The sequence below is a fragment of the Apium graveolens genome, chromosome 6, assembly GCF_009905375.1.
Source record: "Apium graveolens cultivar Ventura chromosome 6, ASM990537v1, whole genome shotgun sequence".
NCBI lineage: Eukaryota > Viridiplantae > Streptophyta > Magnoliopsida > Apiales > Apiaceae > Apium > Apium graveolens.
The window spans coordinates 153,602,457-153,674,545 of record NC_133652.1 but is presented as its reverse complement, the minus strand read 5'-3'; the positions used below and the strand labels follow the sequence as shown (position 1 = coordinate 153,674,545).

At 35.1% G+C, this 72,089-nt stretch overlaps 4 protein-coding genes and 1 non-coding gene across 5 annotated transcripts; 3 read left to right on the top strand and 2 right to left on the bottom strand.

Annotated features, from left to right (window-relative positions):
• Positions 1-34,561: 34,561 nt before the first annotated feature.
• LOC141666829 (solute carrier family 40 member 3, chloroplastic) lies at positions 34,562-42,688 on the top strand. The gene is made up of 14 exons (XM_074473041.1): positions 34,562-34,907; positions 35,160-35,364; positions 35,467-35,530; positions 36,619-36,743; positions 36,852-36,941; positions 37,021-37,197; positions 37,296-37,370; positions 37,574-37,675; positions 37,760-37,877; positions 37,976-38,122; positions 39,983-40,089; positions 40,170-40,283; positions 40,501-40,821; positions 42,193-42,688. Exons 1-13 carry the CDS (start codon positions 34,741-34,743, stop codon positions 40,819-40,821), a joined length of 1,812 nt encoding a protein of 603 aa, XP_074329142.1. The 5' UTR covers positions 34,562-34,740; the 3' UTR covers positions 42,193-42,688.
• An 821-nt stretch (positions 42,689-43,509) lies between these two features.
• TRNAN-GUU (transfer RNA asparagine (anticodon GUU)) lies at positions 43,510-43,583 on the top strand. Its single transcript has one exon. It is a non-coding gene; the product is annotated as a tRNA-Asn (tRNA).
• Positions 43,584-43,634: 51 nt separating this feature from the next.
• On the top strand, positions 43,635-45,149 carry LOC141663603 (F-box/kelch-repeat protein At3g23880-like). Its single transcript, XM_074469392.1, has one exon. It carries the CDS (start codon positions 43,807-43,809, stop codon positions 44,998-45,000), a length of 1,194 nt encoding a protein of 397 aa, XP_074325493.1. The 5' UTR covers positions 43,635-43,806; the 3' UTR covers positions 45,001-45,149.
• A 563-nt stretch (positions 45,150-45,712) lies between these two features.
• LOC141667814 (nicotianamine synthase-like) lies at positions 45,713-47,828 on the bottom strand. Its single transcript, XM_074474438.1, has one exon. It carries the CDS (start codon positions 46,976-46,978, stop codon positions 45,866-45,868), a length of 1,113 nt encoding a protein of 370 aa, XP_074330539.1. The 5' UTR covers positions 46,979-47,828; the 3' UTR covers positions 45,713-45,865.
• Positions 47,829-48,751: 923 nt separating this feature from the next.
• Positions 48,752-53,446, bottom strand: LOC141667382 (uncharacterized). The gene is made up of 2 exons (XM_074473844.1): positions 53,205-53,446; positions 48,752-49,810 (listed from the first exon to the last, which is right to left on the bottom strand). The coding sequence occupies exons 1-2, from the start codon at positions 53,272-53,274 to the stop codon at positions 48,945-48,947; spliced, it is 936 nt and encodes a 311-aa protein (XP_074329945.1). The 5' UTR covers positions 53,275-53,446; the 3' UTR covers positions 48,752-48,944.
• Positions 53,447-72,089: the final 18,643 nt, after the last annotated feature.

Below are 72,089 nucleotides of genomic sequence, written 5' to 3'. Positions count from 1 at the left end.
ATAGGAAACTGCGGAACATTTCCTATCCGCTCGCGAATCTGGGTAGTGTTGCGGAAATATCCAATTGGATGATGAACTCATTACGGGAGTTTGCCGCGCCAGGAAGACCACTCACGATGATCAGTCGCAGTAGTGCAACCCCACCATTTTCTACATGTAGAGGAGAACAGTCGGATTTACTTGTCAACCGAAGCCTGGACTCCTAAGGAATGGACCGTCTTAGCGGAACTTCTGGGCCATTTGGGCCAATATAATAAGGTCGGGCCGGCGCCACTCGACCACTTACGCCACTCCTAGTTCAGATAAAATACATGACTCTGAAACGTAAAGCTCGTCCCCACTTTCCCCAAGTAGAAACTTGTTGATATGGCTCCACCAAGAAGTCGTATCTAGTTGGAAACGAAAACTCACCAATATTTCCCAGGCGATGCCTGTTAATGGATTAACTTGTTCCAAGAATTTTACTTCCCGAGTGTCGGGTAAGTAATCAAAAACTCTTTTATCAAAACATGTTAGATATATTTGATAATGTCATGGCTAATATGTTTTATGTTTAGATTTCAGATCTTATTTGAACAGAACAAATCAGTACTTAACTGATCAGTACTTATACTGGACGACAGAACTTAAGGGATATCAGTACTTATGTTATCAGGAGATAAGCATCAGGAGATAGATATCGGAACTTAAGTGCTGAAGGACGATCAGATAAGGACAGTAGCTGATTAAAGTTAAGAAGATCAAGATAAACATAAGAAGAGATATGCATGAAGAAGGAATTCCGTGAAGAATGGAATACTTGGAATAGAAGATATCTGATTGATATATTTTAGGAAGCAGAATTATATTCCATATCAATTAGCGATTATCTTGTAACTGTGTAGTATATAAACACAGACATACGGTTTACACTATAAGTGTTATCATTATCGAGAATATTATTTATTATAACCCTAGCAGCTCTCGTGATATTTTGTTCATCACTGAGAGATAACAGTTCCAGATTGTAATAGAGTTTATTGTTTCAATAAAGTTTGTTTTCTGTTACATAAGTTCTTGAAGTTTGATTTGATTGTAATAAACACTGTATTCACCCCCTCTACAGTGAAAGTGTGACCTAACAAGTGGTATCAGAGCCTTCTGTAAACACACATACAGTTAAAGATCCAAACACAATCATGTCTGACACAGAAACTCCAACTAAGCCTACCAAAACTGAGGAATCATCAAAGACATCAACTCAGAGTCGATATGAGACTATCAGAGTTCCCATATTGAGACCATCTGAATATCCCATATGGAAGGTAAGGATGACCATGTTTCTGGAAGCAACAGATCCAGAATACCTTGATAGAATCAAGGAAGGGCCTCACAAACCTACCAAGCTCGCTGTTGTAGTTGCAGGTGAAGCAGCAAAGACCGTACCAAAGGAAAAGAGTGATTACACTGCTGAAGATATAGCATCTATTGCTAAGGATGCCAAGGTACGACACTTATTGCATAGTGCCATTGATAATGTAATGTCAAACAGGGTAATCAACTGCAAGACTGCTAAGGAGATATGGGATGCACTGGAGACAAGGTGTCAAGGAACTGAAACAGTTAAGAAGAACAGGAAGACAATACTCACTCAAGAGTATGAACACTTTGACTCTAGGACTAATGAGTCATTGACTGATGTATATGATAGATTTGTCAAACTCTTGAATGACTTGTCATTGGTTAATAAGGAGTATGATCTTGAAGATACAAACCTTAAATTCCTGTTAGCTCTTCCTGAATGTTGGGATTTGAAGGCAACAACAATAAGAGACAACTACAATCTTGATGAGACAACTCTTGATGAAATCTATGGAATGCTCAAGACTCATGAACTTGAGATGGAACAAAGAAGCAAGAGGAAAGGAGGAAAGTCAAGGACAGTTGCTCTCAAGGCTGAAGAGGAATCTCCCAAATCACCTTCCTCAAAGAAAGACAAGGGTAAAGCTCTTATCTTAAAGTCTGATACTGAGTCATCAAGTTCTGAGAGTGATGATGACTCAGATTCTGAAAGCTTGCCTGAAACTGATGCTGATGAGGAGATGATGAAGCTGTGTGCTCTTATGGTGAAAGGAATCACAAAGATTGCATACAGGAAGTTCAGGAAGGGAAAGAAGTTTTCCAGAAAAGGCATAAGTTCTGATAAGAAGAATTCCAGAAGATCTGAAGGAAGAGGAGGAAAGTCTGACAGAGGAGATTACGCTAATGTTAAATGTTATAATTGTGGTGAGAAAGGCCACATATCTCCTGATTGCAAGAAGACCAAGAGTGACAAAGGCAAAGCTCTTGTCACAAAGCAGAAAAGCTGGACAGACACCTCAGACTCTGAAAGTGAGGAGAACTATGCATTGATGGCAAATGCTGATAAATCAAGTTCTGAGAGCAGTTCTGAAGCTACTGAAACAAAGGTACCTCAGACTACTTATGCTTTTCATACTGATGATATTAATGAGTTGAGAAGATATCTTAAAACCATGTTTGTTAGTTATAGAGATCAAACTTTAACATGTGAAAGATTAACTTCTGAAAATCTTGCTTTTAGGAAAAGAAATGATTTCTTAGAAAAAGAGTTAGTCATGTTCCATCAAACTCAGCAGGATAGAGATGATGCTTTTTATGTTAGGGATGAAGTGCTAAAAATGAATGAATCTCTAAAAACTGAGTTAGAAAAGGAGAGAGAGATTATCAGAACTTGGACTAACTCTGGCAAAACAACTCAAAATTTGCTAAGCAGTGGAAACTGGAAAGAGGGCTTAGGTTATGGAGAAAATAAAAATGAAAAAGGAACTGTAGAAATTAAGCCTGTTGATAAGCAAAAGCCGAAGTTAAAACCTGTTAAGTTTGTAACTGAAAAATCTGAAAATGAGAAATTAGAAGTTAAAAAGGAATTAGCTTCTGACAAACTAAAACAGGAAAAGACAGCTGAAGTTAACATAGGCTTAATGACGAAGAAGCAGCTTAAGCATAAGCTGAAAGATGTTAAGAATGCAAACAAGGTAAAATCACCTAGGAAAAACAGGAATGGAAAGGAAGGTGTGAATAAAAGCAATAACTATAAATCTGTTCCTGATGCTCCTAGGAAAGCATGTCATAACTGTGGAAGTTCTAACCATCTGGCTTCTTTTTGCAGGAAGAATAAGAATATTAACTCCTTATCTACAAAATCAGGAGTTAAGAGTCAGTCTGTTAGATACAAACCACAAGATCCTTGTTTTCATTGTGGTAGTTTATGGCATTCCATTTATACTTGTAAGGAATATCATAGTTTGTACTATGATTATTATCAAATAAAACCTTCTTTAAAGAAAGTTTCTGTTGTTCCTTCTAGTGTAAGTTCTGATTCAAAGTCTGGTAGTATAAGTTCTGATAAGAAAACTGTTAACATAAAATCTGATGCTAAATCCGCTGCAAATGTTAACAAACCTAAAAAGGCCAAAGGATCCAAGCAAGTCTGGGTCCTTAAAACTAATAATTAGTGGTCTTTTTGATTGCAGGGCAACAGGAAAAATATTTTAGTTCTGGACAGTGGATGTTCAGGACATATGACTGGAAATAAGGCCCTGCTATCAGACTTTGTGGAGAAAGCTGGCCCAAGTGTTTCTTATGGAGATGGCAACATTGGAAAAACTTTGGGATATGGCAATATCAATCTTGGGAATGTCATCATTAAAAATGTAGCTCTGGTCTCAGGACTTAAACACAACTTACTGAGTATAAGTCAAATCTGTGACAGAGGTTATCATGTTGATTTCTTTGCAGAACATTGTGAAATAGTTAGTAAATCTAAAGAAAAAATTGTTCTGAAGGGATTCAGGCGTGGTAACATTTATGAAGCTAAGCTTTCAACAAGTTCTGATGGTTCTGCAATCTGTTTAGTGAGTAGAGCCTCAACTGAAGAAAGCTGGAATTGGCACAAGAAACTCTCTCATTTAAACTTCAACAAGATAAATGAACTGATCAAGAAAGATCTTGTGAGAGGACTGCCAAAATCAGTGTTTGTTCCTGATGGTCTTTGTGACTCATGTCAGAATGCTAAACAAAGAAAATCTTCGTTCAAGAGCACGACTGAATCATCAATTCTTGAGCCTTATTATCTACTTCATGTTGATCTATTTGGTCCAGTGAATGTCATGTCTATTGCAAAGAAGAAATATGCGTTGGTCATAGTAGATGAGTTCACCAGATACACATGGGTGTATTTCTTGCACACAAAAAGTGAAACTGCATCTATCCTGATTGATCATGTCAAACATCTGGATAAATTGATCAAAGATTCTGTGAAAATTTTGAGGAGTGATAATGGCACTGAATTCAAGAATCTGATAATGGAAGAGTTCTGCAAAAATCATGGAATAAAGCAGGAATTTTCTGCTCCTGGAACTCCACAGCAAAATGGAGTTGTTGAAAGGAAGAATAGAACTCTCATTGAAGCTGCACGAACAATGCTTGAAGAAGCAAAGCTTCCAACCTATTTCTGGGCTGAAGCTGTGCAGACTGCTTGTTTTACTCAAAATGCAACACTCATTAACAAGCATGGAAAAACACCATATGAGATGGTGAAGAACAAGAAGCCAAATCTCAAATACTTTCATGTATTTGGATGTAAGTGTTTTGTTCTCAAGACTCATCCTGAACAGCTATCCAAGTTTGATCTAAAAGCTGATGAGGGAATCTTTGTTGGATATCCACTTTCTACAAAAGCCTTCAGAGTCTATAATTTGAGAACAAAAGTGGTCATGGAATCTATCAATGTCTCTTTTGATGACAAGAAGATCACTGGACTTGAAGATTGCATTGATCATGATCAGCTGAGATTTGAAAATGAAGATTCATATTCTGATACCTCAAGTCCTGACAGTCTAAGTCCTGATACTGTAAATTCTGATGGATTAAACTCTGATGTTATTGAAACTGTGGTGACTACGTCAAAGGAAGATGCACCAATGCAGGGGGAGCATACTCAAGATATTATCACATCTCAAGAAGCATCAGAACATACATCTGGCTCTTCAAATTCTGATTCGTCAAGTTCTGATAAGCCAAGTACTGACAGTACTGAAAATCTAAATACTGAAGGATCCAACTCAGAGAGCATAGTTTCAGGGGGAGCATCAGAAAATGAAACCGAAGACAGCATGAATCATGGGGGAGCATCCAGTTCTAGAGAAAATCTTCCATCTGCAAGGAAGTGGACAAAATCACATACACCTGACTTGATAATTGGAAATCCTGAGGCAGGTGTCAGAACTAGAACAGGTACTTCGAATGAATGTCTTTACAATTCTTTTCTCTCTCAGTCTGAACCAAAGAAAGTGGAAGAATCTCTTCAAGATGCTGATTGGGTGCAAGCAATGCAGGAAGAGTTGAATGAATTTGAAAGAAACAAAGTCTGGACCTTAGTGCCAAGACCTAAGAATAGATCGGTTGTTGGTACAAAGTGGGTATTCAGAAACAAAACTGACAGTGATGGCATAATTGTAAGGAACAAGGCAAGGCTGGTTGCAAAAGGATATTCTCAACAGGAGGGAATTGACTATGATGAAACATTTGCGCCAGTTGCTAGGTTAGAAGCCATAAGGATATTCATGGCTTATGCTGCTCACAAAAAGTTTACTGTCTTTCAAATGGATGTGAAAAGTGCTTTTCTCAATGGAGAATTGGAAGAGGAAGTATATGTTGAACAACCTCCAGGCTTTGTAGATTCCAAACATCCAGATTATGTCTACAGGCTTGATAAAGCACTTTATGGACTTAAGCAAGCTCCTAGAGCATGGTATGAGACTTTAGCTCAGTTTCTTCTGGAAAGTGGATTCAACAGAGGAACTATTGACAAAACACTGTTCTATCTCAACCATGGCAAGGACCTACTTTTGATCCAGATTTATGTTGATGATATTATTTTTGGGTCTCCAAATGACAAACTTTGCAAAAAGTTTGCCAACCTAATGCAGTCAAGATATCAGATGAGTATGATGGGAGAACTTAGTTATTTTCTGGGCCTTCAAGTCAAGCAGAGTGAAGAAGGAACTTTTATTTGTCAATCTAAGTACACCAGAAACTTGCTGAAGAAATTTGGAATGCAAGACTGTTCAAGTGCATCCACTCCCATGGCCACTGCAACAAAACTGGATAAGGATACTGGTAATTCAGTAGATATTACTGATTACAGAGGTATGATTGGCTCACTTCTCTATCTAACTGCTAGTAGACCAGATATCATGTTTGCTACCTGTCTTTGTGCAAGATTTCAAGCAGATCCAAGAGAACCTCACTTAACAGCTGTAAAAAGAATCTTTAAGTATCTTAAAAGAACAGCTGATCTAGGATTATGGTATCCTAGAGAATCAGATTTTAAATTAATAGGTTACTCAGATGCAGATTTTGCAGGTTGCAAAATTGACAGGAAAAGCACAAGTGGTAGCTGCCAATTTCTTGGAGGCAGGTTGGTTTCTTGGTATAGCAAGAAACAAAAGTCAATTTCCACATCAACTGCAGAAGCAGAGTATATTGCTGCAGGAAGCTGCTGTGCACAGATTCTCTGGATGAAGAATCAGTTACTGGATTATGGATTAACATATTTCAAAATCCCTATTTACTGTGATAATCAAAGTGCTATTGCTATGACAGGTAATCCAGTTCAACACTCTATGACAAAGCACATCAGCATCAGGTACCATTTCATCAGGGAACATGTGGATGAAGGTACAGTGGAATTGCATTTTGTTCCCACAGATCAACAAGTAGCAGATATCTTCACAAAACCACTGTGTGAAGCTACCTTTTCAAAATTGGTAAATGAACTTGGAATGATTTCAGGTTCTTTCTCTAAATCTGCTTAAACTTGTTCTATGTTATCAGACTTTATGATCAGTATTTACAGAATTAATCTCTTTGTATATTTTGTGCATTAATTGATAAATGTCTTTAAGTACTGACTGTTGTCTGATATATGTTTCTAAACTCTGATAAGTGATATGTCTGTTTCAGTAACTATTCAATCCTATGAGGATAATTGTGCTAGATACTGACCTACTAGTCTTCAATAAACAAATGATCCCATAAAAGAAGTAATTATTTCTGTGGAAATCTTATGACACAAGCAAATTCTGATACTTGAGCTTAGTTTAGTTTACTTTATTCATCTTATTACTAAGTCCCAAATTAGAATAATGCTACTCATCTGTTTAAGTTCTGATTCTAGTAAAACTGCTGAATGTACTAAGTGCTGATAAACCTCACTTATCAAAAGAAGAAGAACAAGAATCAAAGAATAATATCAGGTACTCCTTTGAGATCTAGAGTAAAAATGTGAAAGGGACGACCCAAGTGCATTGCTAGTATTAAGTAAATATGCATTAGAAAAGCAAAATATTTTCTTGGTGACTTTTCACACTCTATGATTACTGGAGAAATACTCTGATAATAGCATAAATTCTGATAAACAGTCGTGACTCACTTACACTGAGAAGCCACTGTAAAATAGAATTTCAAAAGATGCATAAAATTAGCACAAAAACAGTTGAGGTGGACTCATGCATGAACTCATTTATCAGTAGGTTTCAGGATAATGACAGCTCTTTAACAAAATTTTAATTATGACTTATTTCTAAGATGTACTGAAGTAGATCAGACTTTACTCTTTGTCTGTTATTTAGCTTAATGCACACACTAATCACTCCATCTGAATGATGAAAATTTCTGTGGTGGTCTATGTTATTTTAGATAAACAGTCATTGTGTCATTTTTGCACAAATTCTGAGGACAAATTCTAGTTACACGTTCTGATGATTAAGTTCTGACATTCATAACTAAGAACTTGTATGAGTATTTACTAAGATGAGCATTCCTTTTTCGAGTTAAGAAATTATGTTCTGATGACTGTTAAGTTCTGGTATAGGTCTAAGTTCTGATTTCTCAGTCTAATCCTTTACTTGGCTTATCTTTGAATAAAATTTGATAACAGTCTCAGTTTGTACTCAAATATGTTGAAGTGGAAGATTAATAGTCACTATGATTAGGATTAATGGTTTTGTACTTGAACAGTCCACTATTTCTTGTGTCTTGTGCGGTCTAGACCATGATTCCTCTTTCCAATGACTGTTACTTTGAGAGATGAATCAGATTCTGAGGAGCAGATTCCCTCTTCAGAACCTGTGGTAAAATGAAGATGAGAAGGCAACTTCTCAGAAGGATTCTGCAATTGGGGGTTCTAGGCTTCTCAAGAGGCTTAGACGTATGACGGTTCCTGAAATTCCCAAGGAATCCAAATCAACAAGGAAGTACAAGAAACAGAGGGCACAAAGGCCAGTTTCAGATGATGAGGAGGAAGCAGCTAAGGAAGGGGATCAGGAATCTCTGATCTCACAAGACAAGGAATTTGCTCCAGTCACTTCTTCTCCATCAACTCCATCTCAGGAACCTGTATCTGACAAGGCTAATTCACCTTCTATGTCTCTTGTTGATCCAGGCACAAGTGCTGAAATTGATATTCAGAACCTGGTTGTGCCTGAAATACTTTTCTTAGAAGCTCCAACAACAAATAATCCTTCCACAACACCTGTTACTGATGCTGTTCAAACTCCTGAGTTATCACTAACACCTTCTCTGCATCAAGATGCTGATGATCAGATTTTAGGTGAGCATCAGGATATGGCTGTTGATCAGAACTTAGTATCAGATCAGCAATTAGAGGATGTTGAAGCCTCCATTGCTACTCACACAGTTGTCTTATCAGAAGATACTGATTCTCTAAGTTCTGATGCTGCAAATGTTGGAGATACTGGTGAGGCTGCTATAACTGTAGATGCTGATGAAGCAGGTCCTTCAGGACATACTCCTCCACTGACTCTTCCTAAGTCTGAACTGGTAAAGGAGTTTGTTATCAGGGATGCACCAGTACCTTGGAGTGAAACTCCTGCAGGTCAGGAGTGGACTAAGGAATGGAACTCAGTTTTATGTGTTCCAAATGCTTTACATCTTGCTGCGCACTTGACTAAAGCTGATGAAATGTTACATTCTGATGATTTTAAAACCCAGCTTAGAGTCACTGCATTGAGTACTAAACATCTAGAAGGTCTTCATTCCAACACTCATGCAGAGCTACACAAGATTCAGGAGAACTTTATCAAACAGGAACAAGTTTGGAAAATTGATAAGAAAAAGTTCTTCCAACCTACCATTGACAGGGTTGCTTATATTGAGAAAACTCAAGAGAAGCAACAAGCTCAGATTGATCAAATTCTGACAAATCAAGCTTCTCAGCAATCGCAACTTACTGAAATCCAGACCTCAGTGGAACTACTTATCTCTCTTTTATTACCTGCTGATGCCAAAAAGGGGGAGAAGGTAATTAAGTCCAAATGCAAAACCAACAAGTCACTGCAAGGAAAGGATGATGGAAAAGATGACCAAGGAAACTCTGGAATGGGTAGTGGTCATAGTCAAGGTAGAAGGTTTACATCAAGACAAGCTAGTCACAGAACAAGTTCTGATACTGGGAAAAGAATAAGTTCTGCTGCTGGTAAAAGGATAAGTTCTGATGAACTTCTAGATCTTGATGAGGAAATGTCAAGACAGTTATTTCTTCAAGAAAATCCAGGGATGGACTTGGAAAGTTTAAAGGAAGAAGAAGCCAGACTTAAATCAGAGAAAGTCACATCTAAATCTGAAGCTTCTGGTAAAAAGTTACTTCCAAAACCTAAAGGCATTGTGATCAAAGAAAGGATACATACTGAAGAAACTTTGGCTAGATCACAACCACAGATAGATCCAAGATCCAAGGGTAAAGAAAAGGTTGGTGAACCTATCAAGCCTTATGTACCTCCTGATGAAGAAGAAATTACTGATGGAAAAGATGATCTTGCTCTGACTTCAAGAAAAGTTCTTAAAACAACCTCTGACATGGCTCAAGTTGTTCAGAGTCAAGAAATTGTAAGTTCTGATATTCAGAAGAAGCAAGTAACCTCTGACAGTGCTCAAGTTAACTTGATATCAGAAAATAAATCTAAAACACTCCTACCAGGATTCACTAAAGCAAAACAGACTCAATCTTTGAAGACTACTCCAAGTGGTCTTGAAGCAAGAGTAGTTACTGGAAAGGAAGCTAGAGATAAAACTGGATTGGGAAGTGCTGATGAAAGAAGAGTACACAACACTACCGATGATCCAACTTCCTTGAGTGAACCAGGTATTGGAGCAACTCCTGAGAGATTGAATCAACTAGAATCTGTACAGATGGTTTACCATACCTACTTGAAAGAATACATCATGTTGTATTTGATGACAGATGGTAGGGTTTATCATATAAGACAAAATGCCATTCCTTTGAAGTATTTTGAAGAATTGGAGCATGTACTTTTCTTACTTCAAGTGGATAACAGAATAACAGAGACTGCTGCAAACTACTTAAAAGAACAGATTCAGAGACAGAAAAGGCTTTATTCTGTTAAGTCTGACAGCAGATATGTTCCAAAGTACAGAAATCACAATGGTGATATTGTTGATATGAAGCCTAATACTGCACAGATCAGAACATATCTTGGTATTAAGGGGCTTGAATTCAATCTAGAGTCTAACAAAGCTTATGTCATAAGACTAGATCAGGAGTTGAGAAAAGCAAAGATTAATGATCTCAGAGCTGCAATATTTCAAACTGGTGAAGATACTGCAGAGCTTAAAGATGTCAAACGGAGAATGATTGATGAACTCAGATATGCTGAGAAATGTTTGTTGAAGAATTATCTCAGAACAACTCCTGACATCAGAGAGATCAGAAAATGATGAAGCCAAGTCAAAGATCTACAACTACTTAAATTCTGATGTGTATACAGACCAAAGTTGTTATCAGAAGTTGAATTGGTAAAAGCTTTAAGGACTGTAAGTTGTAGTTATCTTGTCTATTTCTCATGCATTTGTACTTAATGTTTTTGACATCATCAAATATCTGTTAAACTTGTATATTTTGCTAATTTACAAGTTGGGGGAGATTGTTAGATATATTTGATAATGTCATGGCTAATATGTTTTATGTTTAGATTTCAGATCTTATTTGAACAGAACAAATCAGTACTTAACTGATCAGTACTTATACTGGACGACAGAACTTAAGGGATATCAGTACTTATGTTATCAGGAGATAAGCATCAGGAGATAGATATCGGAACTTAAGTGCTGAAGGACGATCAGATAAGGACAGTAGCTGATTAAAGTTAAGAAGATCAAGATAAACATAAGAAGAGATATGCATGAAGAAGGAATTCCGTGAAGAATGGAATACTTGGAATAGAAGATATCTTATTGATATATTTTAGGAAGCAGAATTATATTCCATATCAATTAGCGATTATCTTGTAACTGTGTAGTATATAAACACAGACATAGGGTTTACACTATAAGTGTTATCATTATCGAGAATATTATTTATTATAACCCTAGCAGCTCTCGTGATATTTTGTTCATCACTGAGAGATAACAGTTCCAGATTGTAACAGAGTTTATTGTTTCAATAAAGTTTGGTTTCTGTTACATAAGTTCTTGAAGTTTGATTTGATTGTAATAAACACTGTATTCACCCCCTCTATAGTGAAAGTGTGACCTAACAAAACAGCAACCTTGTTGCGAATATAAAAATACATCACGGAGCCGGATCCCTCGGGTTTTGAGCGAGTATTTAAATCCCCTTCGAAAGGAGGATCTTAAATATAAAAATGAGTTTTGGGATCGGCCCTAACTTTTAAAATCATTTTGAAGACTCGAAAACATTTTAAAGAATGTTTAGAGTAACGCTGATTTAATAAAATAAATCAGTCCCGATATGTTAGAAAGTATCTGAATATTATTATTTAAATAATATTCTCATAAGGATGATCCTTATAAAAATAATCGAGGTAGGAGTTTTAAAACTTATACTTGAAATGAATAATAAATAACCAAAGATATACTTATACGAAAGTATGATCTTTATTTGAATAATCGAAAATAAGTTTGATTATCGACACATTATTCTTTAATAAAATAAAGAATATTATTTAGTATATAAGCGGAGTCATAAGTCCTCGAATGAATATTCAAAATATTATTCATTAAATAGAATAAACGGAGTCATAAGCCCTCGAATGAATATTCAAATTAATATTCATTAATAAAAATAAAGTTATCGAATAAACCTTATTCGATTAATAGTTTTGAAAAATATATCTATATATATATAAATATATATATATATATATAATATACTCGGGAACATCGACTCCCGGTTTTAGAAAATGTTCACCTTTGGGTCCCCTATACTAAGGGTATACGCAATTACTGCTTATCTCTAGCATAGGTATTATGCAACTATAAGCATTGGAATCAACAGATAGATATCAAGATTATGAAACAGACATGCATATATCCCATATCAGCATGCTCCAATATATCGCAAGATTTGTTAATTAACCATCATGCATCTATCACAAGATAATGCATATACATATATACATCACAACAACAGTATAACGGGTAGAAAACTTGCCTGAGTGTTCCCGGATAGACTTAAGCTTAGAGTGGGTCTGATAACCTATGAACAACAACATAAGTCGGAATTAAATCCCGGTCGCTTAAGAATCTATACTTTAACCAACTAGACTCTAACGCTCGCTTTTGCGCTTAACAATTTACTTAAGTCGCTCGAGTACCCCCGGTTCCACCATTTTTAATAAATTAACCATTATGAATTTTAAGGCGATTCTTTCGCGAGTACTTTACCAACTTCCTAATCCACATTACATAATTGTTTCGTAATCCAATTACTCTTTTAGGGGCCTTAACCAAGGTTTCAAAGTAAGGCGAGGGGTAATGGTCCGTTCGCGAAATATCGTTACTTAAAACAGTCGTTTCTCCTAAACCGTACATCGGATTCAAGCGAACCATATATCAAAATGAAGCTCATAACATGAACTATCTAATCATGGCAATGGTCAAAACCTAACAGTGAGTTCACGGGTCCTGATGTTAAGAACAAAAGCAGTCTAAGGTAAATCGGGCATTACGACGGCTATGTTTACGCGATTACCAAATTTCAACCATTCCAATCAATTCACAATTCAACCCACAATCACCACTACAACCAAACTTCATCCATTATTTACTACAACAGCCCCAACAACTCAAGATTTCTAATTTATACTACTTCTCAATCATGAACTAAGAGCTTACTTAAGTTCATTAACTAATAATCAAGATTTACCATCCCAAAAACATTACAAAACCAACCAATCTCTAAATATTCAATAACCATGCTTCTAATGAACTATACTACTCATAACAAGCTTTTTACATTCAATAACTATGCTAGGTTAAGAGATTATACCTTCCTTGTGAGTAGGAGTAAGTAATGAGCTTGGAACAACCTTGGAAAATCCTTACTAAAGCTTTATCTAAGCAAAAACACAAGATCAAAATTTCAAGTTCTTGAAAAATACTATTCACTCTCTTCTATGAATTATTGGAAGAGATTGTGAAGGAATTGGAAGCTTATATTCATAGGATATCTATATCTATGTACAAGGAACCTTAGAAAATTACCTCACTAATTAACAAGGCTTGAAACTTGGTTTTTGAATTTTCTTCTTCCTTGAAATGGAAAAGGCCGAGAGCTTCTTCATGAAATGGGGAAAGTCAACTTGTGTTTTGTGTTTTTGATTTGTTTTGCTTGGTTGTTTCCTTTTGTTTTGCTTAATTACCTTTTAACCATGGTAAAATTTATGTGGCTTGTAATCAACCAACAATCCCTCCATTTGTCATGCTTATGTCACCATGTCTATGTCATCCATTTGCCACATGTCTCTTCCTTGTGGTTTGATGATGTCATAATCCTTGGCTTCTTGTACAAGCTTGTCTCTTGGTCGCTTATTTGTTTTACGGTTCGCTTAACTTTCATTCTCGTTTATCGTTTGAGAGATCATACCCGGGATCTTATTACTTGGGTTCCCCTAAACCCTTCTTAATAATTTATATTCCTTTTATGATCCTCTCTTATAATCCTTGAATTTAAATCCTTTTAATCATGTTACCTTATACTCAATTCTTTCGGTATCTGGTGGATTTTCGGGAAAAATCAAAGTGTTCGGATTTGGATTCTGACGATCTTTACATACACTTATATACCATATAGAGTACTAATAAGACCTCAGAATATCAATAAAAGAACTGCTACATTTTGTGGCATGAAAAGTTTTCTTATTCAGCATAATCAGCAAAATCACTATTCATAAGGTTTACAAAAAGTCCAAATTTTTTTTTGGGTTATTACAGTCTCCCCTCCTTAAAAGGATTCTGTCCCGGAATCAGATAGAAAATGGATAGGGATACTTTCTTAGCATTGCACTTTCTAACTATCAAGTCAATTTTCCCACATTGTGGTTCTGCCACAAACCCTGACTAGCATGATAACCCTTCTTCTAAGCACTTGTCCATTTTTGATCTATAACCCTTCCTAGTTGCTCCATATAGGTTACGTCTGGTTGCATGTCTATGCGCTCATAAGCCCCTATTTGTCTGGCATCCGGATTACACTTCCTTAACATTGATACATGGAACACGTTATGAACTTGCTAAGGTTCGGGGTAAGCTAGCTCATATGTTAACTTCCCAATACGACTTAATATATCCCAGGGTCCAACAATTCGTGGGCTTAGCTTTCCTTTCTTTCCGAACCACATCCATCCTTTCCAAGGGAATACCTATAACAGCACTAGGTCCCCTACTTCTTATTCTTTGTCCTTTCGTGTCAAATCAACATACATCTTATGTCCATCTTGGGCTACTACTAGCCGTCCTCTGATTAGATCTATTATATCCTTGGTCCTTTGGACTACTGTGGGTCCGAGCATCTTGCGCTCTACAACTTCATCCTAACATAAGGGAGATCGACATTGTCTTCCCTCAAGGATCTCATAAGGCGATACCTCGATACTGACATACGATCGATTATCGTAAGAAAACTCAATCCGTTTAAGTGATCATTCCAAATTTCTTTCAAGTCTATTGTACAGACTCTCATTATCTAATCTAGATCTACAGCTTTTGCTTCTCAATACCCACTCTTTTCCAGTTCATAATCGTTACTATCTTCCGTACCTAATACTATACTGGTTACACTTTTGCTCGTTAGCGTTCTATAACCTTTTAATAACCACGTCAACCTTAGTATCACGAACGTGTTTCCATTCCGAATACCACCATAACTTTACTACTCCTTTTTCAGCTGTTTCTATTTTCCAAAGTTTGATCAATCATATAGAAGTAAAGGAATTTGTTGAGAGATCACTATGATCATGAACACTTGTTCTATTGCATAGTTAGTACAGAAGGTGGCCAGCCTTTAGTACTTGACAAGCAATTAAACAACATGTGGTATCCTACTAGCCTTCTATCACACAGATAGATAGTCATTCGGCAATACCTCCCCTCGGCTGTAACACGAAACGACAATGATTTAAAAATAAGAACTACTTTTTACCATGTTGGAAGGCTTTGACCAACACAAGCCCGTTGTGTCATTGGCCAATTACTACTTGATATTATTTAATTTTAGAGGGATTATATTATGTTACAATCATAATCATATTATAAAAATATTCTTCCTTTTAAATTAAATATTTCAAATCAATAATCGATAATCAGATGATTCCCAGATCGGGGGGAGCATTGTCAAGAGGCGTCACTTAATACCCCTTTTCTTACAGATAGAAATCTGCTTTTGACAGAATCATCATTTCTCTCAATATTGAAAATTCATATTTAATTATGTGTTTTATAAACACAAGAATCTCATGATTGTATTCATAATATTATTATTAAGGAAAGAAACGATTCCTATTCTAGATTTTCTAGAGCACGCCTTATATTGATTTAAGTTCCCCTAAATCTATCATTGCATTGGTAAACATAGGCATATATCTCATATATAAAATTAAATAAATAAGTAAATGTAAAGTGTAATAAAGTAAATGTGTTTGGTTATGGCCCCATCCTATGTGATCTTTATCAAGCTCATGATAAAGATCAAGGTCAATCTAATATGGTGATGGAAATAAATACAACTACTTATTACATAAGTCTTCTTCTTTGTTTAGACTTCTTGTATGCCTCGTCTTCTTCTTTGTATCACCTCCATTGGATAGCCTTCTTGAGTCTTCAATTACATTATATGATTGAAAGTAAAACTAATCTAATGAACTTACAAGAATAACTCGAGTTACATTCGAGATTTATGATTACAAATATTGACGACATGCAAGTCGTATTTAAAACCAAAACCAAAACCATTACACTAAGGTCGAAAGGCCATAACCATCCACCATGCTCATAAAACACATAAAAGCATGTTAAAACACATAATCTGATCTTAATATATCATATTATCCATGATCTAATCATAAAAAAAAATATATGACAAAAATCAGAAAAATCAGAATCAAATTAGAAAAACAAGAATCACTGTTTACGGGCAGTAAACGACGTCAAACGCCTTAAAGACGAGTTGTTGATAGCTTATGCTATCAGTTTTGTTCAGACGCTCGTTTACCTATGGAATATGGTATTCGTTTGCATTAATCGGATACTAGACCCAGATTTCAGCAAATCTACAGCAACCAATTTAGAATCCGTATCTAATATGATTCTCATAATTAGAAAAAACATAAATCATGTATATATCAGTATATATACAAATTACATAATCATCTTATGATTATACAACTCACATGAATATCATATATTTAAAACCATACATATATAAGCATATTATATCAACATCAAATCATGGCGAATCACGTACATGCTCATATATCGAAAACAGTTAAACACATAAACGAATTAAAAACTTTTCGCAAGTAGCTCGGATGCCATTGAAGGATTTTTAGCACATAAACGCAACGAAAACATAAATTTAAATCTTAAAAAATCTGAAACCCTTCGTAGGATCCATCCGAAAAATAATATTTAATTCGTAGTCCAGTATGTTTACCTTAAGAAGCTTTACGTTAATGGAAAGATGGAGGTCTTTAATAGCGATCCAAGAACGATGAACGGAAATCCCTAGCAGCTGCTCCTCAAGTGTGAAGCACTCCACCGGTATCCACCAAGAGTACAATGTGATGGAGGAGGAAGAGGTTGAGAGAATTAGTTGCCTCCCTTTTGTTCTACTTTAGAATTAGGGTTAATTATTTGGGTTGAGGCAAATAGGGTTTATAATAGTATATTTATAGGCAAAAATTTTAGCTGAAAATTTTCCATAAAATATTATTATTATTAACCCTTTAATTGATTATTCTTATTAACCAATTAACTAATAATTAAAACGCCTTTTAATCATTAATCTCTTTTCTAAACACTTTAGAAAAATAATTCTCTCACTTGATTTAATTTCCAAAATTAAATTCTTAATTAATAATATTAAGAATTAATTAAATCTCATTTAATCAATTATTAAATCTGCTAATTAATTATGTATTTCACAAATAAATAATTACCAGCCATTATTAATTAATTCCTCCACCATTAAATCATTCTCTTTTATGGTGTGACCCTGTAGGTTCAATATTAAGCCGGTAGTAGAAATAAATAATAATAAAACTATTTTATCATTATTTATATAAATTCTCTAATTCATTAAATATGATTAATTAATAAATTAATCATATTTATTCTACATCGTGAGGGATACTTCTCAGCATATCGCGACTATCTAGATAAGACGAATTCACTGCTTAGAATACCAAGAACCTATTCAGTGAGTAGTTACCGTACAATCAATTCCTTCTACCCTGCAATGTCACGATTAAATACAAGGCATGGAACTTGTGTCAAGCCTGTCTTATTTAATCATTTGCTTTCCCATTCACTATGCTTAGTTCTATTTAATGTAAATTAGAAACTCTTTTCTAATTTCATTCACTCTGTCCAGATATTCCTAAACTAGCATAAGTAGATCAGCATTGAACATTCTCTTCCTTCACTGAAAGGGGTAGATCCATTATTGATCATACACTATCTTCGTGTACAAATTCCTATACCCAGTAGAGCCCTTATAATTGTCCCTGGAGACTAAGAACTAAACCAAAGCATAGTTCAGTGTACACAAGATGACTATGATGACCTCAAGTCTAAGGATACTTGTACAACTATCACTATATGAACAACTGCTGACACGTGAGTGAACTTTATCAGTTGTTCAGTTGTGTGAGTCATGTTCAATGAACTTATTCTATAATAAGCACCTACATACTAGCTATAGTGTCACCACACAAATATCTATGAGAATAGACATCCTTCATAATGAAACAAGCATACTATGTACCGATCTTTGCGGATTACTAATTACCACTTAGTAATCCTACGACCAGGAAATATTTAAGTTTAGAGTTATCATCTTTTAGATCTCTTTATTATGATCTCATCATAATCCATAAAAAGCTTTACTCTAAACTATGGTATATCTTATTTAAACACTTAAATAGATAAAGCCCGCAATAAAACCAAAACAAGTCTTTTATTAATATCAATGAAATCAAAACAGATTACATAAAAGTTTTTCCTAAATCATCATACATGATTGGACTTAAGACACATCTCTTTCAGTACTAAGTGCTGATAAACCTCACTTATCAAAAGAAAAAGAAAAATAAATTAAAATCAGGTACTCCTTTGAGATCTAGAGTAAAAATATGGAAGGGAAGACCCAAGTGCATTGCTGGTATTAAGTAATATGCATCAGAAAAGCAAAATAAATATTGTCTTGGTGACTTTTCACACTCTATGATTATTGGAGAAATACTCTGATAATAGCATAAATTCTGATAAGAAGTCGTGACTCACTTACACTGAGAAGCCACTGTAAAATGGAATTTCAAAAAATGCATAAAATGAGCACAAAACAGTTGAGGTGGATTCATGCATGAACTCATTCTAAAGTAGACTTCAGAATCATGACAAATTTTGAGCAAAGTTCTTAGTTATGCCTTATTTCTAAGATATACTGAAGTGAATCAGACTTTAATCTTTATCTGAAATTTCGCTTACTGCACACACATACACTCCATATGAATGATGAAAATTACTGTGGTGATAAATGTTATTTTAGATGAACATTTACGTGTCAGTTGCATAAATTCTGAGGACAAGTAATGATGAAAGTTCTGATGATTAAGTTCTGAAGAAACAAAATCAGAATTTGTATGAAGAATTACAGAAATGGGCATTCACTCTTCGAGTTAAGGAATCATGTTCTGATGACTGTTAAGTTCTGATATAAGTCTAAGTTTTGATATTACATTCTGATTCCTTACTTGACTTATTTGTGGTTAAATTCTGAAACAGTCTTATTTAAAATCAGAATATGTTTGGGTGAGATATTAACAGTCAACATAATTTGGGTTAATGGTACTCCTCTATGCACAATAATTTTTACTTGTTTCGTGTGCGCATTAAATCCTGTTTTCAGCTTCCAATGGCTGTTATTATTCTCATCAGTCTAGGGAGACGAGGTATAATTATTTCTACCTATAACCATTCAATTTTCCTTGCATCTCTTAATATTCTATTGGTTATTTAAACCAATGCCTCATTCCAACCAACACATCTCTCATTTTCTCTCAAACTCATTTTTTGTACTCATCACCAACATGGTTCATTTCAACTTAGTTCTGAACTATGACTCTTTCACTATCAATTTGAGGTGTACAGAATGGCAGCAGGAATGGCATGTCACTGCCATTCCTGATGAAATCTGGGACTCAGTTTCCCAAGAGGTTCTCACAGACCTCTTGTTCTTCTACATGAACTATCATCGCCATCTTGAGCGTCTGGAAGAGGAATGGAGAGAAGCTCTCCGACAGCATGAGCGAATCATTCGTCTCGCTGTTCTCTTTGTTGAGAGTAGGAAGAAGAAATAATTGCAGCTATCTGTTTCTCTTCACCGTCAGCTTTGTCTGGCTTCTTAGCTTAGGACTAAAGCTGTTGATGTTAGGATTTGTAGCTTAGGACAATCTTGTAATTTTAAGCATGTAATTTAAATTTCATGAAATGTATTTGCTCAATATATCAATGAAATTTTATATTTATGCAAGATTTTGTGTCTGAGTAGTTTGATATTTTGATAACATTTTAAATCCTGATACTAACCATATTCTGATGACTTTTTTAGCTCTGATACAAATCAAGTTCTGATTCTGACGAGGCAGTATTTGTTTACTTGGTTTATTAATGGTCATTCTCTCATTGGTCATAATTTTACAGAATATTGGTAAAGCAGTAATAAAAGTTTATTAAGTGGGAACAGTTTTAAAATTTAAAAATAAAACTGAGCGTCCTTGATTAATGGGATTACTTGGTAAGTGGAACGGTTTTTCCTTGAAAAACTGCATGTGATAAGTAATGATTACTGAATACTCGTGCCCATTAATTATCTTTTACTGCTGCATGTCTGACAAGTGTCTCAACGGTTACTTTTTCTACCGTGTATAAGTAAAAGAGAGAAAAGATTGTAAAATCTTTTATTTACTTTCATATTTTATCTCTCTCTTTTTACTTTTATTCTCTCTCATCTACTGACGGTTTTTCATACAGACATTTTCTCAAACACCTTACAGGCAATTTTCTTTCTCACGAGTTCTCATGGCACCCAAGGACATAATTTTCGATGGAGCTACGTTTGTTCCTAATAACTTCTCTGTTATTCTTAGCAAGTCAGAAGCACCCTCTGAACTTCACTTCATTCAGGATCTTGCTAGTTCTGATATTGGGTATGCTCTAACTGAACCCGAAGCAGTCTCTGGTACTCAAGTACTGGAGTTCTGGAGAAGCGGTATATATGATAATGGTGGCGTTCAAGGATCCCCAAGTATTATTTTTTCATCAGGGGAGGATGAGTATGTTGTAACTTTGTCTACGGTTCGACAAGCACTGCAGCTACCTGAGAACTGTGTCTATTCTACTGTTGAAGATCCAGTTCTTCAAAACATGATGGCCAGTCTGGGATATGAGAGGACATTGGCAAAGCTGGGCCAGTTGAAGAGATCTTTCATAAGGAGGGAATTGAGTTTCTTCTTTGATTGCATAACCAAGGCTTTTGCAAACAAATGTTCCAATTTTGATGCAATTTCCATATTCAGCCAACAAATCGGGTATGCTCTCATAAATCAAACTGATTTTGACTATACAAGTGTTGTCTTAGGTTTTATTGGGGACATAATGAATGAAGATAGATATACTGTTTATTTTGCTAGATTCTGTCAGCTTATCTATAGTTTCTGTTGTGATAATAAGCCCCGAAATGCTAGTGAATTAATTTCATCATTCAGAATAGCTAAAAGGGCTTTTACTGACTTATTATCTACTGATAATAAGAAGGCTGTGTCAAGACCCCTATTAATTCCTTTATCTGTCAAACAAGCCTTAATAACCTATGATCCCGTTAAATACACTGCACTATATCCTGATGTCCAACCGTCTACACCTCATCCATCAGCACCTACCACCTCTACTCAACCACCTCAAACTTCTCAACCTCAACCTTCAGATCCTACAGTACAGCCTTCATCTTCCAAAGCTAAGAGGACTAAGAAAGTACCTCAGACACAATAGAAGAGAAGGAGATTCATTCTGCGAGATGAATCAGATGCTGAGGAACAGGTTCCTGTCTCAGAACCTGTTGTTCTAGAAGCTAAGAAGGACTTTTCCCAGGAGGATGTTGATATTGGGAGTTCTAGGCCCCTAAAAAGTCTTAGAAAGCGTAATTCTGATGATACCGCTCCTAAAGTCTCCTTAAAAGCTAAAAGATTCAAAACATTGGCCAAAAGGCCTGAAGATTCTGGTAAAGGAATGGAAGCAGCAGCTAAGGAAGGGGATCAGGAATCTCTGATCTCACAAGACCCTATTGAAGCTCACAATTCTCCTAGTGCTAATTCAGACCCTTATGCAACTCATCACTCTCCACTACATGAGCCAGAAACTACTCACATTCCTACACCTCCAGTATCTCCAATACATGCTGATAACCAGGGGCCAAGCGATGAAATTGACATCCATAACTTGGAAGTGCCTCAGGTTTTGTATCTAGAAGCTCCACCAACTCAAGTCACTCCACTAACAACACCAATTCCTGATGCTGATTTTAATCCAGAATTGCCCACAACACCTTCTCTGCATCTAAATACTGAAGCTCAGATTTTAGGTGAGCATCAGAATATGGCTGTTGATCAGAACATAGTTGGAGATCAGCACTTAGAGGATGATGTTGAAGCCTCCATAGCTTCTCATACTATTCTTTTATCAGAGGATACTGAAGGTGTTGACTCTGTAAGTTCTGATGCTGCAAATATTGATGATACTGGTAATGCTGCTACAAATTTAGATGTTGATGCAGCTGGTCCTTCTGGACATGCACCTCTACAAGCTCCTTCAAAAGCTGAGATAGTTAAAAAGTTTGTTACAAGGGAAACACCAGTACCTTAGAGTGAAACTCCTAGAGGACATGAGTGGACTAAGGAGTGGAACACAGTTACCTTTGTTTCTACTGAAAAGATTCTTGCTACTCACTTGGCAAAAGCTGATGAGATGCTAGTCAATGATGATTTCAAGACACAACTAAGAGTTACTGCACTTAGTACAAGGCACCTTCAAGGTCAACATTCTGTAACTCAGGCTAAGGTGGACAAGATTCAAGAAACCTTAATGCAGCAAGATACAGTTGTCAAGTTGGACAAGAAAAGGTTTTTCAAACCTTCCTTTGACAAAATTACCAACATTGAGAAAACCCAAGAGAAGAAACAGTCTCAGATTGATGAAATTTTGAAAAATCAAGCTTCTCAGCAAAATCAACTCAATGAGATCCAATCCTCAGTGGAATTGCTTCTCTCTCTTCTTTTACCTGTTGATGCCAAAAAGGGGAAGAAAGTAATTAAGTCCAAATGCAAACCGACACTGAAGGGAAAGGATGGTAATGACCCGGGAAACTCTGGAATGGGTGGAGGTCATGGTCAAGGTGGAGGTCTCTCATCAAGTAGAACTGGAACTACAAGTCATAGAACAAGTTCTGATATTGGGAGAAGAATAACTTCTGATACTGGTAAAAGGATAAGTTCTGATGAACTTTTGGAACTTGATGAAGAAATTTCAAGACAGTTTTTTCTGAAAGAAAATCCAGGAATGGACTTTGAGAGTCTAATGGAAGAAGAAGCTAGACTTAAGTTAGGAAAAGTCAACTCCAAATCTGAAGCTTCTGTTGTTAAAAAGAAACTTCCTACGGCTAAAGGCATTGTGATAAAAGAAAGGACAAATCCTGTGGAAACTAAAGCCAAATCACAATTGTAGATAGATCCAAGGTCCAAGGGCAAAGAAAAAGTTGGTGAACCTGTAAAGGTTTATGTGCCTCCTATGGATGAAAAAATTTCTGATGAAGATACTGATCTTACTCTGACTTCAAGGAAGATTTCTATGACAACCTCTGACATGGCTCAAGTTGTTCAGAGTCAAGATATAGTTAGTTCTGATATAACTATGAAGCAAGTAACCTCTGACATAGCTCAAGTTGGCTTGATATCAGAAGATAAGTCAAAGGAAACCTCTGACATTGCTCATGTTAAATCCTCAAAGTTACTCCTACCAGGATTCACTAAAGCCAAACAGACTCAACCTTTGAAGACTGCAGCAAGTGGTTTTGAAGCAAGAGTAGTTACCGGAAAGGAAGCAAGAGATAAATCTGGATTGGGTAGTGTTGATGAAAGAAGAGTGCATAACACAACCAATGATCCAACTTCCTTAAGTGAACCAGATATTGGAGCAACTCCTGAAAGATTGAATCAACTTGAATCTGTACAGATGGTCTACCATACCTTCTTGAAAGAACACATCTTGTTATATTTCATGACAGATGGAAGGGTTTACCATATAAGGGAAAATGCTATACCACCGAAGTATTTTGAGGAACTAGAACGTGTTTTATTCTTACTTAAAGTAAAGAACATATTAACAGAAAGTGCTACAAATTATTTGAAGACTCAAATTCAGAGACAGAAAAGGCTTTATTCTGTAAAGTCTGACAGCACATATTGTCCCAAGTACAGAGATCACAAGGGTGATATTGTTGAGATGAAACCTAATACTGTAAAGATCTGAACATATCTTGATATTAAGGGACTTGAATTCAATCTAGAGTCTGACAAAGCCTATGTCATAAGACTAGATCAGGAGTTGAGAAAAGCAAAAAATAATGATCTCAGATATGCTATCTTCCAAACTGGTGAAGATACTGCAGGGCTTAAAGATGCTAAAAGGAGGATGATTGATGAACTCAGATATGCTGAGAGATGTTTGTTAAAGAACTATCTCAGAACAACTCCTGATATCGAAGAGATCAGAAAGTGAAGCCAAGTCAAGATCTATAACTGCTCGAATTCTGATGTGTGTACAGACTGAAGTTGTTATCAGAAGTTAAAGTTGGTAAAGTTTTAAGGACTGTAAGTTATAGTTATCTAGTTAAATTCTCATGCATTTGTACTTAATGTTTTTGACATCATCAAATATCTGTTAAACTTGTATATTATGCTAATTTACAAGTTGGGGGAGATTGTTAGATATATTTGATAATGTCATGTCTAATATGATTTGTGTTTAGTTTTTAGATCTTACTTAAACAGGACAAATCAGTACTTAACTGAATATCAGCACTTATACTGAAGTCAGAACTTAAGTTATCAGTACTTAAGGTTGAGGAGATATTTATCAGGAGATAATATCAGAACTTAAAGGAAACTTTCAGATAAGGAAGGCGGCTGATTGAAAGGAAAGAAGATCAAGACAAACGCAAGAAGAGATATGCATGAAGAAGGAATTCTGTGAAGAATGGAATACTTGGAAGAAAAGATATATGATTGATATATTTTAGGAAGCAGAATTATATTCCATATCAATTAGCGATTATCTTGTAACTGTGTAGTATATAAACACAGACATAGGGTTTACACTATAAGTGTTATCATTATCGAGAATAATATTCATTGTAACCCTAACAGCTCTCGTGATATTTGCTTATCACTGAGAGAGGACAGTTCTACATTGTAACAGAGTTTAATAAAGTTTGTTTTCAGTTACTTGTGTTCTTTGAATCCGATTTGATTGTGCTATACACTGTATTCAACCCCCTTCTACAGTGTGTGTGACCTGACATATTGGATGATGGTCAATATTATTTCGGATCATATGTTCCTAAATACATAAATTTCAGAGGGCAAGAAGTCAACATGAAGAAAGGTGAAGCTGTAATTGAAAATGTTCTTACTCAGAGACATATAACTATGAATCTTGATGGAAGAAAAACTTGTTATGTTTCATTGGAAGACATGATGACACAAAGAGCATAAATCAAAAGTCTGAGGGCTGCTATCTATCAATTATCTGACAAAATAGAGTATGAAAAGGATTTGAAGATCAAGTTAGAAGATATTTTGTTGAAAAAGATTGATGACAGAGTTAAAGCTTTTATTCAAAGATACTGCAGAGTTTATCAAGAAATATGAAGATCTACATCTGAAACAAAGTAAGCTTTACACTACTTATTTTGTCTATCTGGTTTTTGGCACTAGAAAATTCTATTGGAATTTATGCTTATTCTGTAAAGCATAAATTGGGGGAGATTGTTGAGAATTGGCTAAGTCGAAGATCAGGATCTATGTCACAATCAGGATATGATCAACTACTGTAATATGATTATCCGTTGAAAGCTCCGATATCATCTGTTGATATACATAAATAATTAATCATTGAAACTAAAGCATTAATCTGTTGATCAAAGCTATCCGTTGAAGAATGACTTGGATAATAAGTCATGACTGCGAGATAAATCAGAAGGTGCTGATTTATAGGATTGTAGTTGATTTAGATATATAAAGTATTAGAGTTATATTGTAACATATCTTGTAATTGATAGAGGACTGATTTGTAGTTGTGTAGTATATAAACACAGAATAGGTTATCACAATGTGTGGTGCACAACTTGAGTATTCGTATAACCTAGAAGCTCTTTAGAATATCATTTTTTGAGAGAGTTTTGTAACAGTTTATTAAAGATCAGTATAAACTGTTATTGATTCATTTGTTCTTACTTTACTTTCATGATACATCAATTTGTTTAGTAATTGTATCTAACCCCCCTTAATTAATTACTTTACTAGGAAACAACACTCTTCAAGATGCATCACTAATAATTAGTTGAAATGGGTGATCTCTAGTCCATTTCCTTTATTGTGGTAGATTAGCTCTTGATGAAGAGGCCTCAAAGTTGTCTTGATGTGTGACTAAGTTTTAATTAGAAGAAACTCCCCCTGAGTTTGTGGATCTTTGACTTGAGGTTGAGTCCTTTCTGTGTATGATCGAAAATGACTTTCAACTCCTATAGATGTCTCAATAGATGTTGAATTTTGCCTTTCGACGGATGATGCAGTTTGTCTATCAACGGATGATGCACCTTGTGCTTCATTTGCTACTGATTTTTCTGCATTTTCCTTAGAAATTATTTCTTGATCACTTTCATCATTACTTTTATCACAGTTCATCTCAACATTGTCAAATTTGAGGCTTTCATGAAAACCTTCATCTTACAGTCCTTAAATCTTCTTATCATCAAACATAATATGTATAGATTCCATAACAATGTTGGTTCTAAGATTCTAGACCCTATATGCTTTTCTTACAGCATATCCAACAAATATATCTTCATTAGCTTTGGCATCAAACTTTCCATGTTACTCAGTTTGATTCCTTTGAATGTAGCATTTTCATCCAAAGACATGAAGAAAGTTAAATGTTGGTTTCCTGTTCTTGAACAATTGGTAAGGAGTCATGCATTTTGCTTCATTGACCAAAGAAATATTCTGAGTGTAGCATGCAGTATTTACAGCTTTTGCCCAAAAAAAGTTGGTAAATTTGATTCTTCTAGCATTGTCCTTGCAGCTTCAATAAAAGATCTATTCTTTTTTTTCCACCACTCCATTTTGTCGTGGAGTCCTTACTGCTGAAAACTCATGCATGATCCCATTTTCTTCATAAAACAACCTTATTGCAGAATTCTTGAACTCAGTTCCATTGTCACTCCTGAGTCTTCTAACTTTGAGATCAAGATGATTGTTGACTTGCCTTATATGATTAATAATGATTTCACTAGCTTCATCTTTAGAGTTGAGGAAATATGTCCTAGTGAACTTTGAGAAATCATCCACAATCACTAGGCAATATATTTTCTTTGAGATCGATAACACATTGACTGGTCCAAATAAGTCAATGTGCAATAGTTGTAGTGATTCTTCAATTGTAGATTCCAGCTTCCTTTTGAATGATGCTTTTATTAATTTTCCCTTTTAACAGGCATCACATAATCCATCTTTTGAGAACTCAACTTGAGGAATGCCTCTTACTAGGTCTTTCCTGACTAATTCATTTATAGTCTTATAGTTTAGGTGGGATAGCTTCTTGTGCCATAACCAACTTTCATCTTGACTTGCTTTGCTGAAAAGATAAGTGATAGAATCTGCATTGGATGAGTTGAAGTCAGCTAGATACACATTTCCTTTTATCACTGTAGTGAGAACCACTTTGTTGTCCTTATTGTTTGTAACAACACAGGTTTCAGAATTGAAGGTTACAGAGTTGCCTTTTTCACATAGCTGGCTGACACTCAAAAGATTGTGTTTGAGTCCATCCACTATAGCAACATCTTCAATGATGACATTCTCCTTAGAAATCAAGACATATCCCACAGTATACCCTTTGTTGTCATCTTCAAAAGTAATACTTGGGCCAGCTCTCTCCTTAAACTTAGTGAGCAAGGTGGAGTCTCCAGTCATGTGCCTTTAGCATCCACTATCTAGATATCACAGACTCTTTTTGTTTCCCTACACGCATCAAAATCAAATCAAGTTGATTTTGGTACCCAAGTTTCATTGGGTCCTTCCATGTTAGCCTTCTTTTTAGGTTTCTTGGGCTTTTCCTCACTTGACTTAGGTGATTGAGATTCAACCTTGGTCATTAGAGTAAGGCTTTGAAAACCATTCATAATTGTAGAATTATCATTCACATGTTGGTTACCATGAAATGGCATATTATGTGCAAGCATGTTATTATATTATGGCATGCTAAATGGCATTTGAGTCATATTGAATGCAACATAGTAAGGATTTTGGGCAAATGGCATATTAGCAAATTGTGCATTCAAATTTTGTGCATATATAACATTCATATGCATTGTGGGCATTTTGGGAAATAAGGGAGGTGCATACATGGGTACAGACATAGAAGATTTTCAATTAACAGACAAATAATTAACACTACCACACTTAACACAGATTTTTTTAGGTGTATATTTATCAGGTGTATAGTTGTATTGTTTGTTAATTCCTCCTTTCTCATTCCTGTTATTTTTCCTTTTGGAGTCTGCCCTGATCTAAATTTTCTCCAATTTGTCATTCAATTGCATCATTGATAGATACCCCACATTCACTCTTCTGTTCTCTTGACTTGACTTGATTCTCTTGTAACAAAGTTCTTGAAAACTGATCCATATTTCTCATTAAGTTTAGCTAGCTTGGCTTTGCTAATTGTCTTATGTTCTTTCAACGGATGAGCATCCTTGTTTTTCAACGGATAATTCCTTTTATCTTTCAATGGATAAACTTCATCATCCGTTGATTCCACATCCATCGATAATCCTTATACCAACCCAAGATCCAGTTTCTCCTTGCCCATTTTTAGGCTTCTTCATAGAATGATTCTATTCCTTAAACTTTATCAATTTGGGCATGTACATTTTTTTATGACTTCTAATCCTTGATTACCTCTTGCTCTCGTTCAAACTGTTTTCTCAAAATTTCCTCTTTCTTCAAAGATTTAGTTAATTCATCTTTTGCAATCTTACACTCTATCTTTAGTTTCTCAAACTTAACAAATTGAGTTTCTAACATAGTACATAGTATTCCTCTCACTTAAAAATAGATTATTATCTTTAATTTTTTGTGTTTTCATTAGTGAGTGATTTAATTGTAACACACAAGTGATATAATTCTGTTGACATGTCATTTATAACATCATTACACTCATCTTTAGAAAGGTGTGCTAGATTAGTAGTGATTACCTGATTGCTTGAAAAACTAACCTCTGTTTCATCTGATTTGGCCATTAGAGCTAGATTGACATAACTTCTTTCTTAATCTTCATCTACCCCATCAGCCGCCCGTTCATTTTCTTGAGTAAGGAAAGCCCTTTCCTTTTGTTTGAGCAAATCAAAATATTTCTTTTTATAATCCACAGGCTCAAACTTTCTTTTCTCAGAATCAGGATTTTTGCATTCATTTGCAAAATGACAACTCAAGCCACATTTAAAACACTTGAATTTAGATTTATCCACCATGTTTCTATTTGGCTTGGTTGCTCCAAAATTCTTTTTGAATTTGAGCTTGACAAATCTTCTTGATAGAAAAGCTAGATGTTTATCTATGTCCTCCATTTCATCCTGACTAAGATGATCTCCATGCTCAGCCATTAGCCCTTTTCCTTGCCTTCACAAACCCTTGAATTTGGTGCAGATTCCACAACTTCAACCTTCATCTCTTTCACTCTCTCTTGTTCAGCTACCAGTGCAATAGATCATCCCTTCTTCCTTCCTTTCTCTAACTTCTCATCTTGTTCCAACTCAAGCTCATAAGTTTTTCGAATGTCATACAGTCTCTCCAAAGTAAACTCCTTATAATCTTGAAAGTTTCTAAGAGAGACAGTCATAGGCTTCCAGTCTTTTGGTAGAGATCTAAAAAATTTCAGCTTTGAATCTTTTGTCTGGTAGATTCTTCCATGCAGCTTCAGTGTATTTAGTAGTTTCTGAAACCTACTAAAAATGTCACTTGAATATTCACTGTCTTCACAATGAAAGTGCTCATACTACTGTATTAGAAGTTGCATCTTGTTTTCCCTCACTTGTTCAGTTCCATCACATATGATTTAAATTGTATCCCAAATATCGTTAGCATATTTATAATTAATGACATTGTCAAACATATCTCCATGAAGACAATTGAACATAATGTTCATTTCCTTTTTATCTTTGTGCACTTACTCAATATCTTCATATGTCCATTCTGATTGTGTCTTTGGAATGCTTTGCTCATTGTCTGCAGCTCCTTCAACATTTGTTGCAGCTCTTTCAACATCTGTAGCAGCTCTTCGAGGAACATGAGGGCTTTCTCAATGTAATCAACATATTTTTCATCTTGAGAGAGAAGATGCAGGTGCATTTTCACCTTCCAATGGTGATAATTGTCTTTATCCAAAAAAGGGATCTTTACTCCAATATCCTTCCTACTCTTGTTGTTAGTTGTTTTGATCTTTAAACTCTTAGTATGTCAAGAGCTTACTCTAATGCCAATTGTTATTCCCAAACAATCTAACAATAGAATACAGAAGGGGGGGTTCAGAGGGGGGGGGGTTGAATGTAATTCTTGGTTTCTTTTGGAAAGTAAGAAAACTCTTTACCAAAATATATATGTGTTTGAATATGCAAGTGTGCGGAAATGAAATATATAAGTATTCAAGACACAAAGTAATTAAACATAAAGATATAAAAACTTTTTAATGGATTGATCTTTTCCACCAGAGATATATATTGATTGAGAACTCTGTGATGTAAGAATGCACACAGCTGCTTACAAGTAAAGTTACAAAGAAAGAACAGAGAAATTCCTAACAGATGTAGCTTTCAATCTATTTCTTAGTTCAGTCGATAATTTATCTACTTGCTACTTCTGATTTATATATCACCAAGTTACATATGAAAAAGACAAACATATAAATAAAATGTCTAAGTCTAATCACATGTTTCTTCATCTCTCTATCCAGCATCTTTATATTTCTTCAAGTTAGCATGAAAATGAAAATGCTTCTTTGTTCTCATAAACCTGCAAATAGGCTGCCACATTCCTTTTGTATACAATCAACCCATGTGACTGTCAAGTCACTCTCAACTGCTATTTGAATTTGTTATCGGTCGAGACTTTGTAGATTATCCGTTGAGTCTCAATTGGATCATCCGTTGAGAGTATCTTGAGTCATATGTCGAAGCCTTATAGAATCATCCGTTGAAAGTATTTCCATAGCAGTTGACACAATTTCATTTATGCAAAATTACAAGGCATCTAATATTTACAATTACCCAACCTATTTTGCATATCATTCTAGTAGTCAATATGACTTAAAATATCCTACAACCTCTAATTCTCTAAGACATTACAATATACATGAATGTGCTACAAAAACTTATTTAACCATAAGCTACTCTTTTAATGGATGATAAAGTAAAATTATCTGCTGAAAGTTATAAACACACTTAATTAAATCTACTAAGGTATTTTGGTGAAATATCATCAAGCCTACAACATATTCCTAACAGGGATACGCCGATTTCCAGCTCATAATTTATCATGTGAAGATTTTTGGATACAATGAAGTCAAGTTCAACGTAAAAGTATCGATTCAACGACCCATGATTATGAAAGAAAAGCCCTGAGAGGTCACACAAATGTCAAACTTTCACATACAATAATATCCTTGGACGGATGGGACTATATGCTTTTAAGATGCTTGCCTCAACTTATCACCTCAAGATCAAATTTCCTACAAGGAATGAAGTTGTTAAATAAAGAGGAGGTCGTAGAATGGCTAAGAGATGTTATATAGCCGCATTAAGGGCCGACGAAATTGGGGGAAAAGTCCTCTTAATAGACGATATGGAAGTTTGAGAGACTCATGAACAATGAGGAAAGGCAACAGAGGATCTGATTCTCATCCCTTTGTAACCTAAAAACCCAAAAAAGGTCACTACGCTGGTGCTTTGATCCAAGAACCCTAAAAGGGGAAATTAATTTCATTCTTACAGGAGAATTACATTTTGTTTGCAAGAAAAATGGCTAATATCCATGGGATTGATTCTGAGTTTATTACACACAAACTCAACATCGATCTTAAAGGGAAAATGGTGAAACAAGAGAAGTGGAACTTTGCCCTTGAGAAGCAAACAACCATAACACGAAGCTAATAATAAGGAAGACATTCCTAAGGTGCCACTCTTCACTTATTTTGTAATATTATGTATCTTTTTGTTACTTTTGTCTTGAGAATGCAGATGCCATAAATTAAAGGTTAGAAAATAATTTTTTTGAGCATCTCTATTGAAAGCTCATGAGAGTCTATGATATATTAGTATTAAGACTCTTAACAAGGCATAATGTGTAGATTACCTCCAAGAGGCATTTGAAGTGCTGAGATACCTGACACTCCAGGAAGCGGAACTAACCTCGAAGGAAGTTCATCCATGCGCAACACCCGGAAAGCAGGGTTGATGCTAAAAATTACTTGTTAAAGTTTTATTGTCCAAAGATGATGGCTAATGCTAAAGATTATGAGAAAAAAGTATGATCGATATCAGAAGCACACATATGTTGTTTAGTAATCCTCTAAGACATTGATATCCACCAGTTCTTATGTTTCATTTATAATATTTGGGATTGATATTCTTGATACATTCTTAATAGCCAGTGCCCAAAGGTAGATACTGGCACAAAGTGGATTAAGACTAAAACCCCTAGTTGGATAATCAACATGCAAGTAATATAATTCCCGTAGAAAAGTGTGATATGAAATATGGTTTTCCATGAGTCCCAATGACGGACGATGGACGACAGTTCAATAATAAGGATTTTAAGATGTATTATGAGGAGAATGACAATGAGTCCTGCTTCATAATAGTGGCTCATCCCTAAACGAATGGGCAAGCCGATGAAGCAACTTGATTAATCCTTGATGGACTAAAAAAATGGACGAATACTCGATAAATGCGTGAAAGACGATCATTTATACCTATATTGGGTTTATGGTGTCGTTTATATAGTAAATACATGAGTTGTGTCATTTTTATTGGCTAATAAAGCCGAGCGCTAAGGTCTTTAAGCCCGAGAAAAATGAGGAAAACATGACATATACTTTAGATTTGATGAATCCAATACCAGAATTGTTTATCATCAAAAATAAGTTTCCGATGACTCTGACGTAAGAGTAAAATAAAGATTTTCTCGATCGGGAGACTTAGTTCTCGGAAAAATCGAGGCATCCTGAACTGAGCAGAAATTTTGGAAGCCTATCCCTAGACAAGAACATATTTGGGATAAGAATTTTAATTTATATCTCGAAATTTGTATATCAGAACACATTTATTTTAAGTCAAAGGGTCGTAATTGAGTTGACTAATTTTTAGAACAGTACTTATAAGTAATTTATTTTTTCCTAAAATTTCATATTTATAATTTTTTTTTCAAATATAAATATTTTTATTAGAATTCAAAATTAAATTGTATTTTCAAAATAAAAAATAGTTATTATTTTTAGAATTAAGAGTTGCGAACAATGTTGTAAAAAGTGGGAATCAGGCTTAGTCGGGGGATGCACTGTCCAGGGATTAATCGGGTAATTGGGGATTATTGGGAATGATTAATCAGCTCATTAATTGGAACTAATTTAATATTATTTTTATTTATAAATTATAATACATGTAATGATTTTACTATTTTGATTATACATATATAATTTTTATAAATACTAGCATAAATCCCGTGCGATGCACGGGTTTCCATTAATATTTTAATTTTTTACTTATCAAGTTATATTATATTTTTAAAATATTTATATAAATATATAATGATTATAAATTTATAATAAAAATAATAGAATAACACGTGGTCGTAATTTAGTAGAATAAATAGACTATTTCTAGTAGTTTAGCAGATATGTAACACTATTATTTATATCTTTTAATAATAGGATAAGTTGTATTCGTAGTTTAGTAGGATAAGTATACTATATTTAGTAGTAGTTTAATAATTTAGTAGGTTATTAGATAAATAACACTATTTATCTATTTTTGTAATAATCAAAATTAGGGAATTATCGTTGAACCAAATTATCTCTATTTCAGCTATTATAATATAGTATATATATATATATATATACAAATACATTTAAAATATTGAATATTATTAAAGTAAATATAATTATTAAGACCTAATTAATGAATTGAGGTCAATTTGAGATTAAAAATTAAGAAAGTTTATTATTTAACCATTTAAAATAGTAAATTTGTATACGAGATTATTATATTTCTTAAATCTTTTACAAATTTGTATATATTCTAGTTTCTAATAATTTTCTAAATATGTTTTCAAATTTTTACCAATTTGGCTAATTTTTTATCAATTTTCGTAAAAAAAATATATGATCCGAATTTCGATTAATCAAATCGATTTTGTATCGAAGAGCGAAAAATAGCCAAAGGTGAGGGATTAAGCTGAGTCAGATCCAGCTGGGAGAAAGTTGGAGGGGGGGGGGCAAGGAAGAGTACGGACTGGAGAGTAATTAGTCCACGTCATGAAATCAGAAAAAACCTAGCGGAAAATACAACACTGCAAATGAAACTACTACTTGCCATTTATCAGATAAGGACTTTATCTATGTTCCCTCATCATCACCGTAGATAAACATACTTCTTTAATCACACACAAACATATGTTTATGTATCTACCTTGAGGGCAAGGCAACTTTCCTTCAAGGTAGTAGTAGTAGTAGTAGTCTCCAATGGCTACTCTGCCATGTGTTTCTCACACTACCACGTCGTACCCTATCTTTCTCGATGTATCTCGTCACTTTCATTCTTCTTCCGCTATTTATTCGTCTCGAATACGCCCTAGATTCTCTTCCTCTACACGTTCTTCTGTTCATCCCTCTTTTTCCATTCCTAATAGGTACTCTCTCTCTCTCTCTCCCTCTCCCTCTCTCTCTCTCTCTGTGTACACTCTCTCCCTCCCTCCCTCTCTCTGTGAAATGTTGCTATTAATTATAACTTGCTACAATTTAGTGTGATAATATCTTTTAGTTTGGTCACATTGTGTAGCTTGAAAATTAGAATTAAAGTTCCTGCTTTTGCAAGAGTTTTATATATTCTTATATTTAGGGAGTAGTAGGTAGGACTTATGTTTTCTACTCATTGCTTGCAGGATAGATAAATTCTATTTGAGATGTTCGATAACAGATACTGACGTCTTGAATAGTGTTGCAATTCAAGAAGAACTTCATGAAGAACTTTCAACTTCAAATTGCTCACTCCCGATAATTCAGCTCAATACTGATGTGCTTGAGGCAGAATCAGTGAATTTACTTGGTCAAAGCACTTATGTTGACACTCTTTTGACAAAGTTGCCAGTATGTTGGCTAGTCCCTAAAAAATCATTTAAATCACTCGAAGTTACTCTTTCTGTGTTGATTATCTTGTTTAGATTTCTCCAACTCCATTTCCACTTGCAGGTTTTAACAGAGGAAGAGCAGAACATAATTGCTGCAACTCCTGCCCATCCAGCAGGGTTATATGGTAAAAAGCTAGCTCCCCCTTGTCTTTCTATCCGAGTTCAGTTTGGCCATAAAACGCTCCTCCACCGTATAGTTTTTGATTGTTCATTTGTAACTCCATATTCTATAAGATAAATCAACCGTTAGAATTTTCGGAATCACTAAAATGCAATTCTTGGAATTGCAGTAATTTTTATAGCTATATATAGTTAAGAACAAGAGTATTGTTAGGAAGGCTTAATTTTAGCTAAAGTAAAGTTGATTCTTACTAAAAGGAGTATAATAATAGCAAAAGATGATTATTCTAGAAACTATGTACTGCGATAATTTTATTATGTGCTTGCTCAGTTAGAATGCTGGTATATATGGATTCTTGTTTCAGAAGGGTACTACGTTCCAGTTGCAAGCCGTTTTTTTTATTCTCTAGTTCAGCTAATTATCTGAGTCCTTGCTCATGTTTATGGGATTGTTCAGAATGCACACCGGTGGTTTTGGCTTGTGTACTTGATGGCCATCGCGTAGTGATGTCAAATTTAATAGTATTGTTGCTGAACAGTTTCTATGATGTAAAATTGTTTTAATTTGTATTATAAGAATAATTGCAGGAGTTTACTGTTATCTGTCGACTTGGAATATACTTGGTGTAGCCATGTAGTAGATAAAAAAGAGTTTTTACATGCCCATATGTTGTTTATGTACTTCATTCAACTTTATATAGGTTTTTTCACAAGTCTTGAACATCATAAAGCTCAGTGCAACTTCTTCCATTTTCTTTTTGAGAATAGTGAGTGACCTCCAGTGCATCTATGCTTGCTGAATATTGTGTGTTTTCTAGTTATTAAAGTGGTGGTTCTGTGTTCTGTAATGTTTCCGTAATCAAAATTTTCAACGTTGTTTTATTGAAATCCTGCTAAAGATGAGTGTTTCCATTTTTGAGATGAGTGTTCTGTGTTCTGTAATGTTTTCGTAATTATACTTCTTTGAGGATGAGAAAGATCTTTTTGTTTATAAGCACTAACAAGCAATTCATTTTTAAACTCTGTCTCATGCACCTGTAGTAATCTCAGTATCAATTTCTGACCTAGATGTCATTTTTTTTCTTTAAATCAGCATTATACGCTAGTTGCATGGTTGGGTGTTTGGTGGAACAGCTTTGGACATTTGCTGGGCCAGCTGCTATTGCGATGCTTCATCCAAGCCTTCTTCCAGTAGCAGTCATCGGTTTCTTCACAAAGGTTCAATGAGTGAAATAAAAATAAACACGAAGTAACCATATTATCTCATATATATTATTAAAGAAGGTAGTCAGGATTCGTCTTCCTAACAATATCCATATTTCACAGATATCAATAATTTTAGGAGGTCCTTTGCTTGGAAAACTTATGGATCATTCTCCCAGAGTGCCTACGTATAATTTGTTAGCTACTGTTCAGGTATTGTATCTGTTAACTTTGGGGACACAGTAGATCGTAGAACTATGAACTCGCCTTCTAATTCTCCTTTTACTGTCAGACAGCTGCTCACTTGTTATCTGTTGGGTTGATTATACATGCTCACACTGTGCATTCTACACTTGCGTTATCTGCACTCCTCCGTCCTTGGTTTATTGTACTAGTGTTAGCCAGTGCTGTTGAGAGGTTATCGGGATTGGCTGTGGGAGTTGCAATAGAGCGTGATTGGGTTGTGCTGGTATTGTTACTATGAATCCTTTTTCATATAAATGTACTAAGAAATGGTGTCACTTCTCACTTTTATTGTAGATTTTTGAGTTATATCTGTTTGTACAGTTAGCAGGAACAAATCGGCCTGTTGCTCTTGCTCAAGCGAATGCCATACTCAGTCGAATTGATCTCATATGTGAGGTGAGCTGCCATATTAATTTTGAATGACCAACTTATGAGTTGTCATCAGTTATAATATCTGTATGTTTTGTGCATGAATGGTGAAATTGGAGTTAAAAGGTTGCCAACATTTTAACAAGTTCTTTTAAAACTGAAACTGATATAATATGTTATAGTACATAGCATTAGTGTATTGACATGAGGAGACTTGTTTACATATGCAGATTGCTGGTGCCGCATTGTTTGGTGTACTTTTATCTAAGTATGAACCTGTTACCTGCTTGAAGCTTGCTGCTGGTTTAATGATATCTTCACTTCCAGTTGTGGTACTTGTTACTGCTATATGATTTGTGATGCCTAAATAGTTGATAACCGTGAGTCTATAATTTGCATATACTCTTTCATCCTAGGTTTGTCTTACATGGTTGACAAATAAACTTTCTTCTGGTGTCCTCGATCGTGCAAAATTGCTAGAAACATGTTGCAGCAGTTCATCAGAAGACTCTCTGCCCGATGTGAAAAGCTTAGGTCAGATTTTATGTTATTTTCAAAATCCGGAATGAGAAGAAATGGACCTCTTAAATATTTTATCTGATTTACCCTTTATACCCTTTTATGCTAACCAGTCGAAATGAGTGTGGAAGCTATCAAACAAGGATGGGGTGAGTACATGCAACAGCCAGTACTTCCTGCAAGCCTAGCCTACGTGCTTCTCTGCTTCAACATTGTACTTGCTCCTGGTGGCTTGATGACTGCCTTTTTAACACATCGTGGTATGGTTCAAATTTCAATTTGTTTCCTGATGCGTCCAGCGTCCCCAATATATTGTTGGTTTGTTATTTATATATATTTCATAATAAATACTCCCTCAGTCCCTTCCAATTATTTACATTTTTGAGAAAGTGTCCGGCACGCATTTTAAGGTGCATAAAAAGTTTAGTTATGTAACTTATTTTTACAATTTTCTTTTTCTGAATAAAAGTTGAATGTTTTAATTTTTATTCAGAAAAAGAAAATTGTAAAAAAAAATTACAGAACTATATTTTATATGCACCTTAAAATGCGTGTCGGACACTCTCTAAAAAATGTAAACAATTGTAAGAGACGGAGGGAGTACATTTTAACATTAATTTTGTTAAATATTTTATTGTATATGTTATGTGATAATATGCTTTTATGATCTTACCAAAATTGAAAGGTTAGTTCAATTTTTTTTTTCTTAATGAGCTAAACATAAATGTTATAAACTACTTTTAATGACATTCAAAGTTGATATACAAATTTCCATTAAAAATGGGTCGATTACAATATGGATTTAATACAAACCTAAAATGGGTACAAACTTAAAAAATGGATTATCCTGAGTCAAAGTGAAGTTAAAAATTTCATTTGAACCTAAGTATGGATACCAAACCTAAGGAATGGGTTATTCAGCAATTAATAATATACTAGATACAAGATTATAGCCCGTGCTAAGCACACGGGTATTCTTGAAATTATTTAACAATCATAAATTTAAGAATTTGATATTTAAGATTGATATAATTCTGAAATTTTAAAATTTAATATAATAAGTGTGTTGTTTTTATATATTATAATAGATTTTTAAAAAAATAGATTAGTTAGATATTTTGTTGTATATAGTATATATGTTATGGGATCATTTGCATTAATTAACCTACCAAAACTTATAGATTAATTTAATTGAAACTTGCATTAATGAGCTTACTATAAATAATATAAATTAAAATGATGATATTTAAAATTGCAATGCAAAGTTTCTATAATTGAAGAAGGGTCAGAATAAGTACATGGATCTTTTACAAACCTAATATATGGATACAAAACCTAAAAACAGATAATCCATTGGGTCGAATTAAAGTTAAAAATCTTATATGAACCAAAATACTGATACCTAACCTTAAGGAATGGGCTATCCACTGATTTATCATACAAATATATATATATATATACATACATGCCTATATATATATCTATACTATTATATTAAAGACAAAATATTAAAAATTTGGTTGTTGGTACTTGGTCACTCAATCTAGAGGCGTCAGATCAAATTGATGAGGACTGTTAGATATAATTTTAAAAATTATTATTCAAGTGATATAAGATCGATTCTACAAGTAACATATTATTAAAATTATAATTTATAATATATAATGATAGAAACGACCGTGCATCGCACGGGTTATATACTAGTATATATTATTTATGTATGTACATATGTACGTTCACTAGTCATAAATGCAAGCCAATATATATCTTCTTCTTTTTTGGAATGTTTTGTTTACCCTCTTTCCTATTGGAGTCCTACAAACATAATGCATATCTGGAGACTATCAAGAGATAGGAGATAAGGGGTTTATGCAAGTGTATGGCTTTAAGTTGTCTGTTTTAATGTTAATCAGTATGGTTAGATTGTATATAATATAACTTTTGATTTTTAACTACCATTAATGCACTACATAACTTGTTCGATGTCATTCCTCATGACCTAATCCTCTTTAAATCTGGCGCTCTGGCCTACCAAGTACCAACAAAGCAAAAAAAATAATTTATAAAGAACAATGCCTTTGATTTTTTATTATTTTAAATTAATACTCAAAATGTTTCAGGTTTAAATCCATCAATAATTGGGGGGTTCAGCGGATTATCTGCTTTCATGGGAATTGCAGCAACATTTGTGTCTGCAAGCATGGTGAAACAACTGGGCCTATTTAAGGTATTGTCCTCTTTCCGTGTCATAACCATATGACTCTGCATCTGCCTACTATTGGAGTTCTCATGAATACTCACTGCCAGGCTGGAGCAGTTGGACTAGTTTTACAGGCTTCACTTCTAATAATGGCTGTTGCTGTGTACTGGAGTGGCACTCTCTCTCAGCAGACGCCGCTCCTCTTCTTTCTTTTTCTTGTTGTGAGTTCTTCTAATTAATTGACTGCAAATGAATGTCATAGTTTGCGATTGTACTCGTGTTCATGTGCATATGTGTGTGTGTTCTTGTGGTGTTAATTTTCATGTCAGATGAATGATCACTGATCGCAACTGGCAAGTTCTCATATTGTTGAATGCAAGTTATCATTTGGATATTCTTGGTCTAAATAAAACTGAAGTGATCCAATATTTTTTACAGGTATTTTCAAGGTTAGGACGTATGTCATATGATATTGTGGGAGCACAGATTCTTCAAACCGGGGTCCCAGCAAGCAAAGCAAATCTCATTGGTACAACAGAGGCATCTGTAGCAAGTTTAGCAGAGTCTCTAATGTTGGGAGTTGCAATAGTAGCAAATGATGTTTCACATTTTGGAAGTTTAGCCATGCTTTCTGTTTTATCAGTGGTCGGGGCGACATGTTTGTTCTGTCGGTGGTTAGCACATCCAACAGACGCCCAAAGAAGCATCTTTTCTTTAGACCCTCAATTCCGACTTGGGCACACAGTTGATTTCCTCTAGGTATGCTGCATAATCTTGTATTGCTCACCTGGACGCTGGCCATATCTGTGTCTTTGGTCCATATTTTGCATCTATACTTGTCTATTCATTATTTGATACAGATATGTTCCGAAACTAGAAATATATTGAAAATCATTTGAGAAAACTTATACCTAACATTTACTAGTACTCCCTCCTTCCCCTCCAATTGTTATTGTTTCCGGGAAAGTGTCCGACACACATTTTAAGATGAAGAGAAAGTATAGTTCTTTAATTTTTTTTAAAATTTTCTTTTTCTGAATAAACGTTATACATTTTATTTTTTATTGAGAAAAAGAATTTTTTTTAAAAAAGTTACAAACTATACTTTCTATTCATCTTAAAATGTGTGCCGGACGCTCTCCCAGAAACGATAACAATTAGAAGGGACCGAGGGAGTACTAAGTAGTGCTTGAAGTCAGTAACATCTCAGTCAGTACTTTTGATGATATAAATCTGTAGTCTAAAGTGGAAATGCCTCTTAATGCTGTGGAGCGCATACTTCAAATCCTACCGTTTCCTGTTTTGAGAGAGTGTTGGGCAAAATATTATTATGATTGTTTCCTGAGAATGACAAGAGATTTACCTCTGCTGATATGTTCTTGGGACACAGTTAACTTCTGTGAAAGCAATATAAACATAACCAGTTGTGGTCCCTTGCAAATGCCAGTCTACTAGCTTACCATACTTACTAGTATAATGTTGTCTTTCCTGTAGTAAAGTGAACATCAAAATTTGGGGCACAATTGTTAGATAAGACTTATAATGAAATGAATTGATAAAATTGCTGCAAGGATATAGTGTAGCGCAAGAGAGCTACAGAGATATAATGGGGCTGAAGCTTACAGCATCAGTAAATCCCTGCGGCCATGCATCTTAATGCTTTAATGAACAAAGAAATGCTTGGTTGGAGTACAATATCCTTCAATAAAAATCTAATGCATTGTGTAATAAAACGCTTTATATTTATTGCTGGTAATTACAGTTTAATCAACTTGAGATTCCTTGCTAGGCATTCAAAGTGTCTAAGAAGCAATTTACATTTTTTAACTTTGAGATTTCCTCTCATAAGAAACCCAAAAAACTGTTCTTATATCACCTAAATTTCTATCCAACATTTAGCAATAGAGATTGGTTTATATAGGGCATTATTAATGGCAATAACTATTAGGACTAGAGGACTACACACTTTTATGATGTAGGTCTAAACATATGCATCTTCCGTTGTTTCTTATTTACCTTAACAAGGTTCCTTCCTTCTAATTTCTCTTTATGAACCGAAAGCACTTTCATCTCAAGTATTACAGTTATATTCCCTGAATTTTTTATTTACTTTTTTTTTTGTGATTGCAGTTGCCCGAAGCCAATTTTACTACACAGCTGACCATGATTCATTTGTCAACCTACACAGGGGCACATATATGTAATATGTAAGAAGTTTAAGGTAATATTATCCTGAAGTCAAAGCATCACAAACTGTTGAATCGATGGAATGGCTTGATCTTAGAATGTGGATCTGTATCATACCAGCAATGCAGATCTGTATCGTACCATCATATGAATTGGTACCATGAATGCACATTATCCTTTATTCACAGATTTTGAAATTAATAGAAATTCAAACATGTACTCTGCTGGTAGGGGGGTTTTAGATGTACATAGGTAATGATAGTTTTGATAGGAGAGTGATGTAAATATTACTATGTAAGTGTTTATTGTTCTGTAGATTAAGATACAGCTCTGAAGAAAAAATTGTATCTGTTGAACCATAAAATAGATTGTGTCTGTAGTCTGGATTGAAAGACTAAATTTATTTAGCTCTCAAATAAATAGTGTTCGGCTTCTTACATGATTGTGTCATTAAGTAAAGAAGTAGCAAGACACTGTTTTTAAGCTTTTACCTCAGTATCAAGTGCAGGAATTCAAATTTCAAATGTACACCTAAATAAAAACAATTGCTCATTGCATGCTAAAAACATATGAATTGCAAATTGGAATGGTAAATTTGGCGTCCTCTGGTCTGTATTTCATGCTAATTGATAAAAACATGATTAACTGGCAAAATGCTAAATAAAACAAGTCATCATAATATGTACCTGTGTGGAAGTGACTGTGAACCATATTACAATATTTTCGTTGACACCTCCAGTATCAGGGTTTTTTTGATCGGCCGAGAATTGTTGGGTTTGGGCAACTTTTGCACACTGGTAATTAGAAATATTCAAGGATCATCTGCGCTCAAGGGATAATATGCGACTGGCTTTAAACAATAGAAGACTTATATCGTAGCATAAGTTATCTGCACAATAGGAACTTGTTTTGAGGAACCTGCACATGTAACAAATATATGTAACTCAGCTGATGTTGGAGGATTAGCCCAAAAAAGGGTCGATGAACATTTGAAAGCTAACAGAATGATGTTAGTGCTACGCGAGTGCACTAAAAATATATGTAACTCAGCTGATGTTGGAGGATTAGCCCAAAAAAGGGTCGATGAACATTTGAAAGTTAACAGAATGATGTTAGTGCTACGCGAGTGCACTAAAAATATATGTATTGCTCTAAAAGAACAATAGTACTGTAAAAGAAACAAATGGGTTTATTGAAGATTTTGTTTATATAATTTAGATTAATATTTAAATATGTGAAATACAAATTACAATCAAACAGGCTGGAATAGCTCAGTTGGTTAGAGCGTGTGGCTGTTAACCACAAGGTCGGAGGTTCGACCCCTCCTTCTAGCGTGCTTTTCTTTATTTTCCCACGCAGTGTTGAACTCTATCCCTAGAAGAGACTTTCTACGTTTTTCCCCAAATTTTCTACATTTTTCCCCTTTAATAATTGTTACACTCCCTCGTCAGCTCTTTATTATCTATCACTCTGGAAACGTCTTCTTGACATATACAAAATTCATCAAAAAAATTCCATCATAAATCTCTCTCTCTCTCTCTCCATAAGAAAAGAGTGATGGGTCAAACCTTAAGCATTTTAGTGAATTGTGGGACTGATCGTGCTAAACCCAGAAACATACCTTTTCTCCCAAATGAGATTGTGGCCCAGATTTTAGTTTTCTTACCAGTCAAATCCCTGATTCAACTCACACCCATCTGCAAATCTTGGTATAATCTCATCAAAGACCCTCATTTTATTTCTGCACATCTTAATCATGCTTTATATATGGCCAACAACAATTTAAATAATCTTGATGATGATGGGTATTTGCTTGCTATCCCTAATAAATTTAAGCCTTTTGGTAACAAGTACTTTTGTTTTGTGATCAGTCCTGATATATATAATGTTCTTGATAATATAGAGTTGCCCATTTGTACTAGGAATATGAGTGTTGAGATTGTGAATTCTTGTAATGGAGTGCTTTGTTTGACGGAGTGTTATCCTGATGCTTTTGGGCATGTTGTTTATCTTTGGAATATTTCAATTAAGAAGTTTAAGACTTTAGAAAATTCCGAGTTTAGTTTTATTGTTTTTAAGCGTGTGACGGGGTTTGGGTATGATTATAAGACTGATGACTACAAGGTTGTTAGAATTCTTTACTTTAAAGAGGATGTTGCCCCGGAAGTTGAGGTTTATAGCGTAAAAATGGGATCTTGGAGAATGGTTGGGGTCAGTGTTGATTTTATTGCACATTGTAGTTCGGCTGCAGTGCCGTTTGTGAATGGAGCTCTTCACTGGATGGCTCAGCCTTATAGGCCTGGAAAGTTGGGGAAGTATATGTTTCCGGTGAATGACTTTATAGTGGCATTTGATATTGTCGATGAAGTATTTGGGAAGATGGCACTTCCTTTGAACTGTTCTAGATTAGATGCTTGCCTTATGGACTTGAAGGGATTGTTATGCTTATATGAGCCGGTTCGTTCCACCACGGATGACATGTTTAAAGGTTGTTATATATGGGTAATGAATGAATATGGTGTCGCTAAATCTTGGTCAAAGCTATTTACTATTGATGTTTTAGCACCTATTAGAGTCAGGCCCCTAGGACTTGCGAAGAATGAGAAGCTTGTGTTTGTACAGGATGAGGAAAAAGTGGTTTCACTTGATGTTCAGAGCCTACAAGCTCACGATCTGGAGCTTGATGCATGCGTGTATGCTGTGGATTGTTCCTACATGGAGAGTCTTGCTTTGCTTGACCAAGATATTTGATTCTGGCAAACTATCTGTATAAACTAGTTCAAGTAAATACTCTGTTTCTTCAACTGTATGTTTTTATAAAAATTTATGTATATTCTACAACATTCCCGTGTAAATATATGCTTTCATTTAAAAGGAATTATCTTGTAATTCATATCTGAGTAAGATGTCTCTCAATTGTGCATCTAATTTTATTCTTGAACAAAGTTTGCCTAAAGGCCATTATCAGTAACTTACCTTGTTTTAATTGAATGCTTAGTTGATTCTACTCTATTCATTTCGGTTAAGAAGAATGCCGTCTGTAGCAGGAGAATTGAGAGGGCAGATAATGATAACTATGTTTAATTTGCAGATGCTTATTGATCTTCATCATGACATTTACTTGATTGATTCTGCGTTGTTATTTTGTGTGCTTCTCTTCTTTCTACTGCGTGGACATGTCACCTACGGTTAACCTTTCTACTTGGTGCACTCTCCTGGGTTTTAGTCTGTAGTAATCTTAGCTTAGCAGGGCAGTCGGTAAGAATTCAAGCAATTTGCCAGTTTCATTATCCTTAACTTTTCTCTCCACAGGACAATATTTTCTTGTTGAGTCATAGTTAGAGCCGAGATCAATAAGTAAATTATCAAGTGTTGTATGTTTAAGTGTACAGAGGAGATGAGGACAACTCCAGCTTAAGCATCTGCAGTACTATTTGATTTATTTCTTTTTAAATGGCGCCACCCTGATTCTTGAATCTGCAGTACTAATTAAAACATTTCATTTATATAAAACCATCCTCCACTTCCAGTAAACATTAGTGCATGGAGAATAATAACAAACAAACAATAACAGTACTAGATATGTAGAAACTGGAATAGTCTTCTTTAAATTAAGCTAATTCTCCTCCACGGTCAGTTTCTCCAGCATACTCATCTGATTTATTGGATTATAACCATGCGCCTCACAACATCTACTAGTCTGAATCACACCTCCGAGATGCCCCTGATCAATGAATAATTTACGTGCCACTACAACAGAATTAATAACATCATCATTAGGATGGAAAACTGATAGAACCTGAAATCCTCTAAGATCACTAGGATCAATCACCGGATACAGAAAACCCCGTGCGCCATGAGCGCTTCGTAACATCAAAATCGCTCCTGGAGCCATGTACTTGGCCAGATGATCAATAATACCAACCTTTTCATTTTTGTCCATCCCCACCAGTGCAGCCAAAAACACAACCTTATAGTCTTGCAAAGCACCTGTAACGTTCATGACATCAGTTGTGTGGAAGAACATCCTTTTGGAAAGGTCAGGATTTGAGGAGACCAAGCGACTCGCCTTCATATTGGCCAAAGGATCAATATCATAGTTGTCAAAACGAGTGTTTGTGAGATGATAGGAGGCCAAGACAATTGAGGTGAGAGGGAGGGGACCGGAACCAAGAAAGGCTACGCGGTTTAAGACATCCTTTCGGGGACAGCAATGTTGAGTTAACATGGTAAACTCAAGAAGGCTGAGCTTGAGGTAATTGGAGTAGTATGGGAAGAGGCTGAGATGATCCAAAGGGTTATCAAATGAGCCTAATATGGATGAGAAATGGGACTCTAGAAGGCCCTCGGCTTCACCACAGAGCTTAATGAGCTTAGATCTCATTCCTTGAAGTCTCGAACAGAGCTTAGTTACATTAATGGAACTTGGAGGGATGCAAGTGAGAACTAGTTTGGTAAAGAGAGTGTTAACATCTGTGGACGGTTTGAGACTGTCAAGCTTAGAGATTTCCTCGTAAAGCTCACAAATTGTTTGAACTACAGGTTCATGACTTTTGCAACCCATGTTATACTTGAGGGATATGAGTATGATGATGAGTTTCGACTCTCCAGAGGGAACTATATTAGTTGAGATTTTCGAAGAAGATGAATAACTAATGAAGCAAAGTTTCTTGTTGAGAATAAAAGTAGTATGTCTATTTATGGACTCTTGTGTGCCCTCATAGAACATTTAGATTCCAAGGAATGCAACTTCTTGCAACCCTATTAGTACATTTTATTTGTTAATTATTTATCCTGGACTAAGACTTTAAAATGTTCTGAGGTACTCTTACCTAGTAATAAAAACATAGTCGGTTGTTATCATTTTAATCTTCTTCTAGCTTTTGGATGATGCAGTCAGATAATACTTTTCCCTCTTAAGGTTTGTCTTGTACTATGTATAAATGCAGTTTTATGCATACAAATATATACTGCTGAACATAATTTGATATAAGAAGAATCCAATTTCAAAGGGTGTAAGTTTTTCTTATTACATTTTTAATAATTTGACTTATCTGCCTTACAAATGAGTATATATACTAACAAATATCGAGATGAACGAGTATCCAAACCCAAACCGGAGATAACAAAGATAGCCCTTAATAAAGGGTGCGAGTGTTTCGTATCTGTGCTAGTTCTAAACTTTTAATTACTTGAGCATTTCCGTAGAGTTTTGGACCACTAGCAGTAAAGTAGTACAGTATATTTTTTTCTTGGAAGTTGGGAGCAAGCAATGAACCCAATGCCCGTGTATAAACTCTTAGAATTGTCATCAAATTTACAACTTCTAGGTAACCATAACCCCAGTAAACATGTGGATACTTAAATTTCATTATCCTATGGTATCTTGTACTATAACTTTCTAGCGGTAAAAGATACTCAGGAATGGCTTTTCTATCTAATGGACTGTTCCTACTTAATCAATTCAGAAACAAAACAAAAATAAAAACGCAATCTTTGTGGCATGGAGTTATTATTTTCAATCTATGCATATTGCATAATTGCCAATCTGTTCGAACACTATTTTTACGGTGGATGACATTTTTCTAATTTATCATCCACCTCATCCTCATGTTCGCGGTGCTCGACAAACCAGAAAAACACGTTTTTAATGGTCCTGGGAGCTATGTGATCTTAAGCCTTTGACTCTAAGCCAAAGAAGATTTCAAAACCAACAGAAAAGTCATATGATACTGATGTTTATAATGTATATTACATTAGTCAGATCGGCATAGAAATTAGACATACCTATTAAAAAATAAATTGATCTAAAAAAGAGCCAAATCTATCCATATCATTGTTTTAACTTTTTATTACAAAGGATCACCTTGTTAGTGATTTTTATCTTATTCAAAACTAGAACAAGGCAATTTAATCCTACTCTACCTCTTCAATGTTCAAAGAGACAATTGATGCTTCAAATATTTGGGGCACTTGTTCAATACAAACATGTGAATTTAAGACACATACACATAATACTTGAAACAATAAAATCAATTTCTGGATGTATGAATATATCTATATCTATATATATATATAATGCACAAATAGCTTCATCCACTCGATAAAGAATTAAATAGGAAGGACATACGGTTTCGCGTATTACTCAGTCATCTATCTAGCAATCCTTTATGAGCATATGCAAACGTAGATGGTGGAGGAGACACTATCGCGTATTACTCATAGTCATCTATCTAGCAATCCTTTATGAGCATATGCAAACATAGATGGTGGAGGAGACACTATCGCGTATTACTCATAGTCATCTATCTAGCAATCCTTTATGAGCGTATGCAAACGTAGATGGTGGAGGAGACACTATTTGCGTATAAAGAACGTTTTATGATGAAGCATAAATTTTTGGAAATTGTAGAGTTGTATTGATAGATTTTGCAACAAATCAACTGTTTTTAGCAACGTAATTTTAGCTGGGTACATTTTTGAAGTTACAAGCAGCACATGCAGATTTTAAAATGTGAAATTTTTATGAATGTTCCTATGGTTTAGAGCAAGTACTCTACCTGCCTCAACCATCTTTAAGGTAACACTATCCTGAATATTATATACAACAAAATTAAGAGCTTACAGATCTAGTTTACATTCACCAACACCATTAAACAATATATATAAAACGGACTCACCTGGATTCATATTTTCTAAAGTTCTTCATGTGTTCCGAAGCTCTCATAATTAGAAAACTCATAGGCATTGGTGTCCTCCACAGTTTCAGAGCTCCTATAGCCAGGGGTTTCATTAGTGTAGGAGTCCTCAAAAGATTCGGAACTATCAAAGTCAGATGCCGGATTCTTCTTTGAATCATATGGAGTCTCAGGAAATATCTGAGATACTAGTTTAGAGATTATATCAATCAAGATATTTCCTCCTTCGGGTGGCTGTGCAGTTTCTAGCACAGATGTCACATACTCTTTAGTTTCAGACTCTGAGATATTGTCAGACGATATAGTCTCCGCGATCTCAGTTAATTGAAGAAGGACGCTGACACCGTTAACCACATCATATACCATTAGCCCAACCCTTCCTCCAACCCAACTTCCAAATTCGCTTCCCACTAGATAACCGACTCTTCCAAACTTTTGCTCGCCAACATATCCAATTGCATAAGTTCCGATTAGAGTACCAGTGCCCCTAAGAAATCCTTCTGCTATTGTTCCCCCATAATATATTGCCTCAAAAAAATCCCACCCAGACGAAATTATAGGCCCTAAAATGCGCTTGGCTTTTCGGGTTGCCAGTTTTGCAGCCTTTTTTCCCTCTTGCTGGGCTTGTAATGCTGCATCTTTAGCATTCATGCCTTGTGAAAGTGCATCAACTAGCGCAGCCTCAATTGCTTTATGTCTAGCTCTCTCGACATGAGATGATCTGATGGTGTAGACATAGAGCTTCACGCCCTCCTTCACCGCACACGCCATTGTTCCAGTGCTCCCATCAAAACAGTTTAGAAAAGTAAATTTGCCACTCTGTGATGAGGCATCTTCACCAACCAACTGCCTACATTTTTCAGCTTTGGTAAAAAGAATGTCAGAACTATTTTCAAATACATCTAAAGAAGAGTCGGCATAAAAGTATACATTCTACAGATAAGTACATACAAATCGCTTTAAAATTTCATAATCAGCATTGTTATGCCAGTGTTACACACACACGACAGATATATAAATATATATACATACATAATGGAGACAAAATAACTGTGGAATATGTGGTGTTAGAGTAAGGCCTTTTCCAGTATTAGTATCTAATACCATGTCAAGGAACCAATCGCTCTAAAATCTCAATGGGTTAGAGGAAGACCCTTTACATTACTTGCATGAAGAGAAATGACAAGACAACAGCATTCACATACGTAAATACACAGGCATGATTTGCTGCAATTTATTGATTAATTTTTATTTTTTTTCATTAACTGCTGAAATAAGTAATGCTGGAGACTTTGTAAAATTTTAAACCTCCTACACAATCGTCGATACCCACTTACTTTTTTATGTACTAAGTACTTCTGTAGGAGCTAAAGTTGATCACCTCTAATGTAGACAGATGAGTACAATGTTAAAGTGTCCAAGTTAGTCAGACAACACATTAAAGTTTAAGCAGGCTTCTTAAATATTGAAACAAAATATATTTTAAATATATATATATATATATATATGTTAGGAATTTTTCAGAAATTACGTATAACTTAAATAAGCATGCACGTTAAAATTAGACAATCAGTAGTTTTTATACCAAAATTATTACTAATTGTAGACAAATTTTAAACAATAAAATGAGATACTTAAAACTGATAATAAAATCATGAAGGTCCATGGAGGACAATAAGACACCCCCCCCCCTCCTAAAAAAACCTTTCGAATAAAGAAGATCACCGTAGAATAAAGAGAGATCAAATTTTTTTGAACCAATTAACAGTAAGAGTTTAATCAATTTCAATTATTAAAATGCTGATCATCATAACCTACCTAAAAAAACTGCATAGCTTCAAATCTAAATCTGAAAAACATGTAAATTTTGAGAAAGAAACCCAAATATTTAGGAGACTGGTTTCAATTTTATAAATGGAGATGAAGATATAGAGTACGTACAGTTGTATACGTGTATATATATTTACATATAACATCTACTCAATATACATAACATCTTTACATATAACATCTTTCAAAAATCAAATTTGAGTCAACTACATACTACAAAGCAACAGCAGCAGCAGCACTAACATGAAAACACGCGGTTCTGCAACAAATTGAAAAAAGTTTCAGATATGATTATGTTTTTAAGTTAAGAACTCTCCCAAAATCCTTGAGGTGTTTGGAGGGGAGCATAAGTTCATACGTCTCCCCACTCTAACTCCCATGTTGTGATTGAAGAGTGGATCATTGGATCCTCTCTTTATAGCAATTTTCAACCTCAAAGTCCAACTAAATCTTTTGAAAATATTAGGATTACAAGGATTCAAATCAGAGACTGCTGGGTCAAGAGAGCTCCCATACATGTTAAATTACCAACTCCCCTAATTACGGTGTTACGAGGAAGTCTTAATTTGTATCTCATGCTTAAGTGTTAAAATAAGTAAGTTACTATAGATGATACGTAATTACGTATAATACTTTTGTAAGTTTTTTATGCCATTTTGGGGTTAGTCAGGACTCCGGGACAAGTTTTGAAAACTACTAGAGGCAAAAAGGAATAAAATTGAAGAATATTGGTGCACTGGTGAACTTCACATTTGCAAGAACACATAAATATTTTTGGTCTTCACTTGCTTTAATTAATCAGAATACGTCCTCATGTTGACAAAGAACATCTTATCTAACTAATGAAAGTATAAAAAGCTATGAAGCACGGGTGCGGGTGCGGGGGTGCGCGGTGCGGGGATACAGGAATTCGGCAAATTTCAAAAAATGGGGATACGGGTGTGGGGGGATACGGAAAATATTAAAATATTTTAAATATATTATATATATATATATATATTTAACAATTACTTAGAAAATGTAAATAAAACACATCAAATATTTAACAATTAGAAGTTGCAAAATATTAATAACACTGTCAATTCAAGGCTTCAAGCATTTTATTCCTACAAACATATATATAACAATATTTAACAAACAAAATCACAAAAATAAACATTAAACAATAAAACTAAAAATGGACAGTGACTGTGAGTGTGAGACTTGTACCTACTAGCCCACAAAATAAAAGCCCAGCCCAATTAACATATACACACGTTACACAGAGAGAGAAGACACACCGTCGACATCGACGTCGACCGGATTAGCAGAGAAGAAAAGGCTGGAAAGGGCAGAGAAGAAAGGGAAGAAAGGGAAGACGGGAACGAACAGAGAAAAAGAAGAGAAGACCCGTTACGAGAAGAGAAGAAGTTGGCCGGAGAACGTCGGTGCCGGAGAATGACAAGAAGAGGAGCAGTGTTTGTCGCCTCCCTTTCCAACTAGTTGATGTGAAATTACAAATGCTACCCCTCCCGCACCCCCTTCCCGCACCCCCCCGTATCGAGTCTCTGCAATTCTCCGACACGCCACATGGCGCACCGCGTACGCACCCCGGCGCACCGCGGCGCACCCCCGCACGCGTCGCGCACCGCCTACGCGATTCTTCACCTTACCCGAGTATCCCTGCTTTCCAGATAAAAAGGTACCTGCTCGTCAATTAGGTCACACTCATGCAAAACTGAGAGGCAAAGACAAAGAGCAGAACATCGTAAAAAAGTACATGTTCTTGCATCAAACTTCTTTCATGTGCATACCAAAAGGCATAGAAGGAAGACTCTACCAATTTAACTTTAATAAATTTAATAAACACAAGCATTTTACAATTTCTTTTGTGGAATATCAATTCCCAAAATCTTATCACACATCAAGCCTCCACAAAGCCTCGAAATATCAAGAAGAGAAGTTGGGGTATCCACTAGGCTATAAGTAGGGGTGTAATTAAACCGAGGCAAGCCAACAATATTAAGCTTAATCTCAAAAAAAGCGACGCTAGCCAAAAAAAATTAAACTTAAAAATTCAGACTGGAATCAAGATTTATATACTCGAACTCCACTTGAAAGCTTGAATTAGAAGAAAAAGTTAAAATTTAATTTTAAAGAAAAGAATTTTAAGCAAAGTCGAATACTTTGATACTTGAGATGGCTAATTTACTTGGGAAGTAATTGAGTTGGGTTCGATATAAGGAAGTCAAATTCAAAGAATTTAAGACCTCGAACTCAAGTAGCTCATAAAGAACTTAACTTAGTTGCACATAAAAATAAGGTAGAGGGAATAACAATCCTAAACTTGAAGTAGAAATTAATACATGGCGATATCAAAATGAAGTGCAGACAATGAGTAAAAAATAGAGAGAACAAATAAATGGATGTATGTAAGTATGGAGGTACCTGTGAAACTGAGGATAATGAGAGCAGAGGCAAGGAGAAGTAATTGAAGTTTGGTGTTGTGTAAATCCATATGGTTTGTGATCGGAGTTGTCTTGATTCTTGTTTTGGGGGTTTGCTTGCTACAGAGGAAAGAGTTAATCTTAAATGTTGGGTTTTGTACTTTTTGTTGTAATAACAGATACAGATTCGTACATCGACTGACCAGTGACTCCCCTGCTTTGCTTTACCCAGTACCCACCACGACTCTTGGTCTTGGGTCATCTCTCCATCTCACATGTTTTCATTATTTTCACTAATAAATTTGGGGTTTTTTTTTATAAACATCCAGGTGTTAGAAAAACCTTGCCAAAACATCCGACTGTATCCGTATTTGTAAAATAATTTTTAACCTAAAATGCAAATCTAAAACAATTACATAATTCAATATTATGTATTATCGTATTTATATAAATATATTTAAAATAAAATAACATCTTTTGTAAATATTTTAATTTTTTTTTTAATTTGGGGTTAGTCTTGTTATCCGGCATGAATTTGTGATAAATAATCTTCTCACAAATTGGAGTAGATTGTTGTGCAAAACATGCGTGTACTATAACAAGACTAAGTCATATTGACAAACCTAAGATTTAATTGTAAAATAGTCTAAATCTGTATTTTATATTATATTACTTGAGTCTGTAAAAATGTTAAAGATCAGACTGGAATATTATTTTTCTGGAATGTTAAAGAAGATCAACAAGATTATGCCTCAGAGAAAAGGTGAATAAGTTTGGAGTTGAATAAATATGTTTTAGGTAAAATGTTCTAAGTCAAGATATCTACAAGTCACAGATCAAGTCATATAGAGAAGTCATTCAAGAACTCCAAAATAATTTATCGAGAAGTTCAAAATAGCTTATAGAGAAGTCCCAGAGATGTCGACAGGTTAAATGAAGATATGAAGATTGGAGATATAGACAAGTCAAATTATCATTAGAGATCTCAGAGGTATTTACAAGTCAAAATATATATAGAGATCTCTGAGATATCGACAAGTCAATCTACAAGTCAAAATGAAGATATGAAGATTGAAGATATCGACAAGTCAATTTCTCATTAGAGATCTCAGAGATCTTGACAAGTCAAAATGCATATCGAGATCTCAAAGATATAGACAAGTCATTTATACATACAGAGTTTCAGAGACCTCGACAAGCCAAGTTCACTTATAAAGAACTCAGAGACCTCGAAAAGTCAAAATACTTATAGAGAACTCAGAGTTCTCGATAAGCCATTATACTTATCGATATGTCAGTTCTCTATACAACAAACTGGAGATCTCGATATGAACCTCAAGTACATAATGCAGACAAGTTAAAGATTCAAGATTATCAATCAACAAACGATCTAATCACTTAGATTGAAAAGTCTACAAAAGCAGCTTGAAGAGTGCAAGATCAAGGGTCAAGATTAACTGACAAAGGAAAGTCACAGACCTTCACAATTTGCAAAGATTCACTAAGCCATAAATGGAAAGCTTTAGAGATAACTTAAGGTAGGGTTTAGTACATCTTATTGCATGCTGTGTAAACCTGTGTTTACTAATTTGTAAAGTAAACACTGGTCCTTTATTTTATAAGTAACAAACAGTTCTAGATTTTCTTGTAACTCTCTCAAAATAGAAGTTGAGTTCTTTACTTACAAAAGAACCCAGGAATTTGTATCAAGACATACTTAATTTTAATACAAAGTTAAGTGAGTTTTTAAAATACTGTGTTTGTTGTGCATGCTTTGTTAATTCTATTAAACACAATATCTCTACAAATTAATCTGCTTTGTTCACCATCTATAAAAGTTTGAAAAAGGCTATAAATATCCAAAACACATTCACCCCCCCCCCCTCTCTATGTTGTATCCAATATCTAACAAGTGGTATCAGAGCAAAATCTAAAAGTAAACAGATCAAGATCTTGGAAGAATGAATACACAAAAGATAAGCAGTATAAAGATATCAGCCTTTGATATGACTAACTACACATTATGGAAGAAGAAGATGATGCTATTTCTAAGGATGGCCAATCCCTTGTACATCCAGATTCTGAAAAATGGACCTTTCACTCCTATGGAAAGAATTGAAGAATCTACAGATGGAGACATGATCATCCCAGCTCATTATGGTCCTGAAGATCCTTCAAAATACACAGACATTGAGAAAGAAAAAGTCTTTCTTGACACCGAGCTACAGTTAATTCTGATAGAGTCACTTGACAATGTTATGTACAACAATATTGTCAACTGTGACATAGCCAAGCAAATCTGGGAGAAGATTGAGATATTGTGTGAAGGTATAGAGGAAGTTAGGTCAAATCAAAGGAGAATACTGGTTTCTCAGTATGAGGGTTTTATGGAAAAACCAAAGGAGAGTGTTACTGATGTGTTTGAAAGATTCAATAAGCTGATTAATGACTTGCAGCTTCATGACAAGTACTATGAAGCTGAGGAGGTTAACTTAAAATTTTTGCTCATCCTTTCTGACCATCTTGAACAGAAAATATCAGCCATAAAAGAAGGAAGAGACTTGAGCAGGATAACACTGGAGGTGTTATATGGGATTTTGAAAACATATGAACTGGAAATAATTCAAAGAAAATCCTTAAGAACTTGTCAATGGGACATTATTGATGGAACAAGTGCACTAGTTGTTAATGACAACAATTCATCTGATGATGAATTAGAGATCCAGACTCCAGCTGTCTCAAGCATTGAGCAAAAGAACAAGGAACCAATGAAGCAAGTCATTCTGGAACTTGAAGAAGATGAGTTTTATACATTGGATGAAATGGATGAGTTAGATCAATCCATGGCTTATCTAGTTAGGAAATTCTCTAATATTATAGTTAAAAAGCCAAAGTTCTTCAAGAGTAAATGACAAACATTTAACAAGGACAACAGTTGGATAGGAAAGAGACAATACACTCCTGGTGGCAAAAGTGGATACTAAAACTGGATCTGTTGATAGATCAAAAATAAGGTTCTTTAATTATGATGAATTGGGTCATTTTGCTACTGAATGCAGGAAGCCTAAAAAGGTGAAGAAAGATAAAGCCTATCTTGAGTTTGAGGCAAAGTATGAAGCTCTCTTGAAGAAGCAACAGGGTAAAGCTTACATTGCAGAAGGAAAGAGTTGGGATGATTCTGATAATTATGAAGATGAGGAGGTTGGAAATTATGCACCCATGGCCTTGGAGAAAGGAGAGTTGTTGCCAAGTGAAGATACAATCGTTTAAGGGGGGTTGGATACAATTGTATAAATATTTCGAACAAGTAATAAAATATAACAGCTTTTTATATATCTGATAAAAACTGTTACAAAACTCTCTCAAGAAATACTGATGTTCTTGAGAGCTGCTATGTCAAATGATACTCGAGATCGATACACTATATGATGACCTAAACTGTGTTTATATACTACACAGCTACAACAAATCAATCTACGATATGCATTATCAAAAGCTAACTGAAACTGATACATATCTTCAACTGAAAAGATAAAGTCCTATAACTCAGATGTAAAAGATATCTACTCCATAATACAAGGAACTGAACAAATCTTCTAAGCTGACTGTCTTCAAATACCGATGACACCCAAATGCTGATGATGTGTCAAATCCTGACAACACATCAAATACTGATGACACCAAACAGCCAGATCCTGAGCTCCTTCTGATCATTGAGAATTCAATATGTAACAATCTCCCCCAATTTATGCTTAATGTAATGAAGCACAAATTTCATTCTCAATGATGCCAAAACCAATCTACAAAATGTACAAGGAATAAAGCTTACTTCAGTATCTTCAGATAATTGATAGTTGTTTCCAGAAAGTTTTTCAATCTTTCTTCCTCCTTGTCTCGTAGGACTTTAAAAAGCTTTTTCTTCAACTCTCTCTTCTTTTCAGTGTCTTCTCCAAGCTAATAGATGGCTGATCTTAATTTAGAAATTGAGCTTTTGTTTATCTCAAGATCACCAATCAACATGAAGCTTAAACTGACATCTTCATGATCAGGACTGAAGGATAACTGAGGATTGTTGAGAAAAACTTTTAGCACTACAACTCCCTTTTTCATCTTTATTTCTTAACCAGTATAAGTTATGTACTCAGGAACATAATCACCATTGTATTTATCATCTTTTGTCATGAATCTTCTTCTGATGACTTCAAGTATCATAGAAGACCAATTTCTGGTGACACTGTTCTCAACTCTAAGAAGATAGTGAATGTATTTCAATTCTGTCATAGTCTTCATCAAGAGTTGTTGCAATGTAAAGCTCTTTACTTTACCATATCTGAAAAAGTACAGAATCTCTTCTCTGACATCATTATCATTTACCTTTCTATAAACAATCTTCACAGCTTCAACTTTCTCAAGATGTGAAGGAGAAATTCGTTCACCAAGATTCTCAGTCAGAGTATTTGTATCCAGCATATCAGATCTTGGAATCTCCATATCAGAATGACCAATGCCTTCTCTGGTTCGAGATTCGACAAATTTCAGTTTTTCATCGTATTCCACCCAAGAAGTTTTCTTGATGGACTTATCAACATCTTCCTGTTCTGAAATAGGATCTCTTAATCCTGCTAACACAAATTCAACATGCTTGAACCCTTTAGGATAATCGAATGTATAAATGTCTTTCCATCTTCTATCCTTTTTGCTGAGAGGAGCATAACTTGTAGACAGATCATGAATCTTCCCTTTTGCTTTATGCTATAGTTCTCTCTTTGATTTTAAAACTCTCTGCACATAATCTTTGCATGCTTGATCAACTTTCCTTCTATCAACCTTTTCTTTTTCATCAACCTCTGAAATATAAGGAGTGACTACTGTAGTAAAGGCTGAATCATTTAATGCTTCGATCACTTTTTTATCATAGTCAAAATCAGTTATCAGGTTCATAGTATCAGGATCTGCTTTTACCTCAGGATTTGTGTCTGCATCAGGAGTTACATTTTGATTTGTTGTATCAGCTTGATCAATGTCAGTGGATGATCTTTTCTTTCTTTGTATAATTAACTATTCTGGCATCTGAATTTCTTCATCTCCTTCATGTCCTTGTACAGGAACATAACCTTCTCTGGATAGAAAATTCAGAAAGTAGAGTTAAATGCAGTCACTTGACTTGATTTAGAAGTTCTTCCTCTTCCTCCTCTTCCTCTAGCTCTTGTAGATCTCCCACCTCTTTTTCCTCTTCCTTTAGAAGTGTTAGCTTCAGCTTCAATTTGAGCCATTAGCTCCTTTTGTTGCATAACTACTTCTTCAGGTGTTAGATCAGAAAATTCTTCAGTCATATACCCAAGAGCACTCCTAGCATTCTTTTGCTCAAACCTCTTATCTTTGTAGTACAAGACAATCTCTTCACCTGTTTCCTTATGCCTATAAGGAAAGAATAATCCCTTAGCATATGCTAAATTAGAGATTATAACGTCATCATCCTCAGGAGCATCAACAGTAGTCTTGTGCTTGGCTTTATGAGTACCAGTAGACTTCCTTTATCCTGAAGAACCAGTCTTCTTGGAATGTTGAAGTTGTTGAGCAGTAGAAGCAATTTGAACATCTGTAACTGGATTCTTATTCTTATCACCATCATTATCATCATCAATATCTTTATCCTTTGTCTGAATAGAATCCGGTGTACATTTTATAGCAACTATCTTCTGCTCTTTTTTGGCATCAGTATTTGAAAGAATAGAAAACAGAGCATCCAGTTTGTCACCTATAGAAGATACCTTATCTTCTAAGGAGGAAATTCTAGAGGCCATGTTGTGTTGAGAATCAACAACATCTATGATAATATTTTTCACACTTTTGAGTTCAGCTGATGTAGGTGTGTGAAGCATAAATCCATCAATTTTCTCCTTGACAGCAGCATGAGACTTCTTCATTTCATCAAGGTCAGAGTGAATTCCTTTAACAGAAATAGTGGAGGCCTTAAGATGCAACTTCAAATCAGGAGTTTGAATTTCATCATAGGCACGATGAATATGTTGCAGGCCAACAGCAGATGAGATAGAAGTATTTGCAAGTTTCCATTTATAATCCCATTCTGTCTGTCAAAAATGTTCAGCATCAGCATTGTAATAAGAAGGATTTTCATTGAATTGCGAAGAAGAACCAACATTGGACTTCTTAGATGCATCAATTTCAGACTTAAGCTGAGTTGTGTCAGAATCATCCTCATCACTGTCATCACCAGAATCAGACAACCCACAGAATTAGGCAGAATTGCCTTGCCTTTATCCAAATCCTTTGCAAGAAATGCATGTGGCTGATGAGATCCTGAAATAGAAACATAGTAACACCTAAATCTCTCTGTTCTTTTCAAATGATCTCATCACTTCTCATATAATATATTACTTTTAAGAGTAATATTGTTCTCACAGAAGAAACTTTATAAGTAAAGAATAACTTATAAGATTCTTGTCTCAAAGCTACCTCTCCTTTTGCCAGTACAGGAGACTGCCACTAATTTTTTTTTATATATGATATTTTCACACAGTCTCATAGAAAGGCTCAATCACACATTTAGCAAAGAAATAAGAGATGGCTGAGAAGAGTTGTATGCTTGTCATATAAATAGAGGTAACCTTAAAGAAGAGACTATTTATAATCATACAAACATGAGAATATATGAGGAAGTTAGCAATACCTGAAGGTGAGTCCTCAAGTGGAAGTGAGGATAGTGGAGGAACAAACAGCACATCAGGATGCTTTTGCAAACTAGCAATCAGTAGGGGATCATCAATAGTAGCTAGTTCAGTTAAAGAATGAATCTGAGTAGGAGCTATTGTCATCAGGATTTGATCTTTCAGGAGAAGGTGAGAGACCAACATCAGTACTTTGAACTGATGGTTCTTGTGGAGTCTGAGAAATATGAGCTGCTTCAGTAACGCTTGGTGAAGGTTCTTGTGTGCTCTTCTCCAAAATAGGATCATTTATGATTACATCCACCTTTGACAGTATTTCCTGATGAGTTTGCTTTTCCTATAGTAGTTGAATAGAGTCAGCAAGAAGATCACTCTAAGAAATATTAACAATGATTTGTGCAGCCTCGGTGTCTGCATCTTCCCTTTGAGAAGATGGTTCTTGTGTGACTGGATGTGTTGCAGTTGCTAAATTCCTTTGAGACTTAAGTTCTTGTGTACTGACATCCTTGGTAAGAGGCTGAGTCTTCTTCTTCTTTCTAATATATCCAACTACTTCTTCACTTTTTCTTTTCAACTGGCGGGTTGCAGTTGTCTTGAGTTCAGCATTTGCTTTAATTACTGGAAGCTTGTCGAGTATAACACTAGCATCAGTAGTTGGCTCTTTGGTTCCAGTAGTGTCAACAGAGTCATCAGGATATTGACCAATGGATTTCATAATTTTTCATAAAGACCTTATTGGCATCTGATCATCTGAGTCAGAATACTCTTGTATGATCAGTCTTCTTTTTCTGACTGGAAAGCAATCTTCTTTCTTCTCACTCTCACTCAGTGAGGCTTGTTTATCTTTCTGTCAAGATGTGACAGATTTCTTAAATAACCGTTTCTTTGTTACAACTGATGTCTTTTGAGAGACAGCAGAGGAGGCTAATTTAGAAGCTGAGTGTGTTTGTTGTTTGAGAGAAGAAATGCTTGGGTTAGAAGCAAGATGGGTGGTTTCTTGATTCTCAGCATCAGGAACTGTGACAGAGGTGTCAGCATCAGGATTTGTAGGCACTTGTATAGGATTAGGTCTATTTCTTAACAGAAATTGCCTGACCTCTCTAGGAAGAAAGGGAGGTCCTGAAAATTTGTTCTTTTCATCCCTTTTAATATGATCAGTCATAGCTTTTTCAGAAATTTGAAAAACAGGGAGTAATTCATCATCATCAAAAATAACATTAGAGCATAGAAAATGGAAGATCAGTTGTATAAATCTAGTATACCCTATCACTCTTGAAGCATCTGCTCTCCTAGCAATTATGAATTGTAGTATAGTATTACCATAATCAAAATTACCAGAGTAAAGAAGTAAGTACCCAATTTTCAGAGAAGTGGATGGAAGAGCATCAAAATTTGTTGTCTTATTCATGAAACACCTACTGATACAATCAAAAAAAAAATTCCATTCTCTTTTCAGTTTAGTCCTTGCCAGTTTTCCAATGGTTGTGATTTCTCCTTGATAGCCTAAAGTCCTTAGCATATCAAACAACTGCTCAGTGGTATGAGTATCAGGAGCACCATCAAGGGGGCAGGCAATCTCAAGACTTAAAGCAGAATATCAGCATCAACTTCATATCTTTGGCCCTCATACTCAAAAGTAAAGCCAGTGTTTATTGAATTTACCAAAGCTTTATTCCATACCTGCATGACGACCCTGTATGACACCTTGACAGGATTCATAAGAGCATACCCAATTGGACATTGAAGTAGAAAATCCTGAATATCATGAAAAGATGATGGTAGCTGCTGATGTGTAAGCAGAGCTAAGTAACTGTTAGTACCAAATGTAATTCTATGAATGATTGTGGTTTGGCTGAAAAGTGGTGAAACTTCAGACGGTGTCATGATGTGTATAGCTTGTGAGAGAGAGTATAAGTGAGATGTACACAAGGAAACTATGTATATGATGAATTGTGTCACATGATTTCTTCTGGTTTTATACCTTTACTACTCTGGAGTATGTATAACACATTCATATGAAGAAGGTAATTTAGTGAATTTGACTTCGAACAGGTAACAATTATTGAGTAATAGAATTTGACGATAGAGTAAATTGCAGAATTAAAAACAAAATACATACAGATATGTCAAGACACAACTGCAGAAATTTGTTTATCATATAATCCACCATTAACCATTAATTAAGTGAGACACTTAATTACAGCAAGAAAACTACTCAGAAATTAATTAAGACTAATAATCTGAATTAGAACGTGCTGACCTGTCGTCAGTATTTAAGACCTCGTTTCTGTCAGGATTTGACAAACTCATGATATATCGATTCGAATTTAACAGTTGTTTGTCAAAGCATCACAAATTATTAGCAAACCTTAATTTTAATCAAAACAATCATAAAGATATACATTTTAAGTGGATGATGTAAAGATTAACGGGCTTCAATAAGAACATTCACATGCATATATAGCGAAATAAGCGTAGACTAAATCTTGCAATCAAAAGAAATTTCATTAATATATCAGAAGAATACATTTCATGAAATTTGTGAATTACATGCAAAAGAAGTTACAAGATAGTCCTAGTATAAGAAGATGAACATCAACAACCTTAGTCTAAGAAGCATGACAAAGATGATGGTGAAGAGAAATGGATGGAGGATGTTCAATGCTTCTTCCTACTTTCAACAAAGAGAACGACAAGATGAATAATTTTCTCGTGCTGTTTAAAATTGTGGAGGTAAAATTCTCTTTGGAAAAACAGAAGATCATTTTTGATGACGTCTGGAAGTTGAATCCAGATGTCGTGTGGAATATCGTTGATGGGATATGGAGTTTGGATTTCATTTCAAAAAATTGTCACAATATTTGTGCCATAGCAGTAGAACCAGTTGGAGTTCGCCATTGTTTGTGAGAAATGAAAATGAAGAGATGTGTTTGAGTGAGAGAAGATCATTTTGTGTGAGAATAGGAGATGATATGACTGAACTGAAATGACGTTTAAATAGCCAAAGGAATATCAAGGGACTAGAGGACTGATCAATTATTAAGTGAAGAGTTAACTTAATGTTTTAACCAAAAGATGTCTTGTTGAGGCGCGTCTCCCTAGAATGATTTGTAATTATGACAATGATATATTTATTCATACATACACATTTAGCAAATAAATTCACTTAATTCATTATGCATGAAATAAAATAAAATACATCAAATATTCCTGGCTTAATATCTAAAAATAGCATTTAGGACATATAAGGATTTGATCAATATACATCAGGATTTAATCAGATATAAAATGAAAATAATTTATTTATCCCAACTAATCATACCAAGTTCATTTACAAGCTTTGTAAACGTTGCTTCAGGTAATGGCTTTGTGAAGATATCAGCCAGCTGCTGATCAGTAGGAACAAAATGAAGCTCCATGGTTCCTTCCATGACATGCTCTCTTATGAAGTGATATCTGATACTGATGTGTTTAGTAAGATAGTGTTACACCAGATTTTGTGTCATAGAAATAGCACTTTGATTATCACAATAAATAAAAAATTTTGAAAATGATAATCCATAGTCCATGAGCTGATTTTTCATCCATAACAACTAAGCACAACAACTCCCAGCTGTAATATATTCAGCCTCAGCAGTTGAAGTAGAAATAGATTTCTGCTTCTTGCTGAACCATGAGACTAATCTGCCTCCCAAAAACTGACAGCTTCCTGATATACTCTTCCTGTCTATTTTGCATCTAGCAAAATCAGCATCTGAGTAACCATATAATGCAAAATCAGCTTCCCTCACATACCAAAGTCCAAGTGAAACAGTACCCTTGAGGTATCTGAAAATTCTCTTTACTGCAATTAGATGTGGCTCCCTTGGATTTACCTGAAATCTTGCACACAAACAGGTGGCAAACATAATGTCTGGCCTACTAGCAGTTAGTTATAAAAGAGAACCAATCATACCTCTGTAGCTTGTGACATCAACTGTTGTACCTTCATGAGGATTAAGTTTTGTAGCAGTTGTCATAGGAGTACTTGCAGTTGCACTTTCTTGCATATTAAACCTCTTAAGTAGATTCCTTGTGTACTTGGACTGATTAATATAGATGCCATTATCAGTCTGTTTAATTTGCAAGCCTAGGAAATAGCTCATCTCTCCCATCATACTCATTTCATATCTTGATTGCATCAACTATGAAAACTTATCACACAGTGTTTGATTAGTTGATCCAAAAATGATATCATCCACATAAATTTGGACTAAAAGCAAATCTTTACCTTTATTCAGATAAAATAAGGTTTTATCTATTGTACCTCTTTTGAATCCACTTTCAAGTAGAAACTGAGCAAAAGTTTCATACCATGCTCTAGTTGCTTGCTTTAGTCCATATAGTGCTTTATCAAGTTTGTAAACATAGTCAGGATGTTTAGGATCCACGAATCCTGGTGGTTGTTCAACATAGACTTCCTCTTCAAGTTCTCCATTGAGAAATGCACTCTTGACATCCATCTGGAAGACTTTAAACTTCTTGTGGGCAGCATATGCCAAGACGATTCTGATTGCTTCCATCCTAGCAACAGGAGCAAATGTCTCATCATAGTCAATATCTTCCTATTGGGAATAACCTTTAACCACTAATCTTGCCTTGTTTCTGATGATTATACCATCAGAATCAGTCTTGATTCTAAAGACCCACTTTGTGCCTACAATTGACCTGTTCTTAGGTCTAGGCACCAACTTTCATACTTCATTTCTTTTAAACTCATTCAATTCTTCTTGCATAGCCATGACCCAATCTGCATCCTTGAGTGCATCTTCTACTTTCTTTGGCTCTTATTTTGAAAGTAGATTATGATATAAACATTCATTCTGAGTTGCACTTCTTGTCTTTACACCATCATCAGGATTTCTAATGATCAGATCAGGAGTATGATCTATAGTCCATTTTCTGGCACTGGGAAGTGTCCTTCTGGAGCTGGATGCTCCCCCTGAGTTGTATTCCTCATCAAATGCATTTGTGGATCCCCCTGAATCTGTTGTGTTATCTCCTGATGAAATATTAGGACTTGACTTATGTTCATCTGATGTTAAATCATTATTGGATTCTCAGAGATTTGATTGAGAAGAACCTTGAGATGATTCTTCAGTGTTAGTACCATCAGCTGACCCTTGCCGTTGCTCCCCCTCAACATATGCAGGTTCATTGGTACAATGATTATGTTCAGAATCTGAAGGAGTGTCAGGATTTGGATCATCAGGATTTGACAGTTGTAACACCCCCAAATCCGGGGTCGGGGATTCTGGTTGTCACGAGTTCCATTTCCCTTATCAATACTTAATCTTAACAGTCAACCAACTGCTGAGTACTGTGACCCTACAATACATACACACACACACCAAAAGTTATAGTCTCAGAGATGAATGCCAAAAATAACACAAGTCATTATATTCCACAATTATAAACCGTTACACCTTAAAAGGGTTTCTGAATAATTTACATATTCCTTACCATTAATACAATTCATATTATACATAAGTCTGGTTCATCAATAGTTGAAAACCTAGCCTATTGGTAGCTCCTACCTCAGCTACGACGGCATCAACGCTTCCAGAAAACTGCGGAACGTTTCCTAACCGCTTGTAAATTGGAAGCTTGGTCTTGTTCATCTTTTCTATCTGTTGTTGTGTGATGAAAGAAGAAAGCAAGGGTGAGCAACAAGCCCACCAAAATAATATGTATAATGATTAACAATATATGAGCATTCTCATAGTACTCATGAAAGTCTTGGTCAAAAGAAATGAACCAAGCTGATATCTTAACGCGACCAAGTCACAAAATATTCAGTATATATATACATATATATACTTTTCATAATATTTGAAATCCTCTGACATGTATAACATCCACAGAGTTCCAGTTTATAACTGTATAAAAATATCGTTGCAAGGTGATCTCATATATCTAACCTTGTCTCAACGTTTTTCTGAAAATCTTTGACATGCACAAGATAATCATTTACTAGATATAAGTTTAAAAGATGAAGTTACAAGATACTCCAATATACTTATATCTTTTCCGAATACTACTTGAACTACCACCGTTCAAGTTATAATTAGTTTCAAAAGTTCATCACACTGATGAGACTACAAGATAAGACTTGGATAGATTCAATCTTTGAAATATCATTATAAATAATGAAGTTACGAGATACTTCATTAAGTCCCGATATATATACACCTATATATATACATTTTATACACTCCTTGAAAACTTCTGTTATGAAAATTATAAACAGAGTTGTAATATCCAATGAATTTGGAAAGGAGAAAACCTTGGCATAAACCTGATATCTTGCTGATCAGGAAAAGATACCAATAAGTAACCTTTTCTACTGTAGATGGATGAATTCCTCGCCGGTCATCACCCTGGCCGCATTAGGACCTTGCGCTAGACCGTTATCCGGCCACTCACGCGTGGATGGACTGTCACCCAGCCTCTTACACCTTCATAGACCGTACCCCGGCCTGTCGCTTATGCCGACTCAATTAGATGGACTTACTTCCCGAATATTGGGGAAGTAATCAAATTGTTTTTTCAAAACAGCAACCTCGTTGCGAATATAAAAAAACACCACAGAGCCAGATCCCTAAGCTTTTTGAGTGAATATTCAAGTCTCCTTCGAAAGGAAGATCTTAAATCTGGAAACGAGTTTTTTGGGATCCGCTCTAACTTTTAAAATCATTTTGAAGACTCGAAAACATTTTTAAGAATGTTTGGAGTAATGTTGATTTAATGAAATAAATCAGCCCCGATATATTAGAAAATATCTGAATATTATTATTTAAATAATATTCCCATAAGGATAATCCTTATAAAAATAATTGAAGTAAAAGTTTTAAAACTCATACTTGAAATGAATATTAATAACCAAAGATATACTTATACGAAAGTACGATCTTTATTTGAATAATCGAAAATAAGTTTGATTATCGAAACATTATTCTTTAATAAAATAAAGAATATTATTTAATAAATAAGCGGAGTCATAAGTCTTCAAATGAATATTCAAAATAATATTCCTTAAATAAAATAAACGGAGTCTTAAGTCCTCGAATGAATATTCAAAATAATATTCATTAAATAAAGTAAGCGGAGTCTAAGTCCTCGAATGAATATTCAGAATAATATTCATTAAATAAAATAAAGTTATCGAATAAACCTTATTCGATTAATAGTTTTGAAAACTATATCAATATATATATATATATATATATATATAATACTCGGGAACATCGACTCCCGGTTTAGAAAAATGTTCACCTTTGGGTCCCCTATACTAAGGGTATACGCAACTACTGCTTATCTCTAGCATAGGTATTATGCAACTTATAAGCAATTGAATCAACAATTAGATATCAAGATTACGAAACAGACATGCATATATACCATATCACATGCTCCAATATATCGCAAGATTTGCTAATAACAATCATGCACTTATCACAAGATAATGCATATACATATATACATCACAACAACAGTATAACGGGTAGAAAACTTACCCGAGCGACTGGGGGTGGTAAAAGTCCTGGGATGAGTCCGGTAACCTATAAAACACATATAAGTTGGAATTAAACCAAAGTCGCTTAAGAATCTATACTTTAACCAATTAGATTCTAACGCTCGCTTTGCGCTTAATGATTCTCTTAAGTCGCTCGAGTACCCTCGGCTCCATCATTTTTAATAAATTAACCATTAAGAGTTTTAAGGCGATTCTTTCGCGAGTGCCTTACCAACTACCTAATACACTTTACATAAATGTTTCATACTCCAATTAGTCATTTAAGGTCTTTAACCAATGTTTCAAAGTAAGGCGAGGGATAATGGTTCGTTCGCGAAATGCCGTTACTTAAAACGGTCGTTTCTCCTAAACCGTACATCGGATTCAAACGAACCACATATCAAAACGAAGATCGTAAAATGAACTATCTAATCATGGCAGTGGTCAAAACCTAAAAGTGAGTTCTCGGGTCCTGATGTTAAGAACAAAACAGTCTAAAGTAAATCGGACATTACGACGGCTATGTTTACGCGATTACCAATTTTATCCTACTCCAAATCAACCACCAATCAACCACAATTCAACCATACAACCAAAATCCATACATACAATGCTATAACAGCCCCAAAAACTCAATATTTACAAATTTATACTACTTCCCAATATGAACTAAAAGCTTTACTTAAGTTCTTTAACTAATCAACAAGATTTATAACTCCAAACACATCACAAAACCAACACATCTCTAAATACTCAATAATCAATCTTCTCATGAACCATACTAAACACAAAAGCTCTAAATATACAAAAGTAGGGCTAGGGTTTGAGATTATACCTTCCTTGGTGAGTAAAAGTAACTAAGGAGCTTGGAATCACCCTTGAAAGTCCTTACCAAAGCTTAATCTAAACAAAAACTCAAGAACAAAATTTTTAGTTCTTGAAAAACACTATTCACCCTCTTCTTCCATGAATTTTAGGAAGAGATTGTGAAGGAATTTGAAGCTCAAACTTATAGGATAGCTATATCTATGCATAAGGAATCTTAGATAATTACCTCACTAATTAATGAAGCTTGGAACTTGGATTTTGGTTTTTTTCTTCTTGAAATGGAAAAGAGGCCGAGAGCTTTTAGCTTGAAATGGGAAGTCAACTTGTGTTTTTGGTGAAATGATTTGTTGGTTGGTTGTTTTTGCTTTTGTTTTAATTATTTACCTTTTAACCATGGTGATTTTTGTGTGGCTTGAAATCAACCACACCTCCTTCCCTTTTGGTCATGCTTAGGTCATCAATCCTATGTCATCTTCCCATGCTTGTCCTCTTCTTATTGGTTTGATGACATCATCCTCGCTAACTTCTTTGATTAGCTTCTAATTACTTGTCTAATGACCACTGATCTGTTATACGGTTCGCTTAACTTTCATTTTCGTTTATCGTTTGAGGGATCATACCCGGGATCTTATTACTTGGGTTTCCTTAACCTCTCTCAATACATTATATTCCTTTTATGATCCTCTCTTATAATCCTTGAATTTAAATCCTTTTTATCCTGTTACCTTATACTCAATTCTTTCGGTATCTGGTGGATTTTCGGGAAAAATCAAAGTGTTTGAATTTGGATTCTGACGATCTTTACATACACTTATATATCATATAGAGTACTAATAAGATCTCAGAATAACAATAAAAGAACCCCTACATAGTGTGGCATGAAAAGTTTTCTTATTCAGCATAATCAGCAACAACACTATTCATAAGGGTTACAAAAAGGTTCAAAATTTTGGGGCTATTACAGTCTCCCCTCCTTAAAAGGATTCCGTCCCGGAATCAAAATAGAAAACAAATAGGGATACTCTCTTAGAATTGCACTTTCTAACTCTCACGTAATTTTTCCCACATTGTGGTTCTACCATCAAACTCTGACTAGTTTGATAACCCTTCTCCTAAGTACTTGTCCATTTTTGATCTATAACCCTTCCTGGTTGCTCCATATAGGTTACGTCTAGTTGCATGCCTATGCGCTCATATGCCCTTATTTGTCTGGCATCCGGATTACACTTTCTTAACATTGATACGTGGAACACGTTATGAACTTGCTACATGTTCGGGGGTAGGGCTAGCTCATATGCTAACTTCCCAATACGTTTTAATACCTCAAAGGGTCCAACAATTCGTGGGCTTAGCTTTCCTTTCTTTCCGAACCTCATCCATCCTTTCCAAGGGAATACCTATAAAAGCACTAGGTCCCCTACTTCCTATTCCTTGTCCTTTCGTGTCAAATCAACATACTTCGTGTTCCCATCTTGGGCTACTACCATCCGTCCTCTGATTAAATCTATTATATCCTTGGTCCTTTGGGCCACTGCTGGTCCGAGCATCTTGCGCTCTGCAATCTTCATCCTAACATAAGGGAGATCGACATTGTCTTCCCTCAAGGATCTCATAAGGCGATACCTCGATACTGACATACGATCAATTATCGTGAGAAAACTTAATCCGCGTTAAGTGATCATTCCAAATTCTTTCAAGTCTATTGAACAGAATTTCATCATAGCTTCTAGCACTATAGCTTTTGCTTCTCAATACCCATTCTTTTCCAGTTCGTAATCGTTACTATCTTCCGTACAGGATACTATTCTAGATATACCTTTACTCGCTAGAGTTTTATAACCTCTTAATAATCGCGTCAACCTTAGTATCACGGACGCGTTAGAATCGGAATACCACCTTACTTGGTACCACTTCATCTCTAGTTGCCTCCATCTTCGAAAGCTTGATCCATCATATAGAAGTAAAGGAATTTGTTGAGAGATCACTATGATCATGAACACTTGTTCTATTGCATAGTTAGTACATAAGGTGGTCAGCCTTTAGTACTTGACAAGCAATTAAACAACATGTGGTATCCTACTAGGCTTCTATCACACAGATAGATAGTCATTCGGCAATACCTCCCCTTCTGAAAGGGTTGTTCTTCTCAGCTTATATGAAATGAAAAGGAGAGAAAAGAACGAATTGAAGAGAATTGCATATAGATAAAATATACTGCCACAAAATATCTGGCTTGGAATCTACCTCTGGACTATAGAGGTTTATCATAGGAGAACAAAACATATACGTATATATATCAACATCAGGTATTATAACATCGTATTTCACATGCCTAAATATTTTTGATATTCTGTCCATCATTCTATGGACCCATGCTCTTGCTCGAGCTTATACACAATCACCTTTGAAACTCCCTCGACATCGAAAATCGAATCTGGGATTTCATTATAGACATCATCGTTACTAGAATTCTATGCTTGCACCACAACCTTCCTCATATAGTAATACGACTCTCTTTTCATAAGAGGGAATAAATATTCAGTAGGTAGATACTTTACTTAATTATTCTATCAATGATAACTTATACACTACCACGACCCGATTAGTGGTACTCAATCTCAACATCCATTCCAATACAACTCTCACGGTTGTAAGTAATCGGCTCATTACTCGTAGAATCATTCCTGCATTACTGTGGTCCACCGTTGACCTACTGTAGTCATTCGTTTTCCATGAAGTCTTAATAGCTAACCATACGGAGTCCATATATATCATATCGAATTCTTCTAAGGAGGTAACATGATCACCATTCATGATTCATGAAGAACACTCCTGAACTTGACGTACATATGACATGAAGCAGATAAAATTGCAGAAGAGTTTCAATGAAAGCAATGATAGCAGGTTAATACCATTATTAACCATATGTCTTTATTAGGAGACATGAAGCTCAAAGGTTCATTTAGTCCTTTCGTAACATGGTCCTGGCTTATCTTAAGATATGACCCTCTAAGATAGATAGCCCGCTCACGGTGATTACAAAAATTAATCTTTACCCAACTACTATCACGGTTGAGTATCGCACAATCATCAGAAATAATGTCAATCTTCCACACCATAATACAACCTTCACGGCCTTAACCATTATCACTATATTCCTCTGGCACGAGCGCCTATAATTGTCCTCTTATACTTAAAGTGTCGGCCACCTCTTTGGCCTTTCTTGATAGTAATATTTCCTTACAATCAATGTCATTTTAACCACTTTCACTAAATTTTCTACCTCATTTCCAATCACTGCTTGTGTGAAGATGTTTTCCTTAAAATCTGATGAGTAAAAAAAAATATCACCATTTTTCCATAAGTTATTGCCTCAGTCTTTAGAGGTTAATCATTGTCACGACTGACTCTCGATCATACTTAGGACATCTTTTATCTTAGGTCCTAGTTGCCCTGAACAATTTCGACCTTTACTGGTTCGATCCATACTTTCTCGTGATTTAACACGTGCCCCACTTGGCATTATTATAATTACATCACATTTACTTTATCAAAATTTCTATTCTTGAGAACTTTGAATATTACCTTTCTCCTTGTAAAACCTCTAAGGTTATCCTTAAATCCTTCATCATGTACACCCTAGGTACAGGGCATATCAAAATACCATTTACTAATACTAGAACCATTGTCCATGTACTTCTGAATTTTTTTTACTGATCTTTAAAGGTTGTTGCTACCTTGATCCTTTCCAATTCATACTGTCAAAACTCATGCTGTCCCTATTAAGGGTGGAATGCCAACCTTTATGCATTCC

Bases quoted from the DNA above. Each gene is read 5' to 3' on its own strand.
- LOC141663603 (XM_074469392.1), top strand. From the start codon at position 43,807: ATGGGTCAAACCTTAAGCATTTTAGTGAATTGTGGGACTGATCGTGCT.
- LOC141666829 (XM_074473041.1), top strand. From the start codon at position 34,741: ATGGCTACTCTGCCATGTGTTTCTCACACTACCACGTCGTACCCTATC. The intron at 37,676-37,759 runs GTACTTGTTACT...CTTTCATCCTAG, and splicing joins TATCTTCACTTCCAGTTGTG to GTTTGTCTTACATGGTTGAC. The intron at 40,284-40,500 runs GTGAGTTCTTCT...TATTTTTTACAG, and splicing joins TCTTCTTTCTTTTTCTTGTT to GTATTTTCAAGGTTAGGACG.
- LOC141667382 (XM_074473844.1), bottom strand. From the start codon at position 53,274: ATGGATTTACACAACACCAAACTTCAATTACTTCTCCTTGCCTCTGCT. The intron at 49,811-53,204 runs GTACCTCCATAC...TTTTTACCAAAG, and splicing joins CATTATCCTCAGTTTCACAG to CTGAAAAATGTAGGCAGTTG.
- LOC141667814 (XM_074474438.1), bottom strand. From the start codon at position 46,978: ATGTTCTATGAGGGCACACAAGAGTCCATAAATAGACATACTACTTTT.